The sequence below is a fragment of the Caretta caretta genome, chromosome 4 (assembly GCF_965140235.1).
Source record: "Caretta caretta isolate rCarCar2 chromosome 4, rCarCar1.hap1, whole genome shotgun sequence".
Lineage (NCBI taxonomy): Eukaryota > Metazoa > Chordata > Testudines > Cheloniidae > Caretta > Caretta caretta.
This window is the reverse complement of record NC_134209.1, coordinates 22847506-22919594: the sequence shown is the minus strand read 5'-3', so window position 1 is coordinate 22919594 and position 72089 is coordinate 22847506. Positions and strand designations below refer to the sequence as shown.

The 72089-nt window shown below is 45.0% G+C and overlaps 1 protein-coding gene across 4 annotated transcripts; it reads left to right on the top strand.

Moving 5' to 3' along the window:
- The first annotated feature begins 23354 nt into the window (after positions 1 to 23354).
- NPFFR2 (neuropeptide FF receptor 2) lies at positions 23355 to 60640 on the top strand. Of its 4 annotated transcripts, none has more exons than XM_048847752.2 (6): positions 23355 to 24000; positions 47880 to 47939; positions 49748 to 49850; positions 50516 to 50855; positions 56698 to 56797; positions 58654 to 60640. In XM_048847752.2, the coding sequence occupies exons 4-6, from the start codon at positions 50528 to 50530 to the stop codon at positions 59495 to 59497; spliced, it is 1272 nt and encodes a 423-aa protein (XP_048703709.1). In that variant the 5' UTR covers positions 23355 to 24000; positions 47880 to 47939; positions 49748 to 49850; positions 50516 to 50527; the 3' UTR covers positions 59498 to 60640. The 4 variants fall into 4 exon arrangements, with proteins under 4 accessions (XP_048703709.1, XP_048703708.1, XP_048703707.1 ...); XM_048847750.2 differs by lacking the exon at positions 23355 to 24000 and adding an exon at positions 24172 to 24311; XM_048847751.2 differs by lacking the exon at positions 49748 to 49850 and having other exon boundaries at positions 23356 to 24000.
- The last annotated feature ends 11449 nt before the right edge of the window (positions 60641 to 72089 follow it).

Below are 72089 nucleotides of genomic sequence, written 5' to 3'. Positions count from 1 at the left end.
CAGTGTAGTGACTTTAAACAAATGACTGTACGGTTCACATGGGAGGAAAGAGCCACTGTACATTTGTGGATAACGGCAAAGCATTCTGCTCTAACATCTGAGTACAAGTAATGTAACAATTTCTCAGGGGCCCAGGAAAGCTATCAAATGCATGTCTCTAATGAAAAGTTATGATTTTCACATGGGAGGTGATAAAGGTCCATTGAAAGAGAAAGTTACAAACTGAGTCAGATACAAGAGTGTAAGAAAACAAAGTAACAGGTGCAACAAACGAACATATTTTTGTCAAAATCCTACTATAACTGAATTGCTTTATAAACAGAACCAGAACTGGATCATTCATACATTATATGGGCCAAATGATGCAGTGCTTATTCTGCCAAGGATTCCAAATCCTTGGGATTAATTATAAATGCTCCAGGATTTGTCCCTGTAATACTACAGGCTTGTCAAAACTTAAAACACTACAGGGGCACAGCCTGCAGCGCGTCAGCATGGACACTACCTACACTGACAGGAGGGATTCTCCCATTGGTGTAGTTAATTCACCTCCCCAAGAGGTGGTAGCTATGTCAACAGAATAATTCTGCCAATTACCTAGGGCTGTCTACACAGGGATTTAGGTTGGCTTAATTAGGTCACTCAGAGATGTGACTTTTTCACACCCCATGAGCAGCGTAGCTGGGTTGATCTCGTTTTCTAGTGCGGACCAATCCTAGATGTTTCCTGTAAACTAACAGCGATTACCACTTGGAAACAAGTAGGCCTGGTTGAACTCTATGTTGTGAAAATTTGGGAATTCATCCTTTTTTTCCCTGTCTGGAAACCAACCTTGACTTTTTTGAACTTAGTTATTCACAAGGACTCAATACTTTTGATTAGTAATTTTTACCCTATTGATTGTTTGCAAACTGTTCTCCTGTAATATTCCATTTTCATGATTTATGTCTTGCAATCGATCCCTTAAGTCATATGGTAGTATTTCTGCTTCCTGACTAGAACTTTCTAAAACAGGAGAACAAAGGATTTCAGATTAATTAATGCTAAGCTTGAATGATTTGGGGGACTTGGAGCCACTTTCATGCAAAGCGGGTGGTTGTCCAAACAGTGAAGAGTAACGAAAAACATGACCCAGAAATCATAGCAAACTCAGCTTGGTGCTTTGTTTAGGCTGGATAGTCAGAAAAATGATTTGTGAATGTTTTCCCCAATCTAACAATACTGACCATTTTTGTATGGTTGCCATTTCTGGGTGTCATATCCAAAGACGGTAGGTAGCTTAACAGTTTCCCCCACCCAAAAATATCTAAACAAAGCCATATATATTCTGATGCCCCGATTCTCCTCTCATATCACTTTTAATCAGAAGTATCTCCACTAAAGTCAATGGAGTTACATCAGTACAAGACTGTTGAGAGGAGAATCAGGCTTGGACATGGAATGGTATGTTTACCAGAACATTGCTCTTCCTCTATTTACACGGCATTCTTCTAGTGAAACAGCTCCCTACATGTACCTGCTTTTAACTACAACAGAATAGTGGGGTGGACGTTTACAAGGTTTTCCTGGCCTCGTTCCCTAACACCATTTCACTGTTGGTATGTTTTCATTTATAGTAGTAGGGTATATGGTTTCTCTTCAGAGGATTTTTCTTTAGTCACCAGCTACTGTACTAACAGATTACATTGATCATCTAGTTGCAGATAAAGTGAAGTAATGTGTGCCCTCCTATCCCTCCCTGTGCTTTGTATCATGCTCCATTTTGTACATCATCATTTTTAAATGATACTATTTACTAATACAGGGCCAAGTTCAGCCTCCCTTATGCCGAGAAATACTGATGTGAATGGTTATGTCTCAGGGTCACACTGTCAGCGTGAAGGCAGGCCACAGACCTGATACGTCATTCCCTGGGCAACAGCAGTCATGTGGTCCAGCCCCAAGAGTCCACACAAAAAGGAAAATATTTCCACATCCCACAAGGGCCAGCCCCCTCCCACACACAATGGAGGGGAGGCCAACTCCCAGGAAGTCTCCGCTCTCAGGATTTAGTCCTGGAGGTTTCCGCAAAAGAAACCAACTGGGCCTTGTTCTTTCCTCAGAGGTCTCAGGCTGGCAGAGCTCTCAAGCCATTCTCCGGCCTATAGCCCACACACCCCTGGTAGGGAAGAGGGAGTTCTGCTTGTTTCAGAGTAACACTGCAGCTAGGTTGGGTTCCTCCCTGCTAAGGGCCTGCCCCCAGGCCTGACAAGCCACACAGGTGCAGCAGGTGGTTATGACCACAGGAGCTCTTTAACCCCTTCTTCACTGCTGCGGGTAGGGTCATCTGCCCCCACCACACTTGGGTATTCCCATTCAGATCAGTGGGGTTTTGCCTAGGATAATACATTACTCCTTATGAGGAGCAAAATGTAGTCCTTAGACGTTTAGATTTCAAAATCAGTTTTATTAAATATTTTTAAAGCAGTAAAGAGAATTAAAATAAAGGCTGCCATGTGGATTCTGGCATTTCTCCTGTTGTACCAACAGGAAACATTTCCAACTACATATTTGTGATGCTCTGTACCTCAGGGGAACACCCAGCACCACGTTCATCCTTATAATATGATTGTGTGGTATCAAATGCAAAGGTTTGCCATGTCGGGTGTCTTCGGAAGGCTCATGATGTACTGAGCATTGTTCTTATGGTAATGTTATAGTAATGTTATAGGTTGTAATTTCATATATATATAGTTATGAGGCTGGAAAATGTGTTCTCATGGCTTAAAGCAAGCCCAAGAGGCCTTGACTGCATGTTGGACTACATGGCTGATAGGATACATCCATCGGACAAAATGTTTATGTCATCTACATCTGCCATAACTAAGATGCATTTACAAGAAAATGCTAGTGAATCTGAATCAAATTGGAAATTGATTACAAGCACATTACAGGGCCATTTGCACCTGAGGTACAATGCAACCGTCCCTGAATAGACCATTGAGAAAAGCAACTCTCCTACTCAGGAGGTACTTATGCCAACCTGAACTACATGATTGCATTACATACACATCTTCCCTTTTAACACATAAAAAGGGAAGTCTGACAGATTTTCCAACTGCTTTTGATATTGCAACATGTACATGTTACAGTAAACCAGAATGCAGTTTAGATCTTATCAACCAAATGGTCCTTTAAAAAGAATAAAGAAGAGAAAAGGTTGAAGCTGCCAGTCCATGCTTAGACTATATTGAGAAGAGGAACTTTCCAAAAATTGTATTAATAAGGGCTAGATTGAGCCCATATGTCATTACACCACCTCAAAAGTATTTCAGGCTCATGGAGCATAGTTCTCTTGGCTCCCCACTTCCTCCATGAAGGGAAAAAGAAAAGGAGTACTAGTGGCACCTTAGAGACTAACCAATTTATTTGAGCATAAGCTTTCGTGAGCTACAATTGGTTAGTCTCTAAGGTGCCACTAGTCCTCCTTTTCTTTTTGCGAATACAGACTAACACGGCTGCTACTCTGAAATCCGTGATCCATGAAGGGAGTACTTTGCTGATGGTCTATACCAACACGTTATCAACTCCACCCCTGCTCAGTTCTACTAGCCAATGCCCTGAAGAGCAGAGCTAGTGCTGTACCTCCACCCACTGAGTCCTTGCCCAATGGCTTGCCACAAGCCCTCCATATTGCCTCAGCAGACCCTTATGCCCACACCGAGCCCCAGTGAAACGATTGGGCTCTGCACAGGCACAGGGGTCTGCCACTGAAGATGCACTTGCATCATCAGGGCCTAAAATAGTAAAAAATAGACAGACAGATATGCAAATAACGGCTAGCAAAAATATCTTGTGCTGATAGCAAATAACGTAAGCTATACGCAGAAGTACAAATGCAGCCGATGAAAAAAAGGAATTTATATTCAGGATGCAACTAATCAGTTAGTACTTCATCCTCAGAGCCCATTAGAATTACCCATCACACCACTTTTTCTAAGCTGTTCAGCAAGAAGTGTTTTAGCTCATTCTATTCAGAAGAAATCTTTTTATCTTGAATAGTTAAAACACATTTGGCAAGAGGAAGCAGTGATGCATTAGAATCCGATAAAGTACACTCGGAAAGAGACTCTGACTCTTAGATATATCTTGCTTGCCTTGTTAATTAAGTTAGTTCCTATTCTGTAATCTGCAAAGGTGTTTTTAAAAACAACTGACCTATAAACATGGACCGAACCAAATTTAATGGGAGAATGGCTCCATTAAGAACTGATTCAAATGATTCCAGGATATGACTATAATTGACATTTTCAATATTGTTTATGAAAACTGATCTATTGAATCACAGTCAATAATTGCTAGCCAAGGGACTTACCTTTCACACAGCGGAAGACCCCTAGGGACTCGAAAGAGTAATTGGAGTACTAAACCTCTGACTGCTAGGAGCTGGGACTGGATGACAGAGGGTGGATCACTTGGCAAATTTCCCTGTTCTGTTTACTCCCTCTGAAGCTTCTGGCACTGGCCACAGTCAGAAGACAGGATATTGGGCTAGATGGACCAGAGGTCTGACCCAGTATGTCCATTCTTATGTAGCATATCACATTAGTCATTGCAAGTTAAGAATGGAGCCCTTTTTCCATTTGCCTGTCATTCATGAACCAGTCCTATTTCTTTGGATATATTTGTCATTTGAGAATTCTTTGAGTAGTCGCAGAAAACAATATGAAATAATACAAAAACTATTTATGTGAAATTTTTCTTCTTTGGCTAGTCATCTAAATCAGTGTTTTTCAAAGTTCGGGTCGCGACCCAGTGCTGGGTCGCGGCATGTAAGGCACTGGGTTGCCTTGCTCAACACCCAGGGACCCTAGCGGCTCTGTTCAGCACTGCTGACCAGGACGTTAAAAGTATGGTACGCGGTGCTGCCCACCTAAGGCAGGCTAGTGCCCACCTGTTCCGACACCATGCTGTGCCCTGGAAGCAGCCAGCAGTGGGTCTGGCTTCTAGGCAGGGGGGCCACAGGGCTCCACACACTGCTCCTGTCCCGAGAATTGGCTCCATATTCCTATTGGCTGGTTCCTGGCCAATGGGAACTTGGGGGTGGGGGAGGCTGTGTCTGTGGGTGAGAGCTGCTCAGAGCTGCTTGAGCGCCTCTGCCTAGGAGCTGGACCTGCTGCTGGCTGCTTTCGGGGTACAGCGTGTTCTGCGATGCCAGGACAGGTGGGAAGCCTGCCTCTGCATCCCGGCTGTGCTGCTGACCGAGAGCTGCTGGAGATACGTCTGCATCCCAACCCCATGCCCCAAACCCCTGCCCCGAGCCCCCCAACCCAGAACCCCTTCCTGCACCCCAAACCTTGCATCCCCAGCCCCACCCCAGAGCCTGCACCCCCAGCCCAGAGCCCGCACCCCCAGCCCAGAGCCCTGACCCCATCCTGCACCTCAACCCCCCACCCCAGCTCTTAGCCCTCCCTGAACCCAGAGTCCCTCCTGCGCCCCAAACTCCTGATCCCCAGCTTCATCCTAGAGCCTACACCCCCAGCCCAGACCCCCTCCCGCATCCCAACCTCCTGCCCCAGGCCAGAGCCCCCTCCCACACTCGGAGCTGCTTCTGCACTCCAAACCCCTCATCCCCGCCCCACCCCAGAGCCTGCACCCTCAGCCTAGAGCCCTGACCTCCTCCTGCACCCCAACCCCCTGCCCCAGCCCAAAGCCCCCTCCTACACCTTGAACCCCTCATCCCCAGGTCCGTTGAGTCACGGGCATCCACAATTTTCTTCAACTGGGTCCCCAGAAATTTTTTTTGAAAACCATTGATCTAAATCATATGCTGATATTTCTGCTTGGATGACTGGAAAGCTTTACATAAGCTTTCCATTACAAACAAATAGAAAATGAATTTCTACTAGGAATACTCATATGAATTAATCCTTTGTGCTAGAATTCAGGAAATTTTCTGGATTCACATACACTTTTGTTCATTATTTTCAAATATTTGAACAGACGGCCCCATGAATAGCAGGGGTGTGACACGGGGCTCCAATTCACAAATAAGTTAATGAATCGGGTTTGGTACTATTCAAAAAGCTACAAATGAAACCAACCGGATATCAGTTTTAGACACACTGTTCACCTCCCATCTGCCGCAGAAATTAACGTGGTTGTTTGTATGAGATAGAACCCAAAAAAAACCAAAAAAAAAACAAACACTCTTTTCAGGCTACTACACTCAATTAATTTTGTTGTAAATACTCTCAGCACCTGGTTCTTCTCACTGAAGTCAAGGAAACTACAATGATGTAAAACTATCATGAGAAGAGACTCAAGCACTCAATCACTAGTTAATACCACCACTTACCGCGCTGCTAGCCTGAACGCTGTGGGATTTTGCTCATGCACTAACAAGCTAGAACACACAATAATAGCTCTATTAGGTCAATCATCTTCAAACTAAAAACTTGTTGGAGGCAGGCATACGACACAAAAGGCATAATGGCATTTACTTTTCTACTCCGTTGGGGTATGTTAAGGCAGACACTATCTGTACCAGGGACCAGCCAGTGAGAGCAACACTGGAACTGTTAAGCAAGGCTGCAAGTTTGACACTAGACAGAGAACAGAAGAGATGTGAATGGTCTTCTCTCACACAATGTTTTTAATAGTTAGCCTATTCAGCACAGGGGAAAGTAAAAGTGAAAACATTCACATGACCTTTAATATTTTTTGTTGTTGACAACAGCAACGGTCATCCAGGACTCAATGTACACTTTCTCCACCCAAGGGGGCAATGGAGAGCTGTGGGTGCTCTGTAATGCCTCAGGTGCACCACAGTGCCAGCGATCAGCACGGAAGCCTCTATGCCTGCCAGACATGCACACACAGCTCAAATAGAAGGATTCATCACGAGAGCGGACAGAAAGGAAAGGCTGCAAAATACCCTAGGGATGAAGGCTTACCCAGGCATAACCAAAACTAAATGCATCATGATCAACTTGGCCCCCTGGAGCAGTCTGTTAGAGGGCTAGTCTAGCTTCCTGGGACTATTCAGGCCTAGCACCTGGGGTACCCCATTCTAGTTTATCTCTGCATTTGGGGGCAGTTAGATGGGCCTGAATCTTGGCCAGTGAGATCTATAGGCCAGTACCTCCTTGGGTGTTTTTTTCGGAAGCCATTCTGCTTAATACTCCAGATTGCAGGTTGCTCACCCTGTGGGCTATAATTAAGCAGCAAGCCCCACCCTGCAGCCCTATCCAAAATCTCTGCCGCCTATCTTCTCTTCTTGAGTGCAGCAACCCAATCCCTTGAGACCTAACACCAGATGAGATCACACTGCCCCCTTTCCCACAGTAATCCCCTGTGTCTGGGATGCATAGGGGCAGCAGCCCTCTAGTGCCCTTCATACGAGATGAGCTGCTGCACTCAAGATCCCTCTATTCAGCTCTCTAAAAAGAAAAGGAGTACTTGTGGCACCTTAGAGAGACTAACCAATTTATTTGAGCATAAGCTTTCGTGAGCTACAGCTCACTTCATCGGATGCATACTGTGGAAAGTGTAGAAGCTCTCTTTTTATATACACACAAAGCATGAAAAAGTGCCTCCCCTCCCACCCCACTCTCCTGCTGGCAATAGCTTATCTAAAGTGATCACTCTCCTTACAATGTGTATGATAATCAAGTTGGGCCATTTCCAGCACAAATCCAGGGTTTAACAAGAACGTCTGAAGGGGGGGGGGGGGTAGGAAAAAACAAGGGGAAATAGGCTTGAATAGAGACTGGGAATGGCTATTTCCCCTTGTTTTTTCCTACCCCCCCCCCCCCTTCAGACATTCTTGTTAAACCCTGGATTTGTGCTGGAAATGGCCCAACTCGATTATCATACACATTGTAAGGAGAGTGATCACTTTAGATAAGCTATTGCCAGCAGGAGAGTGGGGTGGGAGGGGAGGTACTTTTTCATGCTTTGTGTGTATATAAAAAGAGAGCTTCTACACTTTCCACAGTATGCATCCGATGAAGTGAGCTGTAGCTCACGAAAGCTTATGCTCAAATAAATTGGTTAGTCTCTAAGGTGCCACAAGTACTCCTTTTCTTTTTGCGAATACAGACTAACACGGCTGTTACTCTGAAACCTATTCAGCTCTCTGTTGCACAGCCCCTGTCCCTGCCCCCCACGGCTTCTGTTCAGATCTGTATGCTGTATCTTCTGCTAGATCCCGCCTAGGAGAGCCTGGTTGTTGTTGATGCTGCTGTGACATACTGTCAAGGCTGAATTCCCCCCTCTGTCACTTTGAGTACAGAAGGTGGGGGCCTGCAAGGATTTTAAAAATTAATACTTGCCACTCCAGGCTTGTCTTAAACTCCCAAGGTTACAGCTTTTCTCTGACCTTGGCTTGGTAAACGCTGCCACCACCCAAATGCCAAAAACCCCCTTGGACCTAGGAAGAAGCACTTGGGAATTCCTCCCTGTGTGGTACCTTCAAGTCCTTTCACCCCACCTCTGGGGAAGAGCTGAGAAAGAAAATAAAGGAAATGAGCTGTTGCTACCAGCTAATCAAACAACGTGCACAAACCTCGTAGGACACCAAAAATCCAATCCTGTTCTTAAAAAAAAAAAAAAAAAAGGGTAAATGTTAAAAACAAAGAGGAAGAAAATACATCCAGAATACATACATACAATAAACACATTTAGGCTTTTGCTAGATTTTAAAAGAGCAATTCCAAAAATTAAGCACCCAAAATAGCTTTCTTGGGGGTTAGTTTAAAGAAGGCGTTCTCAAACTGGGGGTTGGGACCCCTCAGGAGGTCATGAGGTTATTACACAGGGGGTCGCGAGCTGTCAGCCTCCACCCCAAACCCTGCTTTGCATTCAGCATTTATAATGGTGTTAAATAGATTTAAAAGGGTTTTTAATTTAGAAGGTGGGGGTCGCACCCAAAGGCTTGCTATGTGAAAGGGGTCACCAGTACAAAAGTCTGAAAACCCCTGGCTTAAAGGTTACAAGCAAACAAAAGCATCTGGGGTTAGCACAGAGGAGTCCACAAGCTCTAAAAAAATAAACAGAAATAAACCTCATTGCATCTTCCTAAACATTCCTAATTTACTTAGGAATCTAGGTTGTTAAAAGTAGTTCTAGATATGATCTGATGGTTTTCAGTTCTGCTTCGAACTTTACAGAGCATTCCTGCTGCCCCTCTCTTCAGCCCAGAGAAAACACAGGGAAAGTTTCTTTCCCCCATTTTAAGAAGTTCTAGCCTTCCCATTGGCTCTTTTGGTCAGGTGCCCACATCCCCCCCCCTTTACCCTGGGGGACTTTTTAACCCTTTAGAGGTAAAGCAAGTAGAGAACAGCTACTAAGACAGACTAACTGACTGGACTAACTGACTGGCTGGGTGTCCATCAAAGGGAGCTAGCCCCCCCCCCCCCGCCGCCCTCACACACTTCATTTATCACACATGCCATGCCATAGAAACAACAAGCTCCATCATGGAACAGATCCTTTTAAAGGATGCCACACCTCCATGCACAACTGACTAGGAGAAGGAACCCAGTCTGCTGGCCTACAGCCCACAAGAACTGACAGGGGAAAGAAAAAAGAGTAAATCTGCTTCTCAGCAGATTGATCCTTCATACTGTGTGATTCGAACCGGAAACCCACAAAAAGAATATTAAAGCCAGCAATGACATTTTCAAGGACACCCACACACCGGGAGACATTTCTGATGTTCAGTTCTGATGAAGTGATCACTTTTGTGGAAAGCTCTGTACAAACTGCTGCATTTCAACCCACGCTCTGCAAATTCTACCGGCGGTACATTTCCCAGAGAGAGTTTTGAACAGCTTTACTGAAGCTTTTTTGACGTGGAGACAGCATTTTCAAACAGGAAATGACCTGTAAGGTCATTTGGGCTCCCACTGCAGGAGCATTTACCGTCATATCTGCCCCTCCCTCTGCCCAGCAACTAATCCTGTTCTCCCCTGCCTCCATCCAGCCTCATCCCTGCTCCTCCTGGGGCTCTCTACCTCTCTCTCCCAGCCCTGAGGGTGGAGAGCTGCAGCTGCATCTCCTCTCCCCATTTCATGGGGAGGGACTCCAGGTGTCCTTCACCCCTTTGCTCCCGTCTCAGGTGTTGGAGGGAATGAGGGAGGACCAGAGGAGTCTTCCCATTGCTTGCAGGACAGGACATGCAGCAGAGCCGCCCCGAGCTGCCAGGCTCTTTCTGCCGCCTCCCTTCCTGTGAGGACAGCCTCAGCTTCTAAGAGGAACTCTGCTGGCTTTTTGAAGCACCTTGATTAGCTGCTCCACCTCAGGAGCTGAGGAAGGCTCAGAAGGGGTTTTTCCCCCCAGCCAGGGTTGAAGTTTGCTAGAGGGCTGGAGCATCTCAAACTATCATCAGTCCGGCTCCCAGCTCAGCGGGCATCCCATCGCTCACAGAACACAAATCACAAGAGTCGGCAACACTGTAATTAGGCGCCTCGTGGAAAAGCCAGCCTTGGAGAAGGGCTCAGCAGCTCTCATTGTTCTCAGTGGGTGCTGAGCAATTCTGAAAGGCTGGCTACTCACGTCTTTTAGGTACCAAATGGCTGCTGAGCTCTTTTGGAAACCTGGCCTCCCATGCCCTGTCTGTTTTCTGATTGGCATCACAGCATGCCTGCCAGTTCTGCCTCCCACAGGCACCATCACGCATAGGGAGGTCAAGCCAAGGGAAGACAATATGAAGACAGAGCTAATCATCAAGCAAGCAAAACAGGTTTTATTGATGAGATGCATGAAAAGGCAAAAAAAATTATATAGTTCTAGGTGCTGTATGCAAAATTAGCCAGGCAATAAATTCTTTAAAAAAAAAAAAAATTGACAACCATCTTTGCCATCCCAGGTCACCCAGCATTTAGCATACCCCAGTAAATATGTGGGATCTAATTCACTATTGCCCTGCAAATTGGGTAGTAATTTACACCTGTAACATGCTACCAGAGCAGAACAATTGTTTTAGATTAGGGCAGGAATGGTCTGTTTTTTCTATGTTTGTACAGCAATGAAAACAAATTCACTCATTGCTAGGCACTCCCTCATGGCCAGGTACAGCATAGCAGCTCTCTCCTTTCACAGGTACCTCAGGCCAACAGTTGCTCTAGAGCAGAGGTGGTTTCTCTGCCAGTAACTCAGCCTTCTGGCCAGGTCACCATCTTAAGTCCAACCCTTCCAGGTGGGCAAGTGTCCAAACTAAGTTCTCAAGTGACTTACCAGGAAAAAAAAGAATCCTTCTGCCATGGGACTCTTTTTCAGTCTGCTTTCAGTCCTTATTCTGCAGCCCCTTTGTCACCCTAGATAGCCCTTGAAGTTAGCTTATGGCCTCCTTCCCTGAGGCCAGCAGGAAGAACCTAATCCCATCATCTACTCTGGTTTCCAGCCAGGGATTCTGTACTGGACACCTAGACCTGCTCCTTTTCCTGTGCTGCCATTTTCTCTGGGCCACTTCCTAGCTCAAAGCTTCTTGGGTTGCTTCTCTACCCTCTGTGCTCCTACTTTGAGGCTCCTACTTTTGATTCCCCCTCCATCTCTCCCAGTCTCTTCCCTGCTTAGCTAGGGTCTCTCCCAAGCCTGGTCTCTCTCCTCACTCTCTGTACTTGAATCTCTCCTGCTCTGAGCTTCCTGCCTCTCCCTCTAGTTCTTTCTTCACCTGAACTGGCCACTCCCTCTTTACTGTAGCCACCTTCTGCTCTTTATGGGGAATGGCCTGATTCCTCTCAGTGGGGCTTATTATGTAATCAGGCTGGCTTAGCCACAGGCTTTCCAGCCCATGGGCCAAGCAACCCTCTTATAAGTATCTACTACAAAGGGGGCTGCTGCACCCCTGGCTTGAAGTTGTCTCCATTATATACAGGGTTTACAGTTTGCTTCAATGGCTCTCAACACCCCCACTATACACATTGTTTCAGCACCCCTGATCGGGTCGTGGTCTATGACTGGGGCTTCTAGGCATGAGCATAACACAAATATATAGGGCTGTCAAGCGATTAAAAAAATTAATCATTGCACAATTAATCGTGCTGTTAAACAATAATAGAATACCGTTTATTTAAATATTTTTGGATGTTTTCTACATTTTCAAATATATTGATTTCAATTACAACACAGAATACAAAATGTACAGTGCTCACTTTATATTTTTTTTTACAAATATTTGCACTGTAAAAAACAAAATAAATTGTATTTTTCAATTCACCTCATACAAGTACTGCAGTGCAATCTCTTCATCATGAAAGTTGAACTTACAAATGTAGAATTATGTACAAAAAAACCCCTGCACTCAAAAATAAAACAATGTAAAACTTTAGAGCCTGCAAGTCCACCAGTCCTACTTCTTGTTCAGCCAATCGCTCAGACAAACAAGTTTGGTTACAATTTGCAGGAGATAATGCTGCCCGCTTCTTGTTTACAACGTCACCTGAAAGTGAGAACAGGTGTTCGCAGGGCACTGTTGTAGCCGGTGTCACAAGATATTTACGTGCCAGATTCATATGTCCCTTCATGCTTCAACCACCATTCCAGAGGAAGTGCGTCCATGCTGATGATGGGTTCTGCTTGATAACGATCCAAAGCAGAGTGGACACCACCAGCAGAAGGTTGATTTTCTTTTTTGGTGGTTCGGGCTCTGTAGTTTCAGCATCGAAGTGTTGCTCTTTTAAGACTTCTGAAAGCGTGCTTCACACCTCATCCCTCTCAGATTTTGGACGGCACTTCAGCTTCTTAAACCTTGGGTTGAGTGCTGTAGCTATTTTTAGAAATCTCACATTGGTACCTTCTTTGTGTTTTGTCAAATCTGCAGTGAAAGTGTTCTTAAAACGAACATGTGCTGGGTCATCATCTGAGACTGCTATTACAGGAAATATATAGCAGAATGCGGCTAAAACAGAACAGGAGACATGCAGTTCTCCCACAAGGAGTTCAGTCACAAATTTAACTAATGCATTATTTTTTAATGTGCATCACGAGCATGGCAACAAAAGTGCCATGTGAACACCTGTTCTCACTTTCAGGTGACATTGTAAATAAGAAGCAGTCCTACTTCTTGTTCAGCCAATCGCTAAGACAAACAAGTTTGTTTAAATTTACGGGAGATACTGTTGCCTCTTTCTAATGTACAATGTCACCAGAAAGTGAGAACAGGCAATTGCATGTCACTTTTGTAGCTGGTGGTGCAAGGTATTTATGTGCCAGATATGCTAAACATTCGTATGCTCCTTCATCCTTCGGCCACCATTCCAAAGGACATGCTTCCATGCTGATTATGCTCATTAAAAAAATAATGCATTAATTAAATTTGTGACTGAACTCCTTGGGGGAGAATTGTATGTTTCCTGCTCTGTGTTTTACGTGCATTCTGCCATATATTTAATGTTATAGCAGTCTCGGATGATGACCCAGCACATCCTCATTTTAAGAACACTTTCACTGCAGATTTGACAAAATGTAAAGAAGGTACCAATGTGAGATTTCTAAAGATAGGTACAGCACTTGACCCAAGGTTTGAAAATCTGAAGTGCCTTCCAAAATTTGAGAAGGATAAGATATGGAACATGCTGTCAGAAATCTTAAAAGAGCAACATTACAACACAGAAAATACAGAACCTGAACCATTAAAAGAAGAAAATCAACCTTCTGTTGGTGGCATCTGACTCAGATGATGAAAATGAACACGCGTCAGTCCGCACTGCTCTGGAACATTGTCGAGCAGAACCTGTCAGCTGTATGGAAGCATGTCCTCTGGACTGTGGGACTGCATTGGTTTGGTCAAGGCCAAACTATATTATAATCACGTTATCAAATCATACAAAAGTAGGTCTGGAAGGGACCTCAAGAGGTCATCTAGTCAAGTTCATCCCCCTCTGCTCTGGCAGGACCAAGTATACCTACATCATTCCTCACAGTTGTTTGTCTAACCTGTCCTTAAAAACAAAGAATAATAGGGATTCCACAACTTCCCTAAGTAATTCATTCCAATACATAGCTATCCTTATAGTTAGAAATGTTTCCCTAATACCCAGCCTAGATCTCCCTTGCTGCAAACTAAACTGATTACTGCTTGTCCTACCCTCAGTGTACATGGAGAACAACTGATCAAATATGTAAAAGGTTGTTCTAAACAGCATGGTGAAGACTGTTACCTGTCCGCCTCATCCTTTTGTATCCCTACTGGGCATATTTATAGTAGGTTAATAGTGGACAGAAATCAGCAAAACTATTTACTGTGTGGAAAACTGAATACTTGATTAAGCTAATGGAGAGCAAATTCTTTGCTGAAATTAATGAACCACATACAATATTGCTTAGCATTTTAGAGGACAGAGGAAAACAATGGAAGAGACAAGGTTAGAAGAAAATTAATACAGTCTAATTAAAAATACATTTACCTTTTCTTATAGAAATCTGTATTTTCCAGCATCCTGAGGGAAGACAAAAATAAATCGGTATTTGAAATGTTATCAGAAGAAAGCGTAACTGGATTAGAAGTATGTATTTAAGATTTTAGAAAATGAGAAAGCAACAAATATTAATTTTATACAGTGATGGAGATACAAGTATCTTCAAACGCACAGCACGGTTATTTAATAGGGTCCCAGATTCCATGTAATTTGAAAAAAAATTACTACATTGCTTGCCAGGGAGTGCAGAGCAAGGAATAACTGTGCCTTGTAATCACATGAGCCAATAATGTGATTATGTTGAAACAGTGTCCCAAGTACGACCAGTAGGTCCCATAATATTATTAAGAATTAAACTGATAAAGACAAGAAAGGCATTATCATACCCTGTCAGTCATTTTGCCAATTAATAGTAGACATGTGTTCCGTATTACTTCTTGGAATGAGTGAAGCAGATTTCAGTTTGTAATAGCCTGGTATGCAGAAAAGGGAGACTATGAAAACATGTAAACAAAGGGAGACTATGAAAACATTTAAATCTGTAGCAGGAAGCTAAGCAGGAGAACAGGGCACAGGTTCTAGGCAGAAGATCTACAGTAAAGCAGAGCGAGAGAGAGTAGAATTAGAGAAAATGTTATCCTCCTTATTATAATAAAGCCCCTTGTTCAGCGTTAAAAGAAAGTGACTTTCTGTGTATCTTTATCATTTTCATGTATTTCTTTATCACCTGGATTTGGATCACACATTAGAACCTGCCTACCAGCAACTGAAAGCGATGAAATTAGAGGGTCACTTTTTTTTTTTGCAAAGAGACACTAACGGGGTGACTTCAAAACCTCTTCATTTTTTCCATAGTGTATCCATTTATTCAAGCAATAAGGGACAATCAGGATATACAGGAATTATAGGGTTCAATTCTGCATTCCTTATGCACCCCAAACTCCTACTGACTTCATGGACTTCAATGGAGTTTTAGGCTCACAAAGCATACAATTTTGAGTCTATGCAGGGAAACATATTAACATTTTTCAGAGTAGCAGCTGTGTTAGTCTGTATCCGCAAAAAGAACAGGAGGACTTGTGGCACCTTAGAGACTAACAAATTGATTTGAGCATAAGCTTTTGTCATTTGTCTGCTACTGTTGTTTAACTCCTTTGGCTACAGAGATCACATTAGGTTTTCTTTTAGTCAATGTAAAAAAGCTGGCAAAGTTGTTGGTCTATTTAAACAGAGAATAAAAAGCAGCTGGGTGCTTATTTCTCATGGGTTGAGTGGGCTTCTAAAATTTTACTGTTTGGGAACTGGCAGTATATCTGATGTGTAGGTATAGATCAGGGGTCTCAAACATGCAGCCCACAGGGTTATTTTCTGTGGCCCACCAGCTCCCCGCAGCATCCCCGCCCCCCCAGCATTTACCTACAGCGGCTCCGGCCCGGCGCGCACCATTCCTGACCAATGGGACCGTCAGGGGAGGTACCTGGAGGAGCGGCCAGGGCAACACACAGACCCCTGTGCCCCATCCCCCTCCCCCAGGTCCCGGCCGCTTCCCAGAGCCGCGCAGGGGCAGGGCAGGCAGGCAGGGAGCCTGCCCTGCCCCCGGTGTGCACCAGGCCGGACCCGCCCCCCCGAACCTCTCCTGCAGCCAAACCCCCTGCCCTGAGCCCCCTGCTGCACCCCACACCCCTCCTGAACCCCAACCCCCTGCCCTAAGCCCCCTGCTGCACCCCTCCTGCACCCCAACCCCCTGCTCTGAGCCTCCTGACATACCCCACACCCCTCCTGCACCCTGACCCCCCTGCCCTGAGCCCCCTGCCACACCCCGAACACCTCCTGCACCCCAACCCCCTGCCCTGAGCCACCTCCTGCACCCCCACACCCTGCCCTGAGGCCCCTGCCACACCCTGCACCCTTCCTGCACCCCTGGAGACAGAGAGGGGGCGGAGTTGGGGTGGGGATTTCAGGGAAGGGGTTGGAATGGGGGCAGGGAAGGGGGTGGGAAGAGGTGGGGCAGGGGTGGGGCCTTACAGAAGGGGTGGAGTGGGGTTGGGGCCAGGGCAGCAGGGGCAGATGGTCAGTGGTGCAGCCCTCGGGCCAATGTACTAGTCCTCATGTGGCCCTTGTGGTCATTTGAGTTTGAGGCCCCTGGTATAGCTCAACTAATGTCCTGTCAATATCGGGCAACTGTAAGTAGGAGGCTGTAGAAATCTCTTTGCCTTAGTTAGCATAGAGAATTAATGTAACAAGAATAAATTGGTGCCCACAGTCAACTGCCTTAGGGTTTTATATTTGTGGATCTATTGGTTCATTGCAAAGGCGGATTTACAGTGAAACACAGGGTGCCCTGGCACAGGGCCCCCCAAAGACAGGGGGTCCCAGGGCCAGGCAGCTGCGGGGGGTAGAAGCTTGGTCCTGTTGGCTCCTGGGGCTCCTGCTGAAGACTCCGCCCCCACCAGCAGCCAAGTTCCCCCCTCCCCCACCTTCTCCCCCAAGCGTGCTGTGTTCCCGCCCCTCCCCCTCGCCCAACAGCTGTTTGCCAGGGCTCCGGGCACTCTGGGAGGGAGCGGTGGGGCTGCAGCGCCCTTAAGGGAGGAGGCAGAGAAGTGGCGGGGCAGGGCCTTGGGGAAGGGGGTGGAATCAGGGCAGGGCGGAGCAAAGGCGGGGCCCCCGCACTCCCCCTACACATATCCCCCTCCCCCTGCCGTGAGCCACTCCTGCACCCCTTGCACCAAATAGGAGCTGCCCCAGGTAAGTGCTCCACACCCCAACCCTCTGTCCCAGCCCTGAGCCCTCTCCCACACCCTAACTCCTGGCCAGACCCTGCACCCCAAAATCCAGCCTGCTCCTGCACCCTAACCTCCTCGCAGACCCTGCACTCCCAGCCCTGAGCCCCTCCCGCACCATAAGTCCTGGCCAGACCCCCACACCGCAATGCTTTTTTGCATTTTTTTTTATAAAGTGCTCTTATCCAAAGCACTTTACAATAGTTAGCTAACGGTACAAACAATATTTGGAGAGATCATTAAGTGATCCGCTGAGACCCTCAGCGATTTTCAAGTGGTCTGTGGAAAAATAAGTTAGACTACAAAAGCAATCAAGGTACCTCACTTTATTTTCATTTACTTCCTATTACTTATAGGATGAGGATGAAGAAATTTTTCAAGCCATAGGCGGGAGGGAGATAAGAGAGAATGTTCTTTTTCTTGGGTGGGTGTCAACGAAGGGCCCCAAAAATGAAGCTGAGCACAGGGCCGTAGGCCCCACTAACTCTAAATCCACCACTGGTTCATTGACTCATGAATGCCATCTGAGATATGTAAGTAAGTTTGACTGTTAGCCCCATTTTACAGAGGGAGGCAATGAAGAGGTGAGATTAAGAGACTTTCTCAGATTCAGAGATTCCAAGGCCAGAAAGGACCCGGGTGACCATCTATACTGACCTCATAGAATCATAGACAATCAGGGTTGGAAGGGACCTCAGGAGGTCATCTAGTCCAAGCCCCTGCTCAAAGCAGGACCAATCCCCAATTTTTGCCCCAGATCCCTAAATGGCCCCCTCAAGGAGTGAACTCACAACCCTGGGTTTAGCAGGCCAATGCTCAAACCACTGAGCTATCCTTCCCCCATATCACAGAGGCCACAGAATTTCCCCAAAATAATTCCTAACACAGATCTTTTAGAAAACCATCCAATCTCGGTTTAAAATTTGTGAGTGACCCTGGTAAGTTGTTCCAGTGGTTAATTACTTGCCCTGTTAAAGTTCACATGGTGCGTATCACCTCCAGCACTGGAACTCAGGAGTTCCTGGTGCTCAGTCTTCTGCTTATTTCCACTAGATCATGTTCGGTCCCCCCTCCCACCCCCCTTAAGGATCCTGCAATAAAGCAATTTTGGAAAATATAAGGGTCAAAAGAGGCTACTTGGAGTAAAATGTGTTCTCTGTAGTATTTTACATCTTATTACACAGAGATTACTATACAGTGATATGCTGCACACCAGTGAACATAGATCTTACCACTGCTGCTCCTCAAAATCGAATCTCAGGCCAGGCTACCTGCAAGTCATAAAAGAGTCAGTTTACACAAGAACTTTCTTAACAGTGACAGTGAAAGTGATGAAGTGAGCCGTAGCTCATGAAAGTTCATGCTCCAATAAATTTGTTAGTCTCTAAGGTGCCACAAGTACTCCTTTTCTTTTTGCGGATACAGACTAACACGGCTGTTACTCTGAAACCAGTGAAAATACAGTGGCTTCTTTCAGATGCCTCTTCATTAACTCTTTTTATATCATAACAAATGAGATCTTTTGGATGGGACATTTTGATGTGTCACTAATTGAGACTGAGTCATATTACTCCATGAATCCATTGTTGAGGGATGCCCTCTACAGACTTATTTGTAAAATGATTCAAAATAAATCAATCCCTCTCATCATTCAGAGAACTACTTTGGAATTCCTAAAGTAACCATTAATTCTTTTCATTCTCTTTCTATCTCCCATGCATCTTGGCCGTGTGGGGTATTATGCCATTAAATTATTGCAAGTAAGGCTGCAACATTACTGAGGTATAGTTCTCATAGAAATTCAGATTCCATACATTCATAATAGAACATAAAAATGAGAATTTTTATCATTGAGATGGAATCATGTTACTTTCTGAATCTGTTTGAAAAGAGATGCCCTCTAGAGAATGATTTATGGAATGGTTCCAGATAAATTATCCCTGCTCATTATTTACAGAAATACTCTGAAATGCCTAAAATAACCAAGCTTCCTATAATTCTTTGCTTTTCTTCCCCCCTTCACCCATACACTGGCCATCTGGAGTACTATACTATTGAATTACTGCAAGTCAGGCTACACAGAGCCACGGCATAGTCCTTGTATAAATTCAGTTTATAGGGCCCAGTCTTGCAAGCCATTATTCACATAAGTAATCCTCAATCAAGCATCTAATCTTACTGAATTTAATGGGAATACACTTGTGAGTAAGGAGTACATGCCATGCATAATAAGAGCTGGTCTACGCTTAAAAATTAGATTGACTTAGCTACATCACTCAACACTGTGAAAAAATGTGTACCCTCAATACTGTAAGGTTTCCAAGTAGCAGCCATGTTAGTCTGTATCCGTAAAAAGAAAAGGAGGACTTGTGGCACCTTAGTATGCATCTGAAGAAGTGAGCTGTAGCTCACAAAAGCTTATGCTCTAATAAATTTGTTAGTCTCTAGGGTGCCACAAGTCGTCCTGTTCTTTTTCCTCAATACTGTATTTAGGTTGACCTAACCCCAGTTGTAGATATAGCTAAATCAATGGCAGAATTCTTCCATCAATTTAGCTAGCTACCTCCTCTTGAGGAGGTGGGTTACCAACAGTGGTGGAAAACCCCCTTCTATAGACAGGTTTCAGAGTAACAGCCGTGTTAGTCTGTATTCGCAAAAAGAAAAGGAGGACTTGTGGCACCTTAGAGACTAACCAATTTATTTGAGCATAAGCTTTCGTGAGCTACAGCTCACGAAAGCTTATGCTCAAATAAATTGGTTAGTCTCTAAGGTGCCACAAGTACTTCGCTTCTATAGACAATGTCTACAGTCCAGCGCTACAGCATTTATGGTCCTAAGCTTACAGCTCTGGGAATGAGACCAAAATGGTATTGAAACGAAAGCTTTTGCGTATGCTCGGCTTTTACGACTGTATGCTATTTTGACATTTAACTTAATATGTTTCAGCTACAAATGGATGCATTTTTTACAATGTATTTAAATTAGGGGGGAATCTTTCACTTGACACTCATGATCCAATTGGTCTGAACAGGACTGTCTAACTTCCTGCCCTCCAGAAGTTTGCCAAATTGCCTTGAGACTTCACCACCGCCCACTGAGAAGCAGATAAAGACAAATGGGATTTTCAAAAGTGCTCAGCATTGGTCCAACGCTTCTTCCATGTAAGTCTCAATGGGAATTTTACCAGTGATTGCAATGGGAGCAGAGTTAGGCCAACACCGCATGTTTTTGAAAAATCCCATCCTCGATCATTTGCCTACCACCAACACCATGATGGCTTTTTAGTTCAGCTGTAAAATGTTTAACAGTTACTGCAAAATTAATGGTATGCGACTCGAACATCCAGCTGCTCCGTGAAATTAATTATATTTTAAATCCTTGTGCCCTCTTTCCTGCTGCAGATTGCAGCTGCTCCTCTGAGCTACACACAGTCAAGTTTAGCCTTTGTGCCAGAGTGCGATCTTTGGCAGGCTTTTTAGAAGTTTTAATAAAACCTATCACTTCAGCTCATGGTGGAAAACTATTGCCCACGGAGTTGAAAATTGACCAGTATTCACCCTGCAGCTAAGGTCGTTGTAATCCACCATATGGACCTCTCAGTTTAAGTGTACCCTTCCACCATATGGCCAAACTCCACTCAATGTATAATGAAATAATACATCATAGAAGATGCACTTATTACATGGAAACATTGCCTTTAGACAGGAAACACCCCTCCCTGTGTGATTCTAATTGTAATCCTACACCCCTTTATTGTCTTGGCATGCATTTACCCATCTAGTGCATTCCAAAGCAGTTCACCTGCACAATGGGTGCCCATGGATTTTGTGGGCACAAGTTTTTGCATCCATCTTGGGAAATTTGTATTGTTGTACAATAGGTTGCTGTTGTACTGTGCCTTACATCATGGAGCCCCCCACCTTCATCCGGGATGGATCCTCAAAGTACTTCTGTAACAAAAAAGAATAATGTATTATGAGAGAGACAAGATGCGTGAGGTCATATCTTTTATTGGCCCAACTTCTGCTGGTGAAAGAGACAAACTTTCGAGCTAACACAAGAGCGCTTCCTCAGGTCTGGGAACGGTACTTAGGGTAACACAGCTAAATACAAAGAGGAACAGATAAAGAGTTACATGTTGCAAGAGACCATTCTAGGGGAAGTAAGCAGTCAGCACCTCTACGGCTGTAGGACAAAGGGGGGCTTAGTGGGTTACAGATTGTTGTAATGAGCCATAAATCCAGTGTCTTTATTAAGTCCATGATTTTTAGTGGCTAGCAAAGTCATGAATGTAACCTCCCAGGCTCATCTTTTGAAGGTGTTGTGCAGGTTTCCTTTGAGGACAAGGACTGAGAGATCAGATATGCAGTGATTGCTTTGTGAAAAATGTTTGCCCATGGCTGATGGATGATTTTGTCTTTTATCATTTTTCAGTGTGAGTTTATTTGAGAGTGTAGTGATTGTCTCATTTCACTTAGTTGTTATCGGGGCATTTGGTGCACTGGCTGAGGTACACCACATGTTGTGATTGGCAGGTGTAGGCCCATGGATCTTGAAAGGTGTGTTGTGGGCAGGGCCTGTGCAACCACTAGGTGAACTAGGTGGCCGCCTAGGGCGCCAAGATTTGGGCGTGCCAAAAAGCAGTGCCCCCCAATTTTGTTTTACACTATTGCTTAGGGGCAGGTACCTGTCAGTCTCCAGCGCTCGGGCCGTACCAAGCAGCCTCTTCACCTCGGAGTCTCCCCCATTTGCTCGGGGGCCACTGCTCCTCTCAGGCTCCCCGGCCGCTGCGGCCGCCCGGGAGGACACAGGCGGGGGGCGCCGCTGCGGAGGAGACGCAAGGGGCTGTCCTCGGCTGGCACCCCGCACCTGCTGACCGAGAGCAGCAGGAACCAGGTGCCGCTCGGGGGGGGCCGGGCGGCCCGAACCCAAGGCGGTGGCAGCCTCCGCACTAGCAGGGGCAGGCAGGGAGCGTAGGTGTCCTGGGCTCGGGCCGCCCGGCTCCCACCCAGTGGCGCCCGGTTCCTGCTGCTCTCGGCCGGCAGGTGTGGGGCCCCAGCCGAGCCCGGCCCCTTGCGTCTCCTCCGCGGTGGTGCCCCCCGCCTGCATCCTCCCGGGCGGCTGCGGCCGGGGAGCCTGAGAGGAGGAGTGGCCCCCGGGCAAGCAGGGGAGACTCCGAGATGAAGAGGCTGCTGGCCCCGGCACAGCCCGAGCACTGGAGACTGACAGGTACCTGCCCCTGCCCCATCCCGGCACCGCCTGCCCCCCAGCCCAGTGAGTGTTACCTGTCCCACCAGCCTCAGTGCCCTGCCCCATGCTGTCAGCCACCCCAAGCTCACTGTGACACCAGCACCCCTTGGCGAAGGGCCCCCTGATCTTCACAAACAGTTGTCACCGCAGGCCTGACAAACTCACTGCACCCCACACGTGTCTGACAGGGCACTTACCCACAAAGAGGAACGTGGAAGGGATCTACACAAGGCTGGTAACTTGTCAAGAGTGAGAATCTTTGTGAGATGTGTGCATGGGTAATATTGAAGGAATAATGTATTTACCTTAAAAGTCTGCTTTACAGACTTGGAGTAGAAATTAGTCACCAGGGGATAATGGCCCTTTATGGGCAAGGGGGATTTGTCACCCTGCCTAACCTGGCTGGTGATGCAATGCAAGGCTCAATTGTTTAGCTTTGCACAATAGTAAGACTTTGAATGAGACACCATCAGAGGCAATGGCAAACAACTGCAATGCCTTAAAGGTAAAAAAGAAACATTACAACAGCCCTTACCCATTCTGACAGGCTGTTTATAATGCTAAGTTTAATAGTTTTTGGAGGTTGTGGGGGGAGGGGAGAGGGGTTCCGCAAGGTGGAAGTTTCGCCTAGGGCCCAAAATATCGTTGCACTGGCCCTGGGTGTGTGTGTGTGTGTGCGGGGGGGGGGGGGGGGGGGGGTACTGATCATTATAGTGGGAGATATGTCTGCAGGTTTCTAGTCTGTTGTTATGGCTTTTGCTGGTGCTGCTTTGAATTGATGTGTCTGGGGGAAGCTTGCTTCTGCTGATGAGCTTGGTGAGGCTGGGCAGTTGTCTGACAGCCAGAAGAGGGGAAAAGAGCTTTCACGACGTGGTTTATTTACTAATTATTATTGTCAGTACAGCGATCTCCTTCAAATTCAATTGACTTGCTAGCATGTCTGGGGGAAAGAAGACTGAGGAGGGACCTGGTAACAGTCTTCCAATATGTTATAAAGAGGAGAGTGATCAATCGTTCCCCACCTCCACTGAGGGTAGGACGCAAATGGGCTGCATGGGAGATTAAGGTGCCATAATAGGAAAAACTTTCCAACTCTCAGGGTAGTTAAGCTCTGGAGCAGGCTTCCAAGGGAGGTGGCAGACTCCCCACCACTGGAGATTAAGAACAGGCTGGACAAACCCCTGTCAGGGGTAGTTTTAGTTTACTTGGTCCTGCCTGAGGGCAGGGGGGCTGGACTTGAGGACTTCCCGTGGTCTCTTCCAGCCATACCTTATCTGTGATCCCATGGCTAAGGCTGGAGCTGGAGCAGTTAATGCAAAGTGGATTTAGACGCAGAGCAGGCAGAGATGGAAGACACGTGTTAGGCAACCAACACCTCCTCCATCCCTCGCTGGAGCCTTGCTAGGAGGACGGAGTAGATGTCGCCTAATGACCAATTCCTTCCCACTGGCTCTCCCCTAGTCCCCACCGCAGGCCCGGCTCGGAATCCCCAGAGCAGCGAAGCGGGGCTCCGGCCAGCCCTGGGTGCGGAGGCGAGCTGCGGAAGGATGCCAAGGGGCTGGAGCTGGGTGAGTGGTGGCTGCTAGCCCGGGCTCGGGGCTGGGGGGCGGGCGCTCGGGGCTTTGAGTCTCTCTCCGCGGCGTTTCTCCGGCTGGCTACAGGCGGCTCGTCGCTGACTCCCTCCCTCCTCCGCTCCCCCAATACGGGGCAGGGCTGCCCGCCCCCCCCCGGCCCGCCCCCTTCCAACGCTGCTCAAATGCCGGCCCCGGCAGCGGGGCTGGGCGGGGGTCCCCTCGGCTCGCCGCCGGGCCATGGAGCACGTGGGGCCGGGCCATGGAGGGGGACGCCCCGCTCCGGCTGGGCTTCCTGCGCTGACCAGGTAGGGTGGGCACCGGGAGCCGGCCCCACGCGTGTCCGGAGCCGCGCGGCGGGGACCGGCCCCCGGCGGGAGGAGCGGGGGGCCGGGGTGGGCGGGGAAGTGAGCGGACCCTCCCCTGCGCATCCCGGCGCACACCGAGCCCTGCTGCCGGCGCCTGACTCCCTCCGGGCCGGGTCCCGGCTCGGTGTCCGCAGCTCCGTGCAAGCGGCGGGGCAGGGGCCGTGCCGGGCTTGCGTTCCGCTGTATTGCAGCGTCCTTCTGTCCCGACCCGCCAGCCGAGACACGGGCTGGAAATGCTGACGAGCGTGGACCTCCTCGACCCACCGGGCAACGCTTCCCGCCTGCCCCGCGGCGCACGATGGCTGTGCAGAGTCAGCGTGCCCCATCCTGCCCGCTTGCCACTGGGTAAAGAGAGCTGCCCCTGGGCACCGCCACCTTCGCCGCCTGGCTGAAGGGCGTTCACACCCGTGAATGAAAAGTTTCAGAGTAGCAGCCGTGTTAGTCTGAATCCGCACAAAGACCAGGAGGACGTGTGGCACCTTGGAGACTAACCCATTTATTAGAGCGTAAGCTTTCGTGAGCTACAGCTGTGGCTGAATGCATCCGATGAAGTGGACTGTAGCTCAGGAAAGCTTATGCTCAAATAAATGTAAAAAGAACAGGAGGACTTGTGGCACCTTAGAGACTAACCAGTTTATTTGAGCCTGAGCTTTCGTGAAGTGAGCTGTAGCTCAGGAAAGCTTATGCTCAAATAAATTGGTTAGTCTCTAAGGTGCCACAAGTCCTCCTGTTCTTTTTACATCAGTTAATGGACTCTGTCATTTTACATTTAAATAGAGCGAAGCTGGACAACTATTCTTCTTCGGCTTGATCCACGCCCAGCTTTTGTACCAGTCTAAGGAACTTGGTTTATGAACTTATATATTTACATGGAAACAACTCCCCCAGTGTGGACACAGTTATACTGTTAAAAAAAGGGCTTATCTAGGCACATTGATAATTGACAGAAATGAGCTCTGTGGTACAAGCAGTTCGATGCTGGTACAGCTGCTTCACCACTGGGTGGGTTGCACGAGTGTAACTACATTCGATTCTAGCCAATATAGTCTATTTAATTGGTACAAAACCTGCAGAGAGCTACAATCCAAAGGAGCAGTCAGTTTCATTTCATGTATTACATAATGTATGGAGCTCTGGGTTATCATCCCCGGGACTGGCAAAATTGATGTATTTGCTGCTAGATGAAATATAATGTTTATTTGCGCCAGTCAGGCAATGGGGCTGTGTTTTTCCTCTGCTAAAACTGTGAATGGCTAAAGGTGTATAGGGTGGAAATCCTCTTACTTGAAATGATTTTTTTTATAGGGCTCAGCTGCTTTGAATTGGCATAGAGGTACCGGCTTACAGCCACAGAGGATCCGGCCCATAGATGTGCATTTACTCAGGGGTATCTGTACTATTTACTGTGGATTCAGTAGAACAGCAGCCAAGTTCTGCAGTACAGTGTCCTGCCGCACTAGTTTTAATTAGTGTAACTCCACTGATTAAAATGGACCCATCCCAAATGTATACTGGTGCAAGTGAGAGGAGAATCAGACCCTAAGACTACAAGTTAGCACTGAAAAGCAACCTGAAAGACATCCATTAAAACAAGTTGGTGCTATTGTTCTTTATCATAAAACGTAATACTTTGCACCTAGCCTAGCATATTGCTCGTTCATCTCACAATATGCCTTTAGGGCAGGGGCAGGCAAACTTTTTGGCCTGAGGGCTGCATCTGAGGGCTGCATCTGAAATTGTATGGAGGGCCAGTTAGGGGAGGCTGTGCCTCCCCAAACAGCCTGGCATGGCATGGCCCAGCCCCCTATCAGACCCCCACCGCTTCTCACCCCCTGATGGCCCCCCAGCAACCTCTGCCCCCCACTCTCTGTCCCCTGACCGCCCCCCGAGACCCCTGTCCCATCCAACCGCCCCTTCTCCCTGACCGCTCCTGGATCCACTGCCCCTAACTGTCCCCCGCCGCCCCATCCAACCCCCCTCTCCTTCTTGACTACTCCCCCGAGGCCCCTGCCCCCCCACTCTATCCTCTGACCGCCCCCAGGACCCCTGCCCCATCCAACCACCTCTTCTCCCTGACAGCCCCCGGACACTCCACCCCTAACTACCCCCCGCTGCCCCATCCAACCTCTCCTCTCCTTCTGGACTGCCCCCCAGGACTCCTGCTCCCATTCAACCCCCCTGTTCCCTGCCCTCTGACCGCCCTGACCCCATCTACACCCCCGGCCCCTGACCATCCCCCGAACTCCCCTGACCTCTAGCCAAACCCCCCTGCTTCCTGCCCCCTTACCGTGCTGCCTGGATCACCAGTGGCTGGAAGTGCAGCTGCACCAGGACAGGCAGCCGCGCCGCATGGCACAGGGCACCAGGTCAGGCAGGAGCTCACAGCCCAGAGCATGGCACCGGTGGCACGCTGAGGCTGCGGGGAAAGGGGGACAGCGGGGGAGGGGCCGGGGGCTAGCCTCCCAGGCCAGGAGCTCAGGGGGCGGGCAGGACGGTCCCGCGGGCCGTAGTTTGCCCACCTCTGCTTTAGGGGGTGATTTGAGCACGCAGGTTACCTTCTAAATGGAGAAGAAAATGTTTTCCATTTTCTCTTTCCTTTTATTTGCATATCCATGGTTACAAGCAGCAGACGAAACAAACACCGTGCACTAAACAATCCTGTTGACAAAAGACTCACTTTGCTTATGGTCTTCTAAATATTACATCTCAGGAGCTACAGTGTAAATGTCACCAAAGAAAACAATGACAAATTCTGGGCTGGAGTCCTACTGCTGTTAAATGGAGGTACACCAGTGTACTTCTCTGGATTGAAGAGTGCAGGTATAAATGAGAGCAGAATCTTCCAGCAGTTCATGGGCTGAGTGTGAACTCTTCGACTCCCCCCCCCGGATATTTTAACCCCAAGACTTCTCTGTGACTCCTTTATAGAGGACACAGTGGAGATCACAGCAAAATGAACAGGAAACTGCCCACGGGGATTTTTCTGAATAGTCCCTGTTACAAACTGGTTTATAAATTCTCTGGGCCTGACCCTGCTCCCATACTTAAATTGTGAACTCTTTGAGTCAACTGCCTTTAGTGTGTGTGTGTGTGTGTGTGTGTGTGTGTGTGTGTGTGTGTGTCCACAATGCCTAGTACAGTGGATTCCTCATCCTACACTGGGGCCTCTGGCTGCTACTGCAATGCATACAGTAATAATATTAATTGAAGTCCATGGCAAAACTCCCCTAATCAGTTTTCTCTTTAGTTTCTAATGCGACATGTGGCTTGGTGATTTGATCCAGGACGAGTTTACAAGAGTGATTTACTAGTGGATCATGTGTATGTCAGGCAATATACTGTGCCACTATGCACCTGAGTAAATGGTAAAATGTGATGACACTTTTTGGCTGAATTACTTCTGGGGACGCTGGCTGAGACACTTGACACTGTACATTGTTTACCAGTTTTAAAATACATTTGTATTCATGTTCAGAATTCACATTTTAATCTGATGAGGTTCTCACTCAACTAAGACCAGATTCTGTCATTATTTCTCATGTTTAGTGGTGCCTTCTCTGTGTTTTTCATTTTGAGAGGGATTCAATTTATTTTAATGGTTCAGAATTAGATCCTTTACCCAGCTCTGTTTTTATATAAGCGAGCCATTGGCTTTTTTTATGGCCAGAATCTGATATCTTTTCTCACACTGAGAAGTGCCTTAGTCCGCAAATAGTCCAAATCACTAGTGATTTATAGCAGGACTACCCCTGAAATCAGATATTCTTCAAGATGAGGAAAGCTATCAAAATCTGGCCCTCCAATTTTTGGGGCCAGACTATCCATTTCTCCATTACTATATTCTGACACCTTGAAGCCAACTTTTCACGGTCTATATTCCAGGCTCTTCTGGGGACATGCCCAGCACCCAGGATAAATTACAGCAGCCTCTCCAGGGGCCATTCTGTAGCACAGACTAGCTCAGGTACAGTCTGTTCTGCCCCCTTCTCCATTACATGCCCTCAGTAAATCCCTTATGCTGGGGGCTGCAGGAGACAGTGTAGATCTGTTGTGGCAGCTATATAGTGCCTGGGGACCCCCCCTTATGCCAGAATTATTACCCAGGCGTGGTTTCAGCCCCTTTATGCCATGAGGGCCACAGGGTGCTGCAGAATCTGAGCTCTCATGGCATCACAACTTTTGGTTCTTAGAAACAGCATTGGGTCTTAGTCCAGTGAGTCGTCTTCGTTCAGTCATACTGTCTCAGTGCAGAAGGAAATGGGGGGGGGGGGGGACTTGCAGAAATAAGGTTTGAAAATTGCTGAGTACCTTCAACTTCCACTGACTTCAGAAGTAGTTTTAGGTGGCTTAGCACCTCACAGTGCTTTCAACTGTATCAGATCAAGACCCTATTTATTCTAGGACAGGTTCCAGTCAGTCAAGTGTAGCAAATGAGCCAAGTATTTAATGGTATTGATACAAGAGATTTTTTTCCAGCTGCTCAATTCTGTGTTGGAAATACGGTATTATGGACATTGCCCTCTCACCTGAAGCAAGGGAAAGATTGAAATTAAACTTATTTCAATTAGAGCAGGTAATGCATCAGAAACGGTTATGGTTAGGAAAGACATGTTTCCAGACAATTAAAAATACTATTAATCCAAACCATGCAATTACATTTTCTCATTGCTGTCCTCAAATTATGCTCCTTATAGAAATCAAAGCAGAGGGTACTTTGATGATTGGGGTGGAGGGTGAGAAGAGACAGGGAAAGGCCTAAGTTTATTGCGAAGTATCTTCTCCTTTAAGAAAAGGAGGACTTGTGGCACCTTAGAGACTAAACTAATTTATTTGAGCATAAGCTTTCACGAAAGCTAAATAAATTGGTTAGTCTCTAAGGTGCCACAAGTACTCCTTTTCTTTTTGCGAATACAGATAACACTGCTGTTACTCTGAAACCTATCTTCTCCTTTGAATTTTTCCCCATGACAACAAAAGTAATGAATAGGTCATCTAAGCTAATGGTGCAGGAAACTGAACTCTCCCACTACATAGCCTTGGTTTTATCTTTTATTAGGTAGATGACTGAATAATTACCTCCTCAGGCAAGCTCAAATTTATAGGCTCATAAGGGAGACTGACTGTGAACAATATAGGAATGGCAGAATCTGGGCTTGAAGGCTCCAATCCAGCAAGGTATTTAAAGAGATGCTCAACTTTCAGCAGGTGAATTGTCCCATTGATAGGACAATTCACCTGCCAAAAATTAGGGCACATGCTCTAAGGGTATCATTGTGCAACCCTTACTTATACTGCTGGGTGTTTATTTACACAAGGTCTTCTTAAAGCCAGTGGGACCACTTGCACGAGTCTTCACCAATGTAAGGATTGCACAATCAGGCTATCAATAATTTGGTGCTAGAAGGAGAGTGTACCTCCAAAAGGTAGCAGGAGATTCTGTGGGAACCCCTGGTCCCCAGTCCTATATTCTCTGTGTGTGTGATGGGGCACACCACTCACCCTCTCCTCCTGGTCCCTCTGCGAATTAGCTCTTGAGGGTGACCCCCCTTACTGTGATGCCAACACACCACCTCTCTCTCTCCAGTCTGCAACTCCTCTCTCATTCCAGGAACCGCAGCGGCCTCTTTGTGACTCAGCCCTCCGGCTAGGTCACTCAGCCTTTCCCCTGCTTCTGGGAGGAAGGGGTATACTCCTCCAAATTCTCTGTCACTGCCACAGGGACCCAAGCAGTCATCCAGTTCACTGCCGTGCCGTGCCACTTCCCCAGTGGCCTGGACCTGCCTTCTACTCTGGGTTCCAGTCAAGGGACCCTCAGCTCACCAGTTCAGGGCTTTCCTCTCCTAGCCCTCACTGCTCCTTCCCTGGACTGCTTGAGGCCACAGCCTGTGGAGTTAATAGGCCTACAGGGCCACCTTAACCACTTCCAGTCCTGTGTGGGATGGACACCCCATCACAGTGCGCCACACAGTTTATAGTGAGTCTATTTCTGTTTTAGGGAGTTTTAGAAAATGTACATTAGAAATATTGCATATTTTTTAAAGCTAAGCCTCTATTAATTTTTCATGTTATAAAAATCTAGTCAGGTTGCTCTGTGTCCTTATGTTAAAAAAGAACTCTCATCTACCCTGATAATTGTGACATCTTTTACAATTGAAACTGCAAATCTACGGCATGAGAATCTTATTAGAACACAACTTTTTCATTAGTATTTAAGAATACCCAAAGGCAGGAAGTGGTCTCTTGTTTTGGTAAGTGATTTTAGGCGAGCAACAGAAACCACTCCTTTGGTCAACTTAATGTACCCTCTCACATTCACATCATACATAATCTGAAAGCTTTTTATGTCTACTTTAAGATGAGGTATGATGTACAGCTGTCAGGTGGGGCTTTTACCAAAGAAAAAGGGATAAACACCAACACATTAAAATGACCACTTTGAAATATTTGCATTCATTTTTTTTAGTTTAATGATTCTGTGTATTATTTCAAGACATAAACATGGATTTATTTGTGATATCAAAGCATCAGAAAACAACCTAAAGGGCAAAACAAAATCTAACAATACATTTGTACACGTATCATTGAAATGTAATAGCACTGGTGACATTTCTAGTCAACATCATCATTGTTACCTTGTTCATCATCATGATCTCTGTCAAGAGTGCATGGATCACCATAGCTTCATTGCATTGGCATGTATACAGTTCTGTGCAGGGAAGATTGTTTTGACTACAGACACAGTTGATTGTGCAGTGATCCCTACTGGTACAGGCACAAATAAGGTCTCATAGAAGCTCACAAGCCATTTGGCCCTTGGAAAAAAAGAAGAATTCGCTTATCAGCCACATTTTCCCATCTGTGTCGCAATGGTGATCCAATACTTGGTTTACCTATGTGCGAAGACATCCAAATCTTTGTTTGCCAAGACGCTTTTTTGACATGCTCTTCAAAACTGTCCTCACATAGTGTGAATTTGGCCAGTGACCTGTCCTTTTTGATGGCTAGATTGAGGCACAAGCAATTCTGGTCTCTGTGGATCTCCTTTTTTCTTGCTGTGGTCATACAGCACTGCTACCAGTTTCCTTGCTGGAGAACATTAAATACAAATTTTTCCCCAATATCAAATAGGGATGACACAGAGTCACATCCTGTCACTGCGTTGTAAAGCAGGAAGCATGTTGCGGAAGTCAGATGTGATTGCAGCACAAATTGCATGCACAAGTATGAAGCGAAGCTAGTCAGTTGTACTGGTAACAGTGCACATTTCAATCCACATTTTATCTATGTGGTCCATTTTTGGGAAGTAGTGATCAGCAAGGACCAAAACATCTGTATCAGGTGACCTAATTATTATGGTTCCTTTGACATCAAGCAACCCAAAAGCCATATTGGCACATACAGCATGCAGAAGCAACCTTGTGTCCACTTCCTCTTGCATACTGTACAGGTCCTGGGCTTCTTCAACATCTCTACTGGTGATGGACTTTGCTATTTCACCATTGGAAAAGCTTCCAGCAAGGAGAGTTTGTGTTGGGTAAGCTTCTATGCTGTCAGGTGCATTTTGAACCATACATTCACAGAGGAATTTTACAAGTGATTGCTTGTTGAATGCCACGTTTAGAAACTTTTTCCATGGAGGCATAGGGCATCCACCAATCACCTGATATTACTTGCATCCAACATTAGATCCTGTCCAGTGCTGTCTTTCTGCAGTTTTCACAGGGTTACTGTTCTCATATTTGTCAAACACTTCACATACAGAGTTTGCTTTGTCAAATCCTTTAGGACCTACCTCAACTGCTCAGCAGACAATTCATGAATGCGTGGAATTTGTCTCCAGCTACATTTGTATGACAGCCATCGTATCTCTGATGTACACTATGGACTCTTTGTTGCATGCTGTTAGCTCATGGATTCTTTTTAGCTTGAGCTTCCACCTGATGCCCTAATTCAGCGTTGTCTGTTCTTATTGTTCCATCAGCATGGAAAAGGAACTTAGGCACAGGTCCTATTGGGTGACTAAGAACAGTTACCATTGAAACATCATCTCTTGCTAAGGACAGGGCTGTGCAGAAAATAATTTCTTGACTGATGGCTGCTCTGATTATGTCTCCCTTGCCGGACTTAAATTTGGTCTTCTTGGCCATGTCAGCAAATGTTTTGATATCAAATTTAATGACTGGGCTGAAAAAGCTACGTGTCCTATTAGAATCAAGTGCATCTCTCACAATCTCTCCATTTGTTTTCAGCAGAGGCTCTTGTACATCTGATATTACATGCAGTCTAGCAGAGGTGTCAGTAAGCACCTCTGGATGTGATTCAGGATTAAAGGGTTTGGCATATTATTGATGAAGGGGTCGGTAAAAGATGCCTCTGCATGGAAGAGGAGTGAAGAGCATGTTGCAAGGACTTGTTTGTGGACCTTGTCTTTGCTACTTCTTGTTAGGCCACATCTGTTTCTCATAGTTTTTGCATATTCATAATACGAAGCTGTATAATGTCATCTCCAACACTAATAGTGACCCGTGCATAAGGGTCAGTGAATTAAAAAGCTAGCTTCTTGAATATTTCAAAGGCTACTACTGCATGCATAGGCATTTACAAATTAAAACCTTCTACTAGGCAGACTAGATCCTATACGGTACGTACAAAAGCTTACAAAGGAGAAGCATTACATTAGGTGTTCACATACATTTATATCTATCCCCGATGCAGTACAAACTGTGAGCACGCAGTCTAGCGCTGCTCGTGCACAGCCTTCACTGTAAGACTCATCTGGTCACCAAATTTCAATTTAAAATCTAGAAAACTTATAACACTTGTGAGACACTTTGACAATTAAGAATATGCGATGTGAAAAAGTGAAGCTGAATGAGGTTTAAGTTGAACAAGTGAAACTTTATTAAAACCTGTGCATTGCTCTTTCTGTGTGGCTGGGTAACTCCCCATGTTCCCTCTTCCGTAAGTGACCCATCACTAACAGAGGCTCCCGGGAACATTGGCTCTCTGACTCCAGTTCCATTGTTTCTGATACAGTGGTTGGCTTATACCCTGAAGTTGACACATTAAGAACTAGTCTCTGTCAGAGACCGTTTACCAGCACCTATAAACTAATCATCTAGAACTGAGAGCTATATCTCTTTTAAAGTTTTATGAATTTTAAGCCATTTCACTGATTTGGGGCAATGCATCCCCGCATTGTAACTGCAGGGTTTTCTATAGAGAGCCACAAGCTGACTAAGCAAAATAGGTGCTTCTAATGGCGTGCACTCACCTCATGCAAGCGTCCCCTGGTTGAGTGTGTGCGTGTGGGTGCAGTTTTTCCTCAATTTCCTCCCCTCACAGTGCCTCGTCAGCTGCTGCGCTTGTCAGGCAGGTCTTCGATGACTCAGCCCTCTGCGAAGTCAAACACAGTCCTTGTGCGAAAACCAAACCCAACACAGTCTAACCAGGCCTATCTCAAAGCCCTCAGTAATGTCCTGTAGCCCTCCCTGGGCTTAGTCATTTAACAGTCCAGCCATCAGAGTATCCTCAGTTGGTGTGTCCTGCAGCGCTTCCTGGGCTCCGTCCTTCCACAGCTCCATAGGGCCCATCACGGTACCATCAGTTGGGGTCTAGCTAATTTGCAAAGGTTCCTGGTCTGCAGGGGAGCAGCACCCACAGGGTTTCCTCCCTGGAGACTCTTTACCTTTACTTTGAATCATCAGTGACCGCAGTGCTCCAGCTGAGTCAGTCTCAGTTTGGCCCCCTTTTGGAGGAGAGGGGGTAACAGTTCCACATACAGTCCCTTCCCTGGGCCTATCTAAATTCCCTTCTCTCAGGGCATAGTCACTTCCCCAGTGTCTGATGGGGGTGGGGAGACTCAGGCCTGCCCACTACTGCAGGGACCTTTTAAGTATAGCAGCCTTGTGCCATGTCCTTTTAACTAACTGCATTTCCCTGGGCCACTTCCCTTGTCTTTGTTGAGTCCCAGCAGCCAGCCAGGAGCACCTTCCTTGCTCCCCGGTCCCTGCCAGTAACTACCTGCCTTGGCTCTTGCAGCTCCTAGAACCTGCCAGGAGCCCCTTCCTTGCTCCCCAGTGTTAAAGTACAATTTAAAAAACTTTGATTTTTAAACAATTTCTTGAATATATATCTACATAATTGTTCTAGGTTTGTCATGTTTAGTATCATGGTGTTCGTGCGAGAAAGGACTTTTGAATGATATCCAACTCAATCTATTTCTGATGCCATTGTATTATCAACATTTCCACCAACTGGAGGAGCTGGAGGCTGGTGGGAGGGGCAGCAAGCACTGAGACTGAGGCAGAATAGGAGGAGTTTGTGGGGATATCAAAAGGATACGTTTTATATTTCAGTTTCATAGCAGTTTAACTGGAAATGAATTTCCTGGGCAATCTAACCAGAAAATTACTTGCAAAATTGTACAACTTAAAGACTGACTAATAAAGAATGTTACTGAAAGTAGGTTTTTTTTGTTTTTGTTTTTTTTTAAAGCAACTTGGGATGATGGTGGCTGGAAATAAAAGTATTTTCCTCATTTCCAGTTGCTATGTTATATTAGCTTGTGTCTGGCATATAAGATTAGTATTTTGTTATACAACATTAAAAAGCTTGGAGGGATACTAGAAAACAAACCTTTTATTAAGAGATAAATTGAACGGCACAAGGAAACTGAAGACTTAAGTCTGTGGGCCTGACTCTCTACTGCTTTCACTTACACTTGTGCAAAGTGAGTGTGAAATGGTACCATTCACATTTGATAACATTTCTGCCCCCACTTCACCTAAATGTCAAGGGCTATGCAAGGCAGTGGAGAATCAGACTCCATGCTGCATTTCTGACAGAGATGCTCCATCTCCAGGAAGGAGAAGGTGGTTCCTTAAAATGCCGTCACCAGCCTGGAGACACAGCTGACATACCTGGCAATGCCCCTATTTTATTATGATTCACCAGAGGCCCCTGTCAACTTGGAACATTTGTTGTAGGGTGTTTGATTACCCTAGCCAAGGGAGCAGCAAAGGAAGAAGCCATGACTCCTTGTCCCTGCATGGATCCAGGGTACGTCTACACAGTAGCTGGAAGGTGTAGTTCCCAGTGCTGGCAGACATACATGTGCTAGCTCTTGGCCAGCAAGCACCTAAAATTAGCAGTGTGGCTGTGGCAGCTTGGGCTAATCACCTGAGCATGTACCCAGGGGATTGGGTGGGCTTGTTCTCACATAGCTAATCCGTGTTACCAGCCACAGCCACGCTGCTATTTTTAGGCTTTCGCAGAGCTAACAAGCATAGGTCTACCTGGGCTGGGAATTGCACCTCCCAGCCACTGAGAGGACATACCCTTCGTCAAGGCTAGAAGGAACGTGGCAGTCTAGGCCTGAGTTACTACATATTAAATGCAACTTGGCTGTGAAAGGAAGTTATAGTAACTACATTACAAGTATCTCAAGACCCATTAAAATAGCTCTAGCAAACCGAATATATTAATCCAACTAACAGTGTCCTACAATGCTAGGCTTAAAGCGGAACGGGACCTGGAGATTTATCCAGATCACCCGTACATGGAGCACAGATTATTGCCTTGTTTATTTTTCTGATCTGTGTATATCCTACCATTCTCTGGCTCCCATGCTGCCGTGGCTGGAGAAGATCTGTTTGCATACTTGGCCAAAATGACTGCGCTAATGGAATAATAAAACAATATTAATGTTGAAAATCTATTTGACCAGTCAGTTGTTTCTGCCAACATTTAAATAGCTGATTGTTTTGCTTAAATTCTTTCTCCAGCTTTTTCCCATGTCATCATAACTCTCCTTGAACACTAGAAACGTGAGCCAATCACTCTACATAGTAGCAACTAAATGCTAGTCTGTTCCTTGACCCAAGCAGATCTCAGGGGATCAGCCAGAAATCAAGGCCATACACAGCATGGCCCCTGGCTTCTGCATTGCTGGCCGGCTGTCTGGCTTCCTGCAGTGCCAAACAGCACGGGAGGATTCCACAGCACAGAGGGCAGTGCTTAACTTGTAATGAAAGAGGTGCCAGGGCTCAAGCAATTTTTTTACTTTCTTAACCGATGCTGCAAGCCCAGAGGTGCCGGGGCTATGAACTGCCAAGCCCAGAGGTGCTGGGGCTCAGCACTGGCACAAATTAAGCCGTGATTGAGGGGGAATCTGTGCTAGTTATTGCAGACTCAGTCTGCAGCAACTTGCTTCCATTTGCCCTATGGGCTTTGTGACCAGCCCTATCTCTGTTCCTCCCCTCCCTAATTGCACAGAACAGGAATCCCACAGACCAACCACCAAGTAACTCTGGTGGGAAAGGGGTTCCATGCTAGCAGCACCCCCTCTTTCCATTCACCCCCTGCTTGCCACAGCTGGGATCCACAGCTTTCAGCCCCCTCTCGCATTCTTTCCTCCTCTGCAATTTTGTTTAGTCACCTGTGCTCAACAAGTAACACATACAGCCAGGTGTCTGACACTCCACCTCCATTCTGGCTCTCCTCACTGTTTACATTGATACAATTGCTCTGGCCTATTTTATGGTTCTTCCGGTCCTTATCATTCCCAAATATTTGCCCCTGTTTTCTACAGTTCATGTGTTGAATTAAATATACAACAGTAATATTTTTTTCAGATGAGTTCTTATAAGGAGTTCCAGTACAAAGCATAAATTAGGGTTTAATTGGCACATAAATGGCATGGTATTTTTTCACACAACACACAGACCTGTGGAACTCCTTGCCAGAGGATGTTTAGAAGGCCAAGACTATAACAGGGTTCAAAATAGAACTAGATACTTTCATGGAGAATAGGTCCATCAAGGGCTATTAGCCAGGATAGGCAGGGATGGTGTCCCTAACCTCTGTTTGCCAGAAGCTGGGAATGGATGACAGGGGATGGATCACTTGATGATTACCTGTTCTCTTCATTCCCTCTGGGGCACCTGGCATTGGCCACTGTTGGAAGGCAGGTTACTGGGCTAAATGGACTTTTGGTCTGTCCCAGTATGGCCGCTCTTATGGTCTTAATACTTGCACACTGCACTGGGGTGAATTTCACCCGTAATGAAAGGACGGAGCGGATGAAAATCTGTAATGATACAAGATGGCAAATTAGAAGTCTAACTCCCCATTCCCTGACACCAGTGGGTATTTCGCATGCACAAGGACTTCAGCATCAGGGACTGGGAAAGATGCAGGAAACAACTAATGATTGACAGTACAGTAATAATTGACAGTACAGCTGATAAGGTACAAAAGCCAGATTCCTTGTGGCCAAGAGCACCTGCCAGGTGTGGGAACAGAGCTCGAAGCAGCTCACGTTATTCCAAGGGAGATCTCTAGCCAGTAGAATGTGATGTGCACAAAGTCATTCTTTATGGAATGGCCTGGAGACAACACAGGACATTCTAAACAAGCCACTTTAACTTCATGCCCAGCCTGTAGTTCCCTACAGCCGAGGCCATTTTCCCTCATGGAATTAAAAAATAATCGGAAGGCAAAGCGTAGCCATAAACCGAGCTGTTCTCAAGCTGTAACAGAAATTACAAGCAGGGTTCCAAAGGGATCAATATTTAATGAACCTCTGTCTGTGTTTTATTAGAGAAATGGGCCCATGTCTGCAGTATCCTCCTTTGGCTGGTAGATTTGAGGAGGCAAAGGATGCACAAGTTCCATTCTTCCCCGGGCCTGTTTCCAAAACACTCCTCTGTGCTCTGCAGCTTCTTGTGGTGTGAACTGCCTGCGCTGATTCACACCTGCAGTGGAAATGTTCCAATCCCACAGTGTTCAGGGTCTTCTGCAGCCCTTCCTGTGGCTGCAGGATCTGGCCTCTCCTGAAGACCAAGGACCTGATCCAAAGCCTTTCCCCATCCATTGTACTCTTACCACTGAGTCAACAGGCTTTGCCCGTGGCCCTAGGGTCTCATCCCACATACACAGACAAACTACAAAACATGCCCAGTACTTTTTAATGCTGGTTTTAGCACAGTGTTGGTTATCAACATTTTTACAACTTTCTGCTAGTGAGTCCTAGTCTCTCTCTTTTGGAAAATGCACAATAAAAAGTAACAGCTCTGAAGGGGTCATTCTGGTCAAGTAAATATTATGCATTTGAAAAGGGTCTAAATATAATGCAAGTTGCACAGCCACTTAAATGTACACATTTGGGAGTCCTTATGTACCATACATAATATTACATTAAAAGAACATTACAGTTGCAAAATCAAGCATTCAAAAGCTAGGAAATGCGAGAATTAAGGTTGATCGGGCAACCTTAATTCAGTCCCCATGCACATATGCATTATGATACAATATTTAATTACATGGTCTCATACCTTTTTCCCCCCACAGGACCTCTGAATGGGAAGTTTTTCAATATTTCTGTTTATCCTCAGTCAGTGTGTGGTCCCATGTATTATTTAAAGCACACTATCCAAACCCTGCCCTGAATACATTATTAATTTCCTCACGGTATTTCTATGGTGATCTCATTACAGTGTCTGAGTGCTCCACAAGCTTTAATAAACTTATCTTCAAGACCCTGTGAGATTAGGTGATGTTATTCACCACAGAGAAGGAGAATAAAACAGAAGAGGGCATTTTTGTCATATATTTTTGGCAGTTGAAACGTGAGTGATGCAGCCTAGAAAAGTGTCTTCTTCAGTGACCGGTTCTATGAACAACTCTCACATTACTTCTCCTTTTGCTTTATTGCACTTGAGTTTGCTAGGTACCTTCAACGTCTGCTGAAGTTAATTGTGGTTTTAGGTGCACCAGGGATGAGCCATGGGGAGGCATAAGTAGCAGACTCATGTTCTCCTAGCTAATCTTAGAGTGGTTTGGGGGGAGGCAGTATGCTACAGTAATAGCTCTGCTAGTCAAAGCTTTGTGTCTAGCTTTCAGAACAGTATTTTTCATTGGCAAGGTCCATTCACAGAGAGTAAAATCTGAGTTCTGCACATACACAGTAATGACTTTTTCTGTCGTTGAGCAGTGCAGTACTACCTGCATGATTAAAGTAATATCATAGATAACATCTATGCAGAAATTTTTCAATTTAGCAAGCTCTGTATTTTAATGCAGAAACAGATTCTGTAATGAAATCTTTATGCTCCTGTGGAGCTTATGAGCTCCACAGGACGGAGCCTTTTACCTGTTAAATGGTGTTAATTAATTAATGGTTAAGACCAGTCCTCGCTTACAGACAGCCCCACACCCTGAAGCAAATACTCACCAGTAACTACACACCACACCACAGAATCACTAACCCAGGAACCAATCCCTGTAACAAACCCTGTTGCCTACTCTGTCCCCATATCTACTCTAGTGATACCATCAGAGGACTCAACCACATCAGCCACACCATCAGGGACTCATTCACCTGCACATCTACTAATGTGATATGTCATCATGTGCCAGCAATGCCCCCTGCCATATACATTGGCCAAAACCGGACAGTCTCTACGTAAAAGAATAAATGGATACAAATCAGACATCAGGAATGGTAACATACAAAAGCCAGTAGGAGAACACTTCAATCTCTCTGGACGTTCAACAACAGATTTAAAAGTAGCCATCCTTCAACAAAAAAACTTCAAAAACAGACTTCAAAGAGAAACTGCAGAGCTACAATTCATTTGCAAATTTAACACCATTAATTTGGGCTTGAATAGGGACTGGGAGTGTCTCGCTCACTACAAAAGCAACTTTCCCTCTCTTGGTGTTGACACCCCCTCATCAATTATTGGGAGTGGCCCACATACACCCTGATTGAATTGGCCTTGTCAAGACTGGTTCTCCACTTGTGAGGTAACTCCCTTCTCTTCTTGTGTCAGTATATTTATGCCTGCATCTGTAATTTTCACTCCATGCATCTGAAGAAGTGGGTTTTTTACCCACAAAAGCTTATACCCAAATAAATTTGTTAAGTCTTTAAGTTGACACCAGACACGTTGTTGTTTTTCACCTGTGGTGGTTGTAATCATTGCAAGAGCAAACTTTGGGGCTACAATTTCTGGTGGGGCTACAATTTCGGTCTATGGAGCTGTCCAAGAGCATTGCCGGTTCTGCATGTAAGTTCGAGTCTGCTAGCTCTGCAAGCCCAACCTTTGGCTGCAGACCAGGAGAGCTCAGCATGGCTCAGAAGTAGGATGCAAAGGTGAGTCTTGCTTGTCAAGAATCACAGAAAAGTCTCCTCCAGATCAGGATTGTCTAAATGGTCCAGGCTAGGAATCCTTGCTGACCTGCAGAGCTTTCTTTCATGCTGCTGTAACATAAGGATTTTTGAAATGCTTGGCAGGAGCTTCACAGCAGAGTTTGCTGTGTCTTTATGTTAGGTTGGAGCCCAGTGCTTTGACTGATGGGTGCTGGCAGGATACGTTTCCCTTAAATAAGTAAACCCGTAGTCCAAGCATACAATGGACAGCTTTGCTTTCATGTCAAAAAGTGCTGAAATTATTAGTTATGAATGTTAAAAATATAGGGCAAACATTAACTTAACCATATATTCTTTTATGAAATCCAAAGCCCAAATGCTATTCATACTACTGCTCTAAACATGTATAAAAGCCTAACCATTAAGCATTTACAACACCCAGACAGTAACAAAACAGTTACAAATTTATGATCATTTATACTCACTGATGGACCAGACCAGAGAAGAGTCCTTTAATCCCAGTTTGCCGCAGTGTGATTGGACTGGATCTGATGAACAACCTCAAATTTATGGCTCTTCAGCAAACATAATTGCTAGTGTCAGTAACACCCAGTCAGGGACAGTTCACCCTTGCTACTTTCCTTTTTCTAAGGCCTTCCCTTCTTATCTCCTCTTCCCATCTTTCTTATCAACCGTTTTTCTTCTGTTGCCCTTTTCTTCACATGGGCCTCAGTTTCAAGATAACATTGGCGCGTGGGAAGGTTTGTGCTTATTTTTTACAAGATAGTTTTTCTTTGTCTTGTAGCTACAGCCCCCTCTTGTTGAGAGAAAACTTTCCTGTATTTTATTCGTTACTTTTTAAACCATACATCCTTCCCATTACATTCTGGTCTTCTAACTCATTGTTCTCACGGCCTTCCTGTACTTGCTGATTAGGATCTTTCTCTACTTACCACCACAAACTAGAAAACAAACATATAGTTTTCTTAACCAAAATTAAGCTACCTTTAATTCTTTCATTCCATAGCTATCCCCCAGAGAGCTTAGGGGTGTGAGTGGTTTCTAGGGTCTGCTCCTCTGAATGATCCTCTGTGGGAACAAGAAGTTCACAGTGAATTTTGAGTCCTCTGCCTCCTCTGGATCGTGAGGGGCAGAGCTGTGAGAGACTGGGGGAGCTTACTCTGTGGGCAGGACAGCTTGGGGAGAGAGAATTGGGAAGTTCACTCTCTTGAAGTGGAACAACAAGGGTCTGCAGGTACAGAGGTTTCTTCTGAGCATCCTGGACAGATGCTTGATGGACCAGAGATGCTCTCAGCTTCCAATGCCTCACTGTCATTGGGCATAAGAGTCCAGAACAAATATCAAGCAGATGGAGTGGCAGAGGATAGACGTCATTGACCACATCTACTGGAGGGAGCATGCTTCCACATGGCCTGTCTGAGGCCTTGTCTACACTACGAAATGATGTCGAATTTATGGAAGTTGGTTTTGTAGCAAACATGGGATTGACTCAGCCAGGTCATTTGCCTTTTAATTTTCGTTTCATGGCAATTCAGTCCTACCGGCAGTGCACTGTCTTTTAATCTGCAGCCAGCAGAAGATGATGGCTAGTCGTCATACTGCACCGTCTTCTGCCGAGCACCCAGGAGATGACGATGGCTAGTGGTTGTACTGCACAGTCTGCTGCCAGCAAGATGTATAAAGATAGATGAAGCGGATCAAAAAAAGAAATAGACCAGATTTGTTTTGTATTCATTTTCTCCTCCCTCCCTCCATGAAATCAATGGCCTGCTAAACCCAGTTTTGAGTTCTATCCTTGAGGTTTTGAGTTCTATCCTTGAGGGGGCCATTCTGTTACTCGCAAAGCCACCCCCTTTGTTGATTTTAATTCCCTGAAAGCCAACCCTGTAAGCCATGTCATCAGTCGCCCCTCCCTCCGTCAGGGCAACAGCAGACAATCGTTCCTCGCCTTTTTTCTGTGCAGACGCCATACTACGGCAAGCATGGAGCCAGCTCAGATCACTTTGGCAATTAGGAGCACATTAAACACCACACGCATTATCCAGCAGTATATGCAGCACCAGAACCTGGCAAAGCGATACCGGGCGAGTAGGCGACGTCAGCGCGGTCACGTGAGTGATCAGGACATGGACACAGACTTCTCTCAAAGCACAGGCCCTGGCAATGTGGGCATCATGGTGCTAATGGGGCAGGTTCATGCGGTGTAACGCCGATTTTGGGCTCGGGAAACAAGCACAGACTGGTGGGACCGCATAGTGTTGCAGGTCTGGGACGATTCCCAGTGGCTGCGAAACTTTCGCATGCGTAAGGGCACTTTCATGGAACTTTGTGACTTGCTTTCCCCTGCCCTGAGGCACAAGAATACCAAGATGAGAGCAGTCCTCACAGTTGAGAAGCGAGTGGCGATAGCCCTGTGGAAGCTTGCAAAGCCAGACAGCTACCGGTCAGTTGGGAATCAATTTGGAGTGGGCAAATCTACTGTGGGGGCTGCTGTGATGCAAGTAGCCAACGCAATCAAAGATCTGCTGATATCAAGGGTAGTGACCCTGGGAAATGTGCAGGTCATAGTGGATGGCTTTGCTGCAATGGGATTCCCTAACTGTGGTGGGGCCATAGACGGAACCCATATCCCTATCTTGGCACCGAAGCACCAAGCCGGCGAGTACGTAAACCGCAAGGGGTACTTTTCAATAGTGCTGCAAGCACTGGTGGATCACAAGGGACATTTCACCAACATCAACGTGGGATGGCCGGGAAAGGTACATGACGCTCGCATCTTCAGGAACTCTGGTCTGTTTCAAAAGCTGCAGGAAGGGACTTTATTCCCAGACCAGAAAATAACTGTTGGGGATGTTGAAATGCCTATAGTTATCCTTGGGGACCCAGCCTACCCCTTAATGCCATGGCTCATGAAGCCGTACACAGGCAGCCTGGACAGTGGTCAGGAGCTGTTCATCTACAGGCTGAGCAAGTGCAGAATGGTGGTAGAATGTGCATTTGGAAGTTTAAAAGCGTGCTGGTGCAGTTTACTGACTCGGTTAGACCTCAGCAAAAACAATATTTCCCACTGTTATTACTGCTTGCTCTGTGCTCCACAATATCTGTGAGAGTAAGGGGGAGACGTTTATGGCAGGGTGGGAGGTTGAGGCAAATCGCCAGGCCGCTGGTTACGTGCAGCCAGACAACAGGGCGGTTAAAAGAGCACAGGAGGGCGCGGTGCGCATCAGAGAAGCTTTGAAAACCAGTTTCATGACTGGCCAGGCTACGGTGTGAAAGTTCTGTTTGTTTCTCCTTGATGAAACCCCCCGCCCCTTGGTTCACTCTACTTCCCTGTAAGCTAACCACCCTCCCCTCCTCCCTTCGATCACCACTTGCAGAGGCAATAAAATCATTGTTGCTTCACATTCATGCATTCTTGATTAATTCATCACACAAATAGGGGGATAACTACCAAGGTAGCCCAGGAGGGGTGGTGGAGGAGGGAAGGACAAGGCCACACAGCACTTTAAAAGTTTAAAACTTATTGAATGCCAGCCTTCTGTTGCTTGGGCAATCCTCTGGGGTGGAGTGGCTGGGTGGCTGGAGGCCCCCCCACCGCATTCTTGGGCGTCTGGGTGAGGAGGCTATGGAACTTGGGGAGGAGGGTGGTTGGTTACACAGGGGCTGTAGCGGCGGTCTGTGCTCCAGCTGCCTTTCCTGCAGCTCAATCATATGCTGGAGCATATGAGTTTGATCCTCCAGCAGCCTCAGCATTGAATCCTGCCTCCTCTCATCACGCTGCCACCACCTTTCAGCTTCAGCCCTCTCTTCAGCCCACCACTTACTCTCTTCAGCCCACCACCTCTCCTCCCGGTCATTTTGTGCTTTCCTGCACTCTGGCATTGTCTGTCTCCACACATTCGTCTGTGCTCTGTCAGTGTGGGAGGACAGCATGAGCTCAGAGAACATTTCATCACGCGTGTGTTTTTTTTCGCCTTCTAATCTTCGCTAGCCTCTGGGAAGGAGAAGATCCTGTGATCCTTGAAACACATGCAGCTGGTGGAGAAAAAAAAGGGACAGTGGTATTTTAAAAGACACATTTTATAGAACAATGGGTACACTCTTTCACAGGAAACCTTTCTGTTAACATTACATACATAGCACATGTGCTTTCGTTCCAAGATTGCATTTTGCCTCCCCCCAGCGCGTGGCTAGCCTCTCATCCCTCCCCGTGGCTAACAGTGGGAAACATTTCTGTTCAGCTACAGGCAAACAGCCCAGCAGGAATGGGCACCTCTAAATGTTCCCTTAAGAAAAGCACCCTATTTCAACCAGGTGACCATGAATGATATCACTCTCCTGAGGATAACACAGAGAGATAAAGAACGGATGTTTGAACGCCAGCAAACATACACTGCAATGCTTTGTTCTACAATGATTCCCGAGTATGTGCTACTGGCCCGGAGTGGTAAAGTGTCCTACCAAGGTGGATGGAATAAGGCTGCCCTCCCCAGAAACCTTTTGCAAAGGCTTTGGGAGTATATCCAGGAGAGCTGCGAGTACCAGGGCAAATTAATCATTAAACATGCTTGCTTTTAAACCATGGATAGTATTTTAAAAGGTACACTCACCAGAGGTCCCTTCTCCATCTGGCAGGTCCGGGAGGCAGTCTTGGGTGGGTTCAAGGAGTACTGGCTCCAGGTCCAGGGTGAGAAACAGTTCCTGGCTGTCGGAAAAACCGGTTTCTCCACTTGCTTGCTGTGAGCTATCTACAACCTCCTCATCATCATCATCATCTTCCTTTTCCCCAAAACCTGCTTCCGTGTTGCCTCCATCTCCATTGAAGGAGTCAAACAACACGGCTGGGATAGTGGTGGCTGAACCCCCTAAAACGGCATGCAGCTCATCATAGAAGCGGCATGTTTTAGGCTCCGACCTGGAGCGGCCATTTGTCTCTGGTTTTCTGTAGGCTTGCCTCAGCTCCTTAAGTTTCACGCAGCACTGCTTTGGGTCCCTGTTATGGCCTCTGTCCTTCATGCCCTGGGAGAGTTTGACAAATGTTTTGGCATTTCGAAAACTGGAACATAGTTCTGATAGCACGGATTCCTCTCCCCATACAGCGATCCGATCCCGTACCTCCCGTTCGGTCTATGCTGGAGCTCTTTTGCGATTCTGGGACTCCATCATAGTCACCTCTGCTGATGAGCTCTGCACTCACCAGCAGGTAATTACTCCCCCCACCCCGCTCTCCTGCTGGTAATAGCTCATCTTAAGTGATCACTCTCCTTACAATGTATATTTTTTCATGGTCTGTGTGTATGAATAAAATCTGCTCACTGTACTTTCCACTTTATGCATCTGATGAAGTGAGCTGTAGCTCACGAAAGCTTATGCTCAAATAAATTGGTTAGTCTCTAAGGTGCCGCAAGTCCTCCTTATGTTTTTTTGGGGACTGGCTTCTGGTTTTTAAGAACACGTGGGGTTAACTGTACTGCCAGTGTCCTACTTAAGCCTTCCAAATAGGCTGTGAAACTTAACTGATGCAGCGGCTTCATGCTGGCCCTCCGCATGGGTGTAAATTTCTTACATTTTGATTGCACAATCCCATTAGCTTTATAAAGGTATGTTACAGTGCTTTGTTTACCCTGCAAGACTATTGGGGATGCAGCATTGCTTGCACATGCTGCTTCATTCCTTGGTGTTTCGTTTACTTTTCATTAAGTATCTCAGTGAGTCTCAGCAGCAACCCTGCAATGTTGGTAGCGGGGCACCTCCACAGGTTTGTCTTGCTTAGTAACAAAATGAAGCCAAATATGACTTTTAAAATAAGTCAGAACTGCCCACCGATTTCTGGTGTTTCTACTGGGACAGAATGTGTCAGTATCTTAGTAGCCCAGCAGTGGAATAAGGTCCATATGTCACTTATGATCTACCCAGAGCCTGTCTCTGGAGGTACGTCTACACTGCACAGATCTTATGGTGGCATATGGAGGACATGCACTGCATGCCCCTAGCAGGAGTACAAATAGCAGTGTAGACGGTGAGGCATTGCTTAGACGAGTAAACCCTGTGGATATGTACCATGCACAGCTCTCTCTCGACATGCCCAAGCAGTGCCTGTCCCGTCTACACTGCTGTTTTTGGCAGTATAGTTTCCGGCTGCCTCCCTGCTGTCAGAGCCTTTCCCCACTGCAGGGAACTTCTGGAGCCTTTCCCTTGCCATAGATCAGAGCTAGCGAGGGAATTTACCCTATTCCAGCTCTAGTATACACATCCCTTCTTCAGAGCCCTGCCTCAAGGCCCAGTCCTGGGCGTCATTATTTGCCAGTATCTATATTCACACTCTGTTAACATACTTTTAATGCTCTTGGGCCTATCACAATTCTCCGTTAAAAAGAAGATCCTGCCAACATTTCCCTTCTCTCCCCATGACTAATCACGCTGGTGGATGCTCATAAGTTCAATTTACAACCCAGTCAAGAGAAACAAATATGGGAAGTGTCTTGAGAGCTTCCTTTCTTATTTATTATTTGTGTCTTCTGTCACCTATTTTAATATGAGGTTAATTGGTCTTATTATTAACTAAAATCAACACTGCTCCTTTGACCTAGTTATATATGCCTGATCAGTATATAAATAAGCCTGTTTTAATTAAATTACTTCCAAATTGTGAGTTGTACATTGGACAGAAATCTGACCTTATTCAGTACCTAATTTAGTTGAGTTTCAAAGTCTCCATCTGGAAGATAAAACTAAGAATCAGTTTAAACCACTTGGGTGCTGAAAAGAAGTTAGGGTGTCTGGAGTCGCTGCAGATGTCAAGACACCGATGTAGCTGTAATCTGGTGTCTCATATCAGTTTTACATGGGTTGTGTCACAAAGGTTAAAAGTCTGATATGGGTTAAGATGATCATTAAGAATGAGCAGGATCTCACAATTCTACTGGAGCTAGAGGGCAAAAAATAGAGTGTGTGACATATAAACAAAGGCTGAAGCTAAAATTTCTGCACAGTATAACTCCAAGAGTTGGTGAAAGTGTGGTGGAAATATTTTGTCAGCTGTATTATTAATATTTGTTGTGTCTTTCAGGTTCAAGGTGAAGAACAAAAATCTTTCCTGCACAAAGATTTCTGCTTTTCCCCTCCTTTTAATTTTATTTATAGTTTTATATAAAAGCATAGGGCCAGCAACAGAGCTACACCGATTTACATCAGCTGAGGATCTGGCCCATAAAGTGTTACGTATTACTGTGATATATTTTAGGCAGTGATCTACAAAGTTACTTTCTGTACAAGACATATAATGCGAAAGGGTTTCATAACAAAATTTCCCTCTTTTTCTCCATTGGAAGGCTTTTCTGAACAAGGCTGATTTGCTGTGGGACTTGAGGCCTACTTTTCAGAGGCGGTAGGTAAGTACCCACAGTGTCCACTGAAGTCAGCCATTTTGGTTGGTGTGGTGTCCACTCATTTCTTGAGATGTACGGACATGCAAACCTGGGAACATCTGGGTGACTTATTGTAACTGCACCCACCAGGCAATCCTCTTGTTCTGTAGCAATCCTTGTACTCACATTGGTCTATATTAGCTCCCACACAGCACCTGCTGGGGACGGTCCTTGCAGAGCCCTCATTTCTGATTAAACGATCCCCTTTTCCTCTGAAGTTAGTGACCCCTTTCTCTCTGAGATCGATGACCAGGTTCCCTGACTTATGAACATCTGACAAAAGCATAGCCCTAAATGTGCAGACTCTGCCACCAATTACACACATGCAAAGTGAAACAAAGTTTGAAAAGAGAGAGACAAAAATATCTAAATAAAAATTAAACACAATAAAAGCATAGCTGGGCTGGCACTGAGAGAACAGGTTCAGCTCTTGGTTACAAATGAGTAGTAAAGCAAAGGAAAAGCGAACACTTTTATAATTTCCTTGTCTCTCTTTACAGCTGCACAACTCCTGTGAGTGGCATCCTATTTTGGTGTGCCACTGGAGGGCCAGCTTATGAACCCCTTCCTCACAAAGCAGTTCCATTGATGACAACGTTACTCATATGAGGAATAGCATTACAATCTGTCCCTAAACCCCTACATTCTATGCCCCAATATTTAGGTGGGAGCGGAAAAAAAGCACTTCAAACATTGATGGAAACAAATAAGGGGAAAGATGTTTTAAATTCCCATGCACTTTCTTCTAGTTTGTTTGCAAAATATTATGGTTCATGCAGCAACCTTGTCATAGTAAAACTGAAAAATGTTAGACCAAGTCTTTGCAGTGTGAAATTCTGCAAGATGTTCTGAAGTTCCAAGGCAGGTGAATGGTTCAGGTGGAAATGTTAACCAGCTGCATTCAAACAGGCTCAGCGACACCTATCTATTGAGCTACTATCAATACAGTATTATTACTGTGACTCAATAGCTGAGCTAGCGTATGATCCCTGACTCCTTAGCACAGCTGAGCAAGTTGGGTCACAGTTTGGCTTACAGTGTTATTTTCAATAGGTTACTGTGTGTAGTTTGATGGGTGGGGTGGGGAAGGGAAGAGAAAACTGTAGCGATCACATTGCCTCTAAGGGCCACTCTAGAAGAGTCAACAACACTATTGAAATATCTGTGGGCAATTACTGACACAAGTTTGACGTGGTCAGACTCAGATGCCTGTGTCATCAAAACACTCCCACCTCATTTCTAATACTAACAAACATTGCCACGCTACCATTCTTGGTGAGTCAAATCTACTGCGTTCCAGGATGATGCAGAACTAGGTTAGGTTTCTAATATACCCAAGGAAGGCACAAAGATGGGAAACATTTCACAAGCCAGCAAATTAAATAAAGCACAAAGAAACATAATTCAGTATTTATTATTATTATTTATAAATCGCATTACAGTAGTACCTAGATTCTTCAACCAAGATCAGAGCGCCATGGTGCAAGGTGCTGTACAAACACAGAATGAGAGATGACCTCTGCTTTAAGGATGTTACAATGCGAATACATGAGATGGACACAGAATGGGAAAAGCAGTATTATCTACTTTTTATAGATGGGGAGCTCACAGAGAGATGAAGTACGACTTACCCACAGTCACATTGGAAGTCAGCAGCAGAGCCAGGAAATGAATCCAGATATCTAGAGTCCCAGGCCAGCACCTTAACTGCTAGATGATCCTAAGCACAAAATATAAATTTCCTGGTTTAAATGTCTTATTTCTTGTTAAAGGAAAGAACAAACAACAAACAAAGTCTCTGTGAGCGAGAGAGGACAGTGATTCACTAATACTCTACACCTGAAGTGAAACACAGTCTCTCAGTTGCTGTTGCAAGTAGGTAGCAACTTCTCTTCATTGGAAGGTGCAACTCACAGAAAACAGAACGACCACATCCCCTTTTAGATGCACAGCGATACGCACCACAGTAGAAATATCCTGACGTTAAAGTCTCGTGATATCTTATGATCTACAGTTGCTAGAAACAAAAGCCTCATCCCATCAGAAAGGGAGGATTCCTAGATTCCTAATGACTGAAATCTCCTTATTCTAGCTCTGAGGGGTGTGAAGTACCAGATGGAAAGGCCTACATTTTTTAAAGTGGCCATTAATTTTGGGTGCCCAAATTTAAACACAGCGCCCACAGAAGCCACGTCTAAGCAGGAGGCCCAAGCTGTCTCAAACTGGACACCCAGAAACCACAGCACCCAAATTAGTGAAGGAAAGAAGGAATAACTTTGATGGTACATTGTATATTTTGGGGGGAAAAAAAAGCAGCAGCTGTTTGTGGTTGCTCAGGCGATGGGCTGCTATAATCAGTCCTGGCAAATATGAGTGGGCAGAGGGCAGGTGCCAGATGTGGTATATATATAATTGTTTGTACAGGTATTACAAGATTATAAAACAACAGCAGTGCCTATTTTAATGGGAAATGGGCACACAGATCCCTTTAGGCAGCTTTCAGGCATATTATAATGTGCTCTTGTTTTTAATCTTACAAGGCACAACTCAATATGAATGAGGAAGTGGATTCCAATTCTTCACTCAGTTGGCCTCAGATGCTGAGTTTCAATGGGACATACAAGCATCCATACCCAGACCACAACATTTCCTATGTGGACTTCTACCTTCATCAGCCAGCAGTGGCAGCCGTCTTCATCATCTCCTACCTCCTCATCTTCCTCCTGTGTATGCTTGGCAACGGAGTGGTTTGCTTCATTGTTCTGAGGAGCAAGCACATGCGCACAGTCACAAACCTCTTCATCTTGAATCTGGCTGTCAGTGACTTACTGGTGGGGATATTCTGCATGCCCACCACTCTCCTCGATAACATCGTAACAGGTAGGTAGAACCTGATGATATAAATGTTGGAGCGATCATGGAAATCTCCTACAGAGTTTGGTTCTCACTCAGGATGTGCAAAAGAAGAACCAACAAAAATCTTTGCCCAAGCCTGCCCTGGACTAGAGCCCTAAATATATATCAAGTTCAAGAACATGCAGAGCCAGATCTTTGGCCCCTGCTTTGGCTTCTGGGCACCATGAGAGTGATTCAAAGGTGCCAGGAAGCTGCCATCACAGCATAGGTGGTCTCACTACCCTTAGTGAGGGTGAAACCTGCCCCCACAATGGTAAAAAGTCAGCATAGCTAGCTCTTCACCACCACTTCCAACTCCCCCTGGCATCAGGGGGTTATGGGGGAAGGTGATGTGTGTTGGAGGCATGAGTTAGCATGCCCCGAGGCTACTCAGACGTACAAAAGGGAGCCAGTCCAATCCCTGGCTGCCCCCCAGGATCGAGAGGGCACCAACTTGGCCGCCTTTCCCATCACTTCCGTGGTCCTGCAGTGAGTGAAGCTTGGCTGGACCTAAGGACCTGGCCTCCAGTTCACATTTTTTCTTCATTGTTTTTCACGTCCCTGCACTTCCAAGTCCTAGCCAGAGCTGGGAATGGAAATTAGACTATGAGTCAATCTCCCCTCTTTCTGTTTCCAGATGGATTAAAATCAGACCGCTTTAAAAAAAAAAAAAAAAAACTCACAACATATTCTTTTTTTTGTAAAACCTCAAACCCAGTTTTGCAGCCTCCAAAGGCTCAGAGATATGTCAGAACCTTCTGAGATCTGCCTGTCACCAATCCTCAACTAACCATGGCAGAGGTCACCAAAATGGCATACAGGGCTGTCGTCAATAGTGAGTGGTTGCCAGTCATTCGCGCATACGCACAGCTAAGGCATATCTGTTTCTTCAGGGTACCTCAGGCATTCCTAGAAGGCCAGCACACTAGGTGTACAACAGCAAAGCTCTGTTGACTTCAGTTGACCAAAGACTGGTGTAACCGAGAGCAGAACCAGGAACAGACTAGGAAATAGCGTGGCAACTGTGTGTGATCAGTTGGCAAATTTTGACTTTTTATATTGACTATATGCTAGAATTTTCATGTGGTTAATTTAATATATGTATATATATATATATACACACACACATTTTTCATTTAAATAGGTATTGTCAGCCCTGCGATTGGACACAATTACACAATGTGATGAGTATTAGTGGTAATAACTTTATACATTTCTTCCCCACATATTTTTTGACAAGTGTCCACACCCAGTGCTGTGATATAAGCCAGTTAGAAGCCTGCATTAAACTACACACCTTTCTTCCCCTCTTCCCCCTTTTTGTCACATAAGTTGGCTGTATAGATTTCAAAGTCCTGTCTACCCTTTCTGAGGTCCATCAGTATCATTTTTGGACAGGTGTGCATTTATGGTGCCATACAGCTTGAGAAAACCCTATTTTTTTTTAAATCTATTCTTATGAGACTGACTAAAACCAAACAAACATATATATATTTCATGCCCTTTCCTTACCTTTTAGGAAAATGTGCTTTTATGCAGTTAGCATAAATCTAAATATATTCAATTAAATCATTGTACAAAACTACTAGTACAATTCTAAATCAATTAAATAAATGCAGAAAGGCTTGATGACAGAGGCATAAATGGGAAATAATATATATTTAATGCATTTTACCTCTTTTCAGATGAAATTATTCTGGTATGCCGTTAGTACCATTCGGTATAAATCAAATTAAATAAACACTCAGATGCTGCAGAGGAGTTTGCGGAAAAAAACACTCCTCATTTGCTGAGCCAATCAAAAGGTATTTTTAATTATCTTTAATGGAATTATACATCAGAGCACATTAAAATGTACCACATTTTCCTGAGTCAGCTGCAGGTTTTCTTTAACCCTGTGGCTTTTTATGGAACTATGCATAGGAGCATATTAAAATACAAATTAAAACTTAAATACCAAAATCAGAAGAAGCACACATCTAGATTTATTTATCAAACTTTAAAAAGACCCTTATATACCATCTACTAGTGAGCCAGGTTTTTAATTTTCAACCAGGAATAAAGTTTCCTCTTTCTAATAAATCCCTCTAACACCTGTCTTTAAAATCTGGTAGCAGCTGTCTTTCAAAACTGGTAGAGAGCCCCTAGAGGTATCATAGGTTTAATCTCTATTCATATTCCATTTGCTCAAAGTAATACCTTTCGTCTTATCTTTTTACATGTATTAGAAATTAGTACCTATTGGCTTAAACTGTATAAGAGGCCTTTTAATTTTAGTACATTTTTACCTAATTAATTGCATAGGATATAAAATACCCTATAGAAGCAGTTTATAAGTATGTATTTACCCTGTCATGGAAATTTATCATTTGTGAATTGCAAAGAATGTATTAGTTTCAAGGACACAGCAAAAGAACCCTTGCTTCCATAGTTGTGTTAGAGTAAAACAAGCATGCAAACAAACAAAAAATCATATTTTTGATGAGTAGCTATTGACAAAAGAGCCTGTCTAGCACTTGCGTACCTATCAGAGGAATGTTCGTCTAGATTTCTGTATCAAATTTTAAAAATCTATTTAATTTCAAATTATTTTAACAGATATAATGGTATGCATATGTGAGCAGTGCAACATAATGGCACTCAAACCACACGGGATACATAGACACAGCTTTGAATTTGTCTGGTTAAGACCATAGCCCATTGTATGGGTTGTATTACTTCTACGACATTGAATAATAGGTGTTTTGTTTTTTTAAAGATAAGACAAGACTTTGTGTTCCAAGTATCCTTTATTTTATGTATTATCTAAGCTCCCACATGCATTTTGGATCTCAGAGCCTGCTGTTAATATTTGAAGAATGACTGCATAGACTTTCATAGATTCAAAGATACTAAGGTCAGAAGGGACCATTATGATCATCTAGTCCGACCTCCTGCACAACGCAGGCCACAGAATCTCACCCACCCACTCCTGTGAAAAACCTCTCACCTATGTCTGAGCTATTGAAGTCCTCAAATTGCAGTTTAAAGATTTCAAGGAGCAGAGAATCCTCCAGCAAGTGACCTGTGCCCCATGCTACAGAGGAAGGTGAAAAAGCTCCAGGGCCTCTTCCAATCTGCCCTGGAGGAAAATTCCTTCCTGACCCCAAATATGGCGATCAGCTGAACCCTGAGCATATGGGCAAGATTCACCAGCCAGACACCCAGGAAAGAATTCTCTGTAGTAACTCAGATCCCACCGCATCTAACATCCCATCACAGGCCATTGGGCCTATTTACCATGAATATTTAAAGATCAATTAATTGCCAAAATCATGTTATCCCATCATACCATCTCCTCCATAAACTTATCGAGTTTAATCTTTGGTTTTGTTGCTACTGTTTTTGGAATATATAAAATAAAAGGCATCTTTATCTTTTTTTTTGTGCCTAATCTTAGCCCGTACACTAGTGTACAATGTTAAAATAGTAGAGGAATTTTTACCCTGATCATTGAGCTACCACCAACTTTGCTGCTATCATTAAACTAGAGATTTAAACTAGAATACCCACCAAAAGGAGCACACATCTACAGTTATCTAACATATCTAAATAAATTTTTCCACACATTCCCTCTTATATGTTTATTTAAAACTAATAAAGAGCCCCTAATGGTATTACAAACCCTGAGCCCCTCATCCCCAAATATTCCTATATTTCTCCCACCGACTCATAAATGTTATGTATTTCTTCACTTAACTTTGAATTATTGGAAATTAGCTCCTTTGGCTCAAACTATGCAAGAAGTCTGTTAATTTTGGTAGTTTTGCCTGGTGGAAAACATAGCATTCAAAAAACAAGAGAAAACAAACAAACAAACAAACCATCTTGCAGACAGTTTACAATGCTGCATTTCTTTCTTATACTGGATGTAAATTAAGCAAGTTTAATTTCCAGGAGAATACAAACCCCTCACTCACAGAGCAACAATCCATAATTCTGTAACAGTTTGAAGCACAGAGATAAAAATGTTATTTGTTTTGTTTGTGGTTCATTAGACTTCTAATGAAACCTCAAAATGTTTATCAGAAGGAAATGGAGAGGCTGGTACCCAATGAACATCTCTTTTACCATCAGATATCAGGAAGAGAAGGGTAGAGAAGTGAAGGATGGGAGTTTGTGTGGATGACAGATGTTGCAATTTTTATCTCTGTACTCCAAACAAATAGAAAAGCATAGACCATGAAAATTTGTTTGTGCTCTTTTTTTTACTATAATACATCTCTGTAAATGAGGGGGTTGTTTGCTGAATCCTGGAAATAAAACTGCCTTCTCAATTCACAAACGATGAATGTTTAATCCAGGTGTGACCATCATGGAGCTGCTATATATTAAGCTATTTATCATATTTAATAATGATATGAATATTGTAAGTGACCTGGTCAGTGAGGTAAACTAGCTGTATAATTACGAAAATTTGGAAAACCCATGCAATATATATCATCACTTCCCATTTATTCTTCTGAATAAAATTTATGTATTTATTTAGATTTGAGCTAGTTGCATAAAAGCATATTTTCCTAAAAAAATTATTTGTATTATTTATTTAAAGATTCACATAAGGATGCATTAAATAGAAAATAAACACTCTTTGTTTTCCAAAATGGTGGCACGGCAGTGAAAATGCGCACAGGTCCAGAAACGATACCAAGGCACTTTTGAAATTTAGGAAAGGGCTGGCAGGACCTTCATAGCCATGTAACCAGATAAAAAGAGGGTGGGAAATGGGAGGGACATGATGTCTAAAATGAAATTTTGATTGGTGCATTATTGTCCGGTGTCACACAACAGAGGTGGGACATCGACACCTGCCAACCAATACAATGTGATGAAAGGTACAGAGTTATTACTGGTTTCAGAGCAGCAGCCGTGTTAGTCTGTATCCGCAGAAAGAACAGGAGGACTTGTGGCACCTTAGAGACTAACAAAGAGTTATTACTATGGCTATTTGCAATCAGTGTTGGGAATTAAACACATTCAGAGGTGGTGAAGGAGACAGTCTATGTTAGATGTACAGTCACACTCCATTAGCCCTACTCACAGACATTTGTAAGGGGGTCTGAAGTAGTCTTTGCTGGTGGAACTTACATGCTGAGAAACCAGGAAGTGTAATTTAAAATAAGATGTGGTCATCTTCAACACACACCTTCCTGTATCTTCTCCTAATTGCTTTTTTTGCTACATTCCTCCTTTCTACCCCTTGGCACGTGCGTTTTCCCAGATTAGATGCTGTTGCTCTCTGTTAGATTCAGTAGACTCTGTTGGTCCGATGTAGAGATGACATGTAAAGGGTGGCGTGTAAATTGTTGGTAACTAGGAATGAGTTTAAGTGATTAACCAAGTCTAAGTAATTCTAATGGAGTCTAAGTTGATACACACTGTGGGGGGCTAGGAGAAGGTGAAAGTTATACCTCTGTAAGGTAAGGTCCCTGTTTTATATGGAAGCATGTGAAACCATTGCAGCTATAGTGTCTATCTCCCTTTCCTCTCACATGGTGCTGCTTTAACCGGTGCTCATGCTAATGCTTCAGATACATGTGTGCTACGATCAGTCATCAGAAGAACATCTCTGGCCAGACTTTGACATTAATCTCTGCCCCCCTTTTATTACCTTGTGGTGGGGCACTGTGCACCATCATTCACCTGCCCTTGGACAGCATTATGCCTGGGGGGAGCACTTCAGCTCTGGGAGTGTTCTGGGAAGGATGCTCCTTTACTGAGCCTTCAGTGCTGAAGTGACATGGAAGCAATTTACCTTTTTATGGCTATTTCTATTTGTACCTTCCAGGATGGCCCTTTGGGAGCATGGTCTGCAAAATGAGTGGGATGGTCCAGGGAATCTCTGTCTCAGCCTCCGTTTTCACTTTGGTTGCAATTGCAGTTGACAGGTAAGATGATGTAAAGCTCTGAAACCAATATTCAGTAAAAAAAAAAACCAAATATATTGCTTATCATCCCGGGATCCCCAGCATTTTTACAATTACCAATTCATCCTCATAACACCCTGATGAGATGGGGTGTATTGTGCCCATTTTAGGGATGGGCAGAATGAGGCACGGCTAGGTTAAAGTTTGGCCATCATCATTTTTTCCCCCACTTGATTTCCATAAAGATGGTAGAGGAGCAGGCATTGCAGGGGAACCCCCTTAGTGTGGCTCCATCTCTCCCGCCTGCTGCTTGCAGAGCTGAGAACAACGGGTCTATATTCTGAGCCCAGGGCCCTCTGATCTGCTGCTGAGGGAAGGGGAGAGAAGTCTGAGAGTCCCCATCCCCCAGCAGAGCAAGGAATTCGCCCATCCCTGTCTGGGGAGAGTGCCCCAGAGGGGGCTGGCAGATCCTGTGTCTGCTACTCTCCCTTCAGGTGGCAGATCAAAGAGCTGCTGGGACCAGAAGGCCCCCTCCCAGGTCTGTAGCAGCAGCAGGAGGGGTGGCAATTCCATGCTCAGGGCCAAGATCACAGGACTTGGCCTGCTGGGCTACTCTAAAGAGCTCCTCCTCCCTCCCAGCCTGCCCATCTTTTATGAAGGGATGTAATGTCTTCTCCCATCCCCGAGCCAGGCTGCTCTGGGTCCCTCCTGGGGGTAGGGGAGGATGTTATAAATACTTTTTCCCAGCCTCTATTTCTGCCTCTTCAATGCTGTGGGGAGGGTGTTTCTCCCTTGTTCCCCGCCCAGAATACCACTGGGGTAGTGAGATAGCCAGTTGCTTCGCCTCAGACCCCCTGCTGCCGCTCTCATCTCATTTTGGGAGCAGGGGTAGGTCTCTCCCTTCCTGCCCCAGATTCCTAGCCGCTTCCTTCTCCCTTCGACGCCACCCTTCCCCTTCTTTGAAGCAGCTGCAGTCTCTTCAGGCAGCTTCCGCTGGCCCCACCCCCGTGGTGAGGTAGCAGTCTGCTGAAGCACAAGGAGGGATTCGGTCGAGGATGGTCAAAATTAGCATAAAATAAACTTCTTTTTTTAAACGCAAGATTGGCCATTTGTTGGGTCTGACCCTTTTTTAATGGCGAGTGATGTCAGTGAGCAGGACCACATTTGATGCGACTGTCCAGTGTCGCACAACAGAGAAGAGGCAGAGCTGTGTATACAGCTCTGCATCCGGGGGCCTGGCCCAATGCTCTGTCCAATAGACCAAACCCCCCAGGCCGTGCACCTCCTTCCTAAGACGTGGTAGAAAATTTCTTGTTCGTCAAGTACTGCAGGCCCAGCGAGAGAAGCTGATTTGCAGTGGAAGTAAATGTTTATGAATCAGCTGTTCCAAAACTGTGGTCCATGTGCTTCCGGTTGGCAGAACTGATTAGTCACACGGTGCTGACTCCTCCTCATGGCCAGCTGCTAAATGACATTGAGACACCTAAAACTACATGACATACTTTCCTAACGCCACCTTTCCACGTAAGCAGCTATTGCTGTTGCCACAGGAATGTTCTTCAACTGTCACTGGGCAGAGAGGTGGCCCAGCCAATCGTGACTAGGAAGGGAACGGTCTATGAGGCAATTTCTCTACTGACATATGGACCACACTCTCAAGTTTGAGGACCCCCTGTTACAAATCATGGGCCAGATCTTCAGCTGGTGTCAAATGCAAAACTCCACTGATGTCACTACATTGATTTACACCAGCTGAGGCCCTGACTGCGCATGCGTATTTCTTAGGTTTAAAATAAATGATTGAACTGGGTTTTATTGACATTGGTTTTTATATGGCTTTTAGATCTATTCTCTGGCATTTCATCTCTTCACTACAGGTTCCGATGCATTGTTTACCCATTTAAGCAGAAGCTCACCATATCAACTGCGGTTGTCATTCTAGCAGTCATCTGGGTTCTGGCTATTGCCATCATGTGTCCGTCTGCAGTCATGTTGCAGGTACAAGAGGAAAAGTATTTCAGGGTGATCCTCGGCTATGGCAATCAAACCAGCCCTATATACTGGTGCCAGGAGGACTGGCCCAACCAGGAAATGAGAAAGATCTATACAACAGTGCTGTTTACCAACATCTATCTGGCCCCCCTTTCACTCATCGTCATTATGTATGCCAGGATAGGGATCGCTCTCTTCAACAAAGCGGCACCTGTACGGGGAAAACAGAGCCAGGAGCAGCGCCACTCCGTGTCCAAGAAGAAGCAGAAGGTGATCAAAATGCTCATCGTTGTGGCTTTGCTTTTCATCCTGTCCTGGCTCCCCTTGTGGACTTTGATGATGCTCTCAGACTATGCCAATCTGACAGCGGTCCAACTGCGGATCATCAATATTTACATCTACCCCTTCGCTCACTGGCTGGCCTTTTTCAACAGCAGCATCAACCCGATCATCTATGGCTTCTTCAACGAGAACTTTCGCCAAGGCTTCCAGGCAGCCTTTAAGCTTCAGCTCTGCTCTGGGGAAATGATGCGCAGGGAGTTCTACTCCCAGCGGGGCCAAAGCAATGCCATATTACCGGCAACCACCCACCAGCTGCTGGAGGACCAACCGTCTCAAAATGCCAAGGATGAGGGGAAACCAATTCAGAGAGGGAACTGGATGAACAACCAGCACGACTTGATGATGGAAGACCTAGAAAAGGCAACCAACGACAATGGAGTAAAATGAAATTTGCTGTGAACTGGTTTATTCCAACTTCCCTTGGCAGAGTCTGATGTGGTGTGAGGTTCACACGATTTAAGCCCAGTCCCCTCGCTGGCAAAAACAAAACAAAACACATCTTAAGAAGTTACTATTGTAAAGTATGTATAACTTGTATAATATCTGGTTGCTTGGACTAGATATGAGGCCTAATTCTGCCCCCCTTTATACCAATGTAAATCAGGAACAACTCCAATATAAGTATAAGTGAGAGCGGATTGAAGACCACTGATTTAAATGGAGATGCTCCTGATTTACATTTGGGGAGTAGAATCAAGCCTGTATTGTTTTAGTTTTACACTGTTCTCAGAATCGGTGAAACAGGGTTGCATAAAGTTTTGTTAGAGAAATGTTACAGCATGTAATGCTATTATTAATCCATACAACAGTTTTGTCAGAGTAGAATTGGAAGAGGTTATTGATTTATTTAAAATCCACTTAGACTTTGGGGTTTGGACTGGGTGCAAATCGTGGAATGATTCTGCTGGAACATTTTCATTATTTTTTCATTAGCCAATTTTGGACACGATCAAAATTTTATTTTGCAGATTAGGATGGTGGTTTATAAGACTAATGAAAAATCCTCAACTTTTAATTGAACAGTACCCATTTTACAAAGTCAGGATAATCGAACACACCCTCATTTTTACAAGTTAGCTGTTAAATTAACTTCATTTATTAATAGCCCCTCCCAGTATCATTGTTTTATATTTATGGATCAGACATATTAGCCTGTTCCTGAAATCATTCATTCTGCTATGTTACCATTACCATTAACTCAAATGTTAGAGATTTGCTTAATAGATCAGCATTAATGTTTTAATATCTCTGAATGTAGAATATTGTGCCACCCAGCTTCCAGGCAAATGTGTAATTTGTCTTCACAGTGCTTCTGGCCTGGAGATGTTGTATGCTGTCTGTTTTTTTAATATATCTGCCTGTTTGAACTGGTGTGAGGTATGCAGCTTCTATGGCTTCTTATTTGTTCCACTTTCTGGCTGATTCTTTAGTTAATTTTGTGATTGAACTGTCATTTCAGTTTCTCTTTGTCTGAGAAATAAAAAGGATTAAGGATGTGAGAAATAAAGGAAAAGCTGCTTTTATGCTGCAGTTTTGGTGGGTTCTCAGCATCTTGTTCTTATATTTTTTCAAATCTTTGATAAAGAAATATCTTGCCAAAATATCGTGTTCAGTGTCTAAGTTGCACAGTTTGATGGTAGCAGTACTGGAGACCATGACGTAATTGCTCCACCAAGAGACAGTAACAGGAGTATTTTATGGTTCCGATCCTCCAATCAGATCCGCAGGGGCAGAGACTTACACCCACACAGAGCTTCACTGAAGCCAAAGCACACACGCTTCTGAAATCACTGGGGTTCCACATGGACACAAGGCTCCATCCACACAGGATAGGCACTGAACTCTAAGGTAGGCACTGAACTCTAACTACCCGAGCTATTCAAAGGTATGACATGGTTATTGATTTTTAAGGGTAGGCACTGATCTCTAACTACCCGAGCTATTCAAAGGAATGACATGGTTATTGATTTTTATTAGGATTATTACTTCATTATTTTTATGTTGTATGCAGTGCTGTCAATTTGACATAGCAGAGTGGAACGGCTGAGCTATTGGGTTACTGCCAAAATTGGTACGACTATAAAGACTTCCAGAAAGTCCTATTACCCTCCTATGCACCTTTAAAAAGAAAGTCGATTTAGGACAGAAGATAAAATACAGGCGTTCAAAAGCCTCCCCCAATAGATAAATTTTCCTATTTTTTTTTCTTTTATTTGGCAGAGCACAGCCACAAATTAAACATAGAACTTTACAAAACACAGAGTAAGGCATGTACCCTGCAGCAAAAAGCTTATTGACTGACAGAGACAAGCCAAAGGTGAGACAAGACTACAATATAAGTGAAGGAGAGTGTTAAGAAGTTATTGGTGAGGATAATGAGGGATGAAGGATTTCTGGAAGACATGGGTTATAAAGATATGGTGCTTAGCAGACAATAAAACAGAAACTGTTCCAAGTGCAGGAAGCTCCATTACTGAAGGCACAAAGCAGACCACGATCTGCCTATTTGTGTGTGTGTGTGTGTGTGTGTGTGTGTGTGTGTTGTTGTTGTTTTTGTCATCTAGTGTCTGGCCCACAGGGATGATAAGAGATTTACTACCAACTCCAGTTATCATAGGGTCTGGTCTCAGCTCTCCGGGTGGGAGAGTGTGACTTGCTCTATAGCTGTGTGCATGGGAGTATTAGAGAACAGGGAGCAAGAAGACAATATATGAGAGAGCAATCTAGATTACAGTGTCAAGACAGGACAAGGGAGGGAGGATTTCTGGAAGAAATCTAGGGCACTGAAGCTGAGAACAAGGAACCTGAATCTAATGAGGAGAAAGCCACAGAAGGAGTGATGCAGTCAAAATGGCAGGCACAGATGTATTTACCAGTGGTGTTTTAGGCTGTCCAAATTGGTGGAGAAGTTGAAAGCCAGAAGAGGAGTCATTTAAGGAAATCAAAGGGATTCTGAATAACCAGCACCTCCCCTTCATATCAGAAAATGAAATCTCAGACACAGGTGTGTGTGGGAGGATATGCATTAACCTCAAGAACTCTGCAGCCTGAAGTAATGCACTGTAAGTTGTAATGTTTTGGGGGGGAAGGGGGGGGAAATTAGATCTATCAGACCTCTTCAATATTTAGAGGAAGAATTGCTGTAGGGAAGACATTTAACACTAATTTTGATTAAAACTCCCTTGACGAGACTGAACACCAAACCATTTCAGTTGTTAGAAGAAATCTGCACAGAACAGCTGCTTGGAGGTTTGTTAAGCCTCTGGAGAAATGTTATTTTCTATTCAGAATTTCATGACCCTTCACCCAGACTAGACAGGACATTATCACAACAAGATAAACAGCATTTAGAGAACAAAATTCCATCAAAGCAGGGCCCTGCAGAGACCTTCTGTGGTGCACTCCACTAGTTGGTGCGGCAGCCAGAGTAAATCTCAAAAACAATGATGAAAGGGAGACGAGGAAGGAGATCAATTCTGCAACATGCTGGTCCTTATATGGGCATGGAATGAGAATTGTGTAACTTTACTCGCATGAGTAGTCCTATAGCTTCCAATGGCTAAGTGACCAAAATTAAATACGTGCCTGAGTGTTTGTTGATTTGGGGCCTTAATCTCTTTCCCACAGACTTTAGAGTTTTTTTGTTTTGGTATGACACAGACAAGTCAAAGGCAAAACAAGACCTAAGATAAAATACAAGTAAACCTGGGCATGAAAAGATTTTTGGCGAGAATAACGAGCGACTTCTGGAAGAAATGGGCTTTGAAGGGGGATTTGAAAGATAGGGTGCTTAGCAGACCATAAAAGGGAACCTGTCCCAAGTGCAGGAAGCTCTATTTTAGGAGGCATAAAGCAGAGCCCAATCTGTCTTTGTGTGTGTGATGTTGCCACCTAGTGCTGGCTAGTCATGCTAGCTACCACAGGGGTGATTTTTAGCTCAAGTGATATAGGCCTTGGTTTTTGGAACAGTTTTCTCCATCAAAAACCACCTCCTATCTTGGAAATAACCTCATAGACCAATATCATGGAGACGGATTGATTTCTGATGCCCAATTTGAGACATCTTAAAGGGGCCTGATTTTTCAGAGGATGGGTACTCATGCTTTTCTGAGAATCAGGCCTTTTTATGGGGTCCCAGATTCAGCAGCCAAGTTCACAATTCACTTTTGAAAACTTTGTCCTTAATTCACAATATGCTGTTCACCTCTCCTGCTTTCCAAACTTGAAGGCCCAATCCTGTTTCCACTGAGATCATTCACACTGTGCCTCTTACTTCATCTGGAGCAGGATCTGGTCCTGGCTCTGTAGACAGGTGAGTCTGTATGAGAGCACAACTCTAAATAATAATAGAGGCCAGATCTGGGAATCCCATCTTTTCCCCTCGTCCTGAATACCTCTATCAGTCACTTCACTGATGGTTTTTATCTGCCTGTCCATCCAAGCCTGAAACCTCTCCATTGTAAAGTCCACAGGTAGAATCACAGTCTGAAGGTGCAAAAGTTCTTTCAATATTTATTTTTCAGTCTATGCAGTCAGCACGTTATGCTAGGCAGTGAATTCATCAATGGCAGAGTCTTTAAGTGGTAAAGGAGAAGGAACCCGCTGATCCCTACTTAAGCAACTGTGTCCATTCTAACCTTGCTTTGATCAGCTGCTCTGTTCATTCCAAGGGGAAATGGCTATTCGATGCCAGAGAATCTAAGTCTACATTTGGAAGAAGTATCATTGTCCTACCCTCCCCTTGGTCGACATCTGTTGTGTTTTTAAATCTTTGATTTCTCCACCCTTGCCAAAGGCGTTTAGTATATTGCTGCATCCTTCGAGCAGTTTGGCTCTGACTTTACCTACTGTTCCTTTACCACCTAGCCCAGTATCCTGTTTCCAACAGTGGCCAGTACCAGCTGATTCAGAGGAGTTAGGTGTCATGCTGCTCAGGCATTTTGAAAATACCACTAGGTGCTTATCTGCATCTTTAGGTGTGTCTACACAGCAATATAAGCCTAGAGTTAGCAGGACTTGATCAGCTGACCTGTGTCAGGGAGACCTGGGCTTGAGCATCTACACTGCATTTGAACCCTAGGTGAAAGATTTTCTGACCTGTACTGAAACCTAGGGCTCTGGCATCCACCCTGCAATGCACAGACCCGAGTCAAAGTAACCCTATGCCAGAGTGCCTAGCCCCCTCCACCTCCAGTGCTGACATTCTAGCCCTACACATGTGGTGAACTGTGGGAAAACTCTACTGCCTGCCCACCCTGTTCCTACCTGTGGGGGTGCTATTGATGGGATGCAGGTGCTCATAAGGAGCACAAATACACAAGCTGCATACGTAGCTCCTTTTGTGGCTGGCTCAGGAGAATGACTGCCGTCTGAGAAGGCTTTACACTGAACTACCATCTAACCTGAGAACTGGGCTCCTCTCCTCTAGGCTGGGTGACATTGGCAGGAAAATGCCCCAGTTCTGAGGATAATTAGCACATCAGTCTCCAGGGCTGTCAGACTAGTCCAGTGAAACTTTGCAAGGCTTAATTTTTAAAATGGAGCGTTCAGTGAAGGTGTTTGGTTGGCTTTTTATTTATTTTTACCTGGCTGTTTTGCCGTTTGACATAACATGTAGGTTTCAGAGGAAAAACACACACACACACCCCCAACCCCCCAGGGCGGAGCAGTGAAGTGCATCCTCAGGGCTTGGGGGGCAGTATGCTCCAGCACCCCCTACTCCTTGCCCCCTTATCCTTGCCCCTGCTGCACCCAGGGAGGCAGGCTAAGGGATATCATGGAGGCTGTGGGAAGTTTTGGGGCTGACTCCCACCCACTGCCCTCACAGGGCACGCCACCCGGGTGCCTCTGCACACGCAGTCTCAGGGCGGTTGCGGGGGAGCTGGGAGCAAGGGCTAGAGAGTGTAGTGGGACCAAGCAGCTGACCTGCAGGGAGTGGAGCAGCAGGGCTCCCGGCTCAACAGGCTGGGGAAGGATGACCCTCAACCTCCCAGTGGCTGTCAGCTACCTCTGGCCTGTAAGCTTTGCTCCCTGCTCCAGGCAACCTCTGCCCAGCAGTGAGGAGAAGCCGGAGCAGGAAGGGTGAGCACGCTCCACCAGGCAGTATTGGCACTTCCGGCAGCTCTGCTGGCTGCCTGCAGCACGGCTCCTCTGCTGCTGGGAACTCTGGGATACAACTGGAGGACTTCCAGAACCCGAGTCGAGCCGGGGCCGCATGCACACAGGAGAGCTCTAGGGCTTGAACCCTCGGTCCCAACTTAACACAGGCTTGGCCCCTCCAGCCCTGCAGAGTCCTGGGACCAAGCCCTAGATTAGCACAATTGGTGCATGGACGCAAGGGGGTTTAGGCTTGAGCCCAGGCTCATTGCTGTGTACGCATACCCTTAAAGAATCTGGCCTTAGGATCCTGGTCTATTGACTTTTATTAAGACTTAGGTTCCTAAGTGCCTAAATCACATTTGAAAATGGAACCTAGACTTCTAAATCATTTGGGAACTTTTGAAAATTTTATTTCATCTCCTATGATGTATGTGTATGTATAGCCTAGCACAATGGGGCCTTGAGCCTAGCTGGGACTTCAGGCACTACTGGAATCCAACTAATAATAAATAAATAGCAACAACAAAATTACCCTCTACACTTCTCCTTGACAGGGGAGGAAGAGAGGGAGCACAATGCCATTTTTTTTAAATACTGGAAATACCCAGATATAATGGTGATGAGAGCCATATAAGTGCCTGTGTAGATAAATAAATAATAGTGATACTTGCAGAATATTATTCAGAGATGCCTCTGTGTGCTATAAAGCATTTTAGACAAGGTATGGTCCCTGGAAAAGATGGGAGACGTAGGTAGAACTCAAGCTTTGTGGAAGCCTGTCTGTTTCTCTGTAGCTAGCAGCTGTTTCCTTTAATACATGCCTCCTGTTTAAGAAAGATTGACATCTTTTCATCCAAATCCTAGCTAGATTCAAAATAAAATGAAAACCAGTATTTTCAAAGATCCAGTGCAGAATACTATTTCAACAAGTTATCAGTTTAAAAAATAATGGGGTTAAAACATCAACATATCTAGAACAAAGTTCAAACAAAGTAAAACGTATACTTCAAGTTGTGTTTACAGTTCTTCATCTCTCCACTGCAAATTGCAATGCACACATTACCTGGCAAAACTGATAACTATGCCTTTGTCATCAGACAGCAGCAAAGTGGCCACCAGTGATTCATGATGCTTGGACTTTTCTGTCAGCACCCAGGAGATTCGAAATTGCAAAGAAAAGCATCAATGTCAGAAAAATCAAATACACAAGCCTAATTTCCATGTATAAATGTAACACATAGTCAGCACGTTCAGTGTTCAAGCAGAGAGTTGTTTCTGTTAAAGCACCCCCCAGGAAGCCCCTGCCTTGCTAGATAATACGGACATTAACATTTAGAAAATGACTAAACTCTATTGAAGACATGTTGCATTTCTAAATAGCTTGTCTGTGTGGCATGACAGTTTTTTGTCACATTAATATAGTTTCAAAGTAAGAATGAATCCACTCCTCCATACAGCATGGGAAATAATGTTCTGAGTACAGTAATAATGACAAAGACCCTTCCACTTCAGGCTGTGATCCTATCCCCTATAAATTAAGATGGACTGAGTAGGGTCTGTACTTGGAAGGGAGACCTTCAAGGAAATTACAAGTTGTGCTGTAGGAGGACACTAGGGATTTTGTAAGTGGCATTTTCCCCTTTGTAGGAAGTACAGCACCAACATTCCAGCGTGGTGTTAGGAGACACTTGCTAGAGTTTAGAACTGAGCTGCTGGAAAGATGTCTGACTTTCAAATGAAATGTAAAACCAAAAGGCTCTGAACGCTCATCTGCCAAGTCTACCTGGGGAGGTTGCATTTGGATTTGTTTGTTAGATCTAAATGCAGCGATTTAATATCAAACTGAAGTGCATCCACATGACTTTGTTATGACAGATTTAGATACTTTCCTTGTTAGCCATTGCATCTGCACAGCTCTGTGCTTGCTTGAATTAACCACTCATCATTCTGGGAAGCTATCCCACAGTGCAATGCTCCGCCGCTCAGCTCTATGCACTGAGATTTTTCTCCTGGTGCATTGTGGGATGCTTATCAGAAATGACAGGAATTCTGGGAGTGGGGAATCAAACTAACAAACTCCCATGATTCCTCTGCTGGCATACATCAACTTGGCCAATTTTTGAACTGCTGTCAGGGAGCATGGAAGACATTCTGACCATGGCAGCCATTCATACAGACGGGATGGTAAGCATGCATTTGCAGTTGGACAGGTGGATGGATTTGGTTCTATGGTATCACAGAACTGTTGATACCACAGCGATACAGCTAAGGGAGGAATGCTCCCTTCTGATTCTTTGAGATTGCTCCAGGAAATCATCCCTCCACAAGTCTGCCTTTGTGGCACTTGGCTGGGATGAATTCACTAGTTCCTGGAACTGATCCTCTCTTGACTTGTTCTGTTTGTTTGTTTCAAGTGGTGTTTTGTCAGCCTCCCTACAAGTGATAACTCCAACATCACCTGGGGTGTGGCATTGCCAGTGCTCATGGAAATCAGAAAAAGCACAAATACTTATTGTTCCATTCCTAGTCTCCATGCCAACAATGATGAAAACTTATCTTTTCCTATAAGTTTGAAATACCATTCCCATCTTCTCTTCCCACTCTTGGGTTTGCTTCAAGAGGGTAAGACAATCTCCAAATCACCTCCTCATAATACAGGTCCCCGTAGCAAAGGCTGGGTGTTTGGCCATATTGGTTTCAGGTGAGTGGGGAGCAGCAGTCAGCAAGTTAGTAATTGCATGTGCAACTTGGCAGGCTGTTCGTACACTGGAGGATGTTACCCTGAGGGAACAGAAAAGGCAATGGGCAAACCATGAAGATATGCACCATTTACCAGAATGGTGTGCCCCCCCTAGTTGGTGCAGGAATGGAAAAGAAACGCTAGCTATATGGGCAGTCCCTAGAGTGCCACTTTGCCTTGCAATGTGCCTGCCAAAACAGAGCACCATCTTTGCCTTATCGTCTCTTTTATGACGCCTACAGTTCAGGATAAATTGTGTTGCAAAATTAATAGACTGCTGCAGCAGTTGTTCTAATCCTAAGTGCCTCAAACTCTGTCTTTTGAAATGTCTCTGTAGCATGATTTGGGCCATTTACCTCATGAAATCTCCGCTTTGCTAAAAGCGGAGTGCATTAATGAAACTGAGTCAATGTACCTTTACTATTGTTTTTCTCTTTCTGTAGGAGTTGCTACAATAAACATGCAAGGAGTTTGATTTTGTTACCCCCATGGTGCTGACACCTTGAGCAGCCAGAGGAGGAGGAGTGGATGAGGGAGGCTGTGGTGGGAGGATGCGGGGGGCCAGGAAGAGGGGCAGGAGACAGCAAGCAGATCAGGAAGGGAGTTATGGGAGCAGCAAGTGTGGGCGATGGTTGTGGATACTGCAGGGAAATAACTTTAAAGTATTAAGTGTCTGGTGAAAACATCATTTTCAGCATGCTGGAAGTGGAGGAGAGAGGGGGTTAAAATGCCAAGCAGGCAGAATGAGATGCCTAGCTCTGTCCAAAATGTCAGCACAGGGAAAGTCATTGAAATCCCCATATGCAGTTGTTTTCTAATACAGGACATAAAATTAACTGGCACAGCTCCCATTCTCTGCATTGTCAGGCTGGCTCCTGACACAGCAACCCTGCATGGCAGTTTCAGTGCGGGGGCCTGTGTGGCGTTCTTGTGTAATCTCCAAATTTGGGGGTCATATAGTTCTTGGCTGCCCTGATAAATCGCCTGCTGATTGGACACCATGGCATCAAGGGAGTTTTGGTGGGTTTTTGGATGCTGGCCATGCTGTCTGGGGTGCTTGGTAGGTAACTATCTAGCAAAGAGTTTTCAGGTTCAGTAGCAGCATTGCTTACAGTACAGTTCCTGCCAGCGTGGGCAGGCAGTGGGAGCATTACCGGAGCGCCTGTCCTCAGCTACTTCCACCAGAGCTCCTTTGCTTTGACTCGGAGTGGAGACTAGCTCTGAGAGTGCCCCCTCACCTTCATTTACTCTGACAATGCCCTGTAGATGTCTGCATACTGGTGACTCTTCTCCAGATAAGACCAAACATGCAGTTCTCCACAGAGGACAATCAAGTCCTACCTCGGAAGTGGTCCACATGGAAGCCCGGGTGGGTGGGGACATGGCTGCTATGATGGGTATGTGAACTTACTACTGCCTGGTATTGAAAAGGGACACTCATAGCTGCATGCCAGCATTTAAACAGAGAGGTGGCAATGGGTCAAGATGACCTCTGAGCAATGCAGGGCACGCAGGTACCAAGACAGGTCATCTCAGGTGGGAAGCAATACACTGTGTAAGAGTAGTTGGAGGACTGGCAGGAGCAGAACAGTTAGGAGCGTATCCACATGAACCTCAAAGTGAACAAACTCCCTGTGAAGAGGAGTTACTTCCATACCGGGGAGGTTTACTTACTGGGACCTACAACACCAAATAATTTGCTTTAATAAATGGTTGTATGTGGCTGTAAGGTACTTTACGGCAAACTAACCCAACATATTCTGATGTAACATTCCTGTACATCCCTCAGAGTAATTAAAGATCCTCTTGCACTTTCCATGAGAGGTAGGGATGGATCCATTGCCCAATTAAGTCAATGGAAAGATGAGACTTATTTCTTCTTCCACAAGACGTCCCACTTGGGACAACTCACATGAGAAAGGGCTCTACGGTTTGGACGCAAGAGTTTATCCAAACGCTACTGCAGTTAAAGGCAAGACTCTCTTTGACCTTAATGTGTTTTTGCATCAATCCCTAAATGTCCTGATTATAAAGTGTGGCAAATCAAGCCTGAAGCTCTCGTTTCTAATTTTCATACTGTTTTGAAAGCTTTCTTCAGATACTCAGGCTCTCCGAGTCACTCTCTGAAGACTGTGCGGGGAGGGTGCTTTTCTCTTTTACCATGAACCTCTCTCTCCTTGATTACCTCAGAGAGCCCACCATTTCTCTGACTTCAGTATCACTCTGTGCCCAGCTCTCTAGACACTTCTCTCAAGATAATGCCTAAATTGTCACTGACAGATTGAAAAAGCCTTATGTTCTCATTCCAGGATGGCACGAGGATTGTGAGAGGGACTGTGCAGCTGCAACTACAGTGGTGTGAAAAATGGTACTTTGGTTCAGTGGCCAAACCGAGCTATCTTTTAAATTCAGATCCAACAAAGCATTTTGTTTTGGTGGAGGCTTATTTTTAATACAGAACTTGAAACAAGTCTTTTTTAAACTGACAAATATAAAAATGTTCTGACTTCCCCCCTCACAAAATGTCTTTGGCTAAAACACTTCAGGGAATTTGACATGAAGTTGTGAAATGTTTCAGCCAACCTGAATGTGCATTTGTTTGGTGGAAAAAGATGTTTCATCTGAAAAATTTCACCCACCTCAAGCTGAATTCCTGTTGAGTCAGTGGGAATTTGGGGCACCCTGCCACTTTCAGGATCAGGCACTATCTGTAGATTCCAGGATCAGTCCCCTGATTATGAAACGTTGTAACTGAATTGATTTGTCCAAAAAGTTGTTTTCTGCTAATATATTTGACGGCGGCAGTGTAGGGAACCGGTGACAATTGTCATTAGCTCCAGAATGCATGCCCTCGGCTCTCATGTATGCCCTCAGCTACAGAATGCATGCCCTTGGCTCTCATGTATGCCAGTCACATAAATCATACTGCCTGGAGAGAGACAAATAATCCCAAAGGTGTGTGTAAAGATACCATATCAACTGGTGCACAACTTTCCAGATTAGTAAGGCATGAAAGAACAAGTTGTTCTTGCATTACCCCAAAATCAACTTTCAAATTACAACCTTTTCTAGATTTGGCATCAAGCAGCCTTGGATCACCAGGGATGAGTCACAAAGACTTGTATTATCTCAGGCTGAACACAACTAAGGAGCACACACTGCAGAACTCTGTCTTGAATTTGTAGCAGGAGTGAAGAGACAAGACTGCTTTAAAACCATAACCACACCACAGGCAAAGAGCCTGCAAAATGGATTGTAAGGCTACAGCAAAACTACGTTGGCAAATTGTCAGTTTATCTGCATCACAAATTAAAATCAGAGAAAAACACAGTAGAACCATCTCTTTAATTTTTAGATGGCCTAACAAAGAAAGGGTACAACACAAACCTTAATTAAGCCAACTATTTAACTGATTACCTGTATCGCCTTTCTTGCTTGGGCTTCTTTTCATTTTGATTGCTTAACTAAAGAAAAAGGATTCAAGAGATTACTTTAATTTCATCGAGTTTTATTAACTATCCTTAACAGCAGCAACTACTAGAATAATACATGAAAAGGAAAAAACGTAGTATTGGACTATAACTTTGCTGACAAACTAGAACACTGGTCAGTATTCAGAGGAACAGCCGTGTTAGTCTGTATTCGCAAAAAGAAAAGGAGTACTTGTGGCACCTTAGTATGTGGTCAGTATGATATCCCTCCAGGTTTTCAGAATAAAAAAACACAAGGGAAAACAAAACATACTTAATCACTATTCTGTGAAGGTGATTTTGTTTAGATTTTGACTCCGATTCCCTCAGAATAGGGCCTCACTTGTGCCATTTGATTATCAACTCTTATGTTGCTAACACAACAGAGGAAAGCACAATCCAAACCTAACACACATGACAGTTTGGTCAATTACTTACATGCCAATTACCTAATGGAGCTATAGTAGTCAACCCATTTAACCTACTTCCCCATGAATTATATTAGCCCCAGGATCTGATTGACATTCCTAACTACCTAACAGACTCTTACATTTATGACAAACTCTACAGAGTGAGTGTAATTCTAAAGGCTTGCACATCTGGTCTTGTTTTATATCTCTATACATCTGGAACCTGAAAGGCAGTATAAAACCATTAGCTACGGTAGACA

What these genes read in the sequence shown, in the direction of transcription:
- NPFFR2 (XM_048847752.2), top strand. Translation starts at nt 50,528, where the DNA reads ATGAATGAGGAAGTGGATTCCAATTCTTCACTCAGTTGGCCTCAGATG. An exon ending in CCTCGATAACATCGTAACAG is followed by an intron (nt 50,856 to 56,697) that starts GTAGGTAGAACC and finishes TGTACCTTCCAG; the next exon opens with GATGGCCCTTTGGGAGCATG. An exon ending in GTTGCAATTGCAGTTGACAG is followed by an intron (nt 56,798 to 58,653) that starts GTAAGATGATGT and finishes TCTTCACTACAG; the next exon opens with GTTCCGATGCATTGTTTACC.